Here is a 72,089-nt window from a genome sequence, read left to right as displayed (position 1 = left end):
GTAGATGGGCAAAAATGAAAAAAGCAGACATTGAATATAAAGGTCACATTATTAACCTCTCGACGGTCGCCTAGCGCATTTTGAAAAAAAATTGTGCCCATTTTAAACGGTCTACTACTCAAACTCAGAAGCTAGGATATGCATATAATTAATACTTGTGGATAGAAAACACCCTAAAGTTTCTAAAACTGTTTGAATGGTGTCTGTGAGTATAACAGAACTCATATGGCAGTCAAAACTCCGAGACAGATTGAAACAGGAAGTGGAATTCTGAATTGCGAACTCAACTTCATCACGTTGCCTATTAATCACACCGTGAGCTATGGTTCATTGAGCACTGCCTATTGCTTCCACTAGATGTCCCCAGTCTTTACAAAGTGATTTGAGTCTCCTACTGTGAAAACTGACAGAATGACACGCTGTGGAACGTGGTCACACGGAGAGGCCCATCACCATTATGACGCCGGCGCCCCTGGTTACCCTCCCCTTTCGAAACGTTTTGAAACACAATGCAATCGTCCCCCTCGAATCTTATTGGAGCTCTGGTTGAAAAAGGCCCTAAAGATTTATGTTATACAACGTTTGACATGTTTGAACGAACCTAAATAAGAAAACAATGCATTTTGTTGAAAGAGTAGCCCCGCGCACGTCGGAACTTTTGGTGCAGCCTTCAGAACGCGCTAACAACAACAAGCTAATGGAACATAAAGGATGAACTTTTTCGAACGAAAATACATTTGTTGTGGACCTGGGATTCCTGGAAGGGCCTAAGGATGAAAATAATCAAAGGTAAGGGATTATTGACAATAGTATACAAGACTAGATTTGATATGCGATTGTTCCAAGATGGCTAGCCTATTGCTATTGCTAGCCTATTGTTTTGAGTATCGCATCCCATTTTATCTCAAAGTGTGATTACCCAGTAAAGTTATTTTTAAATCTGGCATTACAGGTGCTTTCAAGAGATATTCATCTATAAATCTTAGAATGACAATATTACATTTTAAAAATGTTTTCGAATAGTAATTTAGTAAATTGTAGCGCTGTTTCATCGGATGCATTTGAGGGAAAATAGTTAGTCAACGTTACGCACCGATGTAAAATGCTGTTTTTATATATAAATATGAACTTTATCGAACAAAAGAATGCATGTATTGTGTAACATGATGTCCTAGGTGTGTCATCTGATGAAGATTGTCAAAGGTTAGTGCTGCATTTAGCTGTTTTTTGGTCATTTGTGATGCATGTGGTTGGTCGGAAAATGGCAATGTGGCTACTTTTACGATATACTCCTCTAACATAATCTAATGTTTTGCTTTTGCTGTAAAGCCTTTTTGAAATCGGACAACGTGGTTCGATTCAGGAGAGGTGTATCTATAAAACGATATAATTTGAAAAAAAAATATATATATTATTACATTTTGTTATGCTAATGGCGATATGATTTTTCGCTGGAGGCCGCACAGGAGTTAATTATGCTTTGGATGGTGTCTCAATAAACCCAGTCACTACAAATATACAGTCGTCCTTCCTAACTCAGTTGCCAGAGAGGAAGGAAACCACTCAGGGATTTCACCATGAGGCTAAAGGTGACTTTAAAACAGTTACAGAGTTTAATGGCTATCATAGGAGAAAACTGAGGATGGATCAACAACAATGTAGTTACTCCACAATACTAACCTAAATGACAGAGTGAAAAGAAGGAAGCCTACAAAGAATACAAATTCTCCAAAACATGCATCCTGTTTGCAATTAGGCACTAATGTAAAACTGCAAAAATGTGGCAAAGAAATTAACTTTATGTCCTGAATACAAAGCATTATGTTATGGGAAAATCCAATACAACACTCACTGAGTACCTAGGGACTAGGGAGTTTTTTAAGATATAAAGAAATGGAATAGAGCTAAGAGGAAAACCTGGTTCAGTCTGCTTTCCAACAGACACTGGAAGAAAAATTCACCTTACATCAGGACAATAACCTAAAACACAAGGCCAAATATACTCTGGAGTTGCTTACCAATACGACATTGAATGTTCCTGGGTGGCCTAGTTAGTTTTAACTTAAATTGTCTTGAAAATCTATGGAAACACTTGAAAATGGCTGTCTAACAATGATCAACAACCAATTTGACAGAGCTTAAAGAATTGTAAAAATAATCACGTAAATAAACACCCTAAAGTTTCTAAAACTGTTTGAATGGTGTCTGTGAGTATAACAGAACTCCTATGGCAGGCCAAAACCTGAGAAGATTTCAAGCAGGAAGTGGCCTGTCTGAGAAGTAGTGTTTCATCTTGGCTCTTTTTATTGAAGACTCAGGATCTGTGCAATAACGTGACACTTCCTACGTCTTCCATAGGGTCTCAGAGCCCGGGAAAACGTTGAACGATATCGAGGCAGGCTCTGGCTGAAACACTTTATCGCTTTTGGCAAGTGGCCACTCAGAGTACTATGGGCTTAGGCGCGTGCCCGCTTCGACCGAATGCTTTGTTTTCCTTTGTCTGTTTATCTAAACGCAGATTCCCGGTCGGAATATTATCGCTTTTTTATGAGAAAAAAGGCATAAATATGGATTTTAAACAGCGGTTGACATGCTTCGAAGTACGGTAATGGAATATTTAGAATTCTTTTGTCACGAATTGCGCCATGCTCGTCACCCTTATTTAGCCTTTAGGATAGTGTCTAGAACGCACGAACAAAACGCCGCTGTTTGGATATAACGATGGATTATTTTGGACCAAACCAACATTTGTTATTGAAGTAGAAGTCCTGGGAGTGCATTCTGATGAAGACAACAAAGGTAAGAACATTTTTCTTATAGTAAATCTGACTTTGATGAGTGCTAAACCTGCTGGGTGTCTAAATAGCTAGCCCTGTGATGCCGGGCTATCTACTGAGAATATTGCAAAATGTGCTTTCACCGAAAAGCTATTTTAAAATCGGACATATCGAGTGCATAGAGGAGTTCTGTATCTATAATTCTTAAAATAATTGTTATGCTTTTTGTGAACGTTTATCGTGAGTAATTTAGTAAATTCACCGGCAGTGTTCGGTGGGAATGCTAGTCACATGCTAGTCACATGCTAATGTAAAAAGCTGGTTTTTGATATAAATATGAACTTGATTGAACAAAACATGCATGTATTGTATAACATAATGTCCTAGGGTTGTCATCTGATGAAGATCATCAAAGGTTAGTGCTACATTTAGCTGTGGTTTGGGTTTATGTGACATTATATGCTAGCTTGAAAAATGGGTGTCTGATTATTTCTGGCTCGGTACTCTGCTGACATAATCTAATGTTTTGCTTTCGTTGTAAAGCCTTTTTGAAATCGAACAGTGTGGTTAGATTAACGAGAGTCTTATCTTTAAAATGGTGTAAAATAGTCATATTTTTAAAAAATTGAAGTAATAGCATATCTAAGGATTTGAATAACGCGCCACAGGATTCAACTGGCTGTTGAGTAGGTGGGACGCAAGCGTCCCACCTAGCCCATAGAGGTTAACTGTGAACTAAATGAGTCTGCCTACAGCATTAAACGGAATGAGTCTGCCTACGATCTGGAATGGAATGAGTCTGCCTACGACCTGGAACTGAGTGAGTCTGACTACGTTCCGGAGCCAAGCAAGTCTGTCTACAGTCTGGAGGGCAGTAGGCCCGAACCAGAGCCACCTCCAGGATAGGTGGGTTGGGGAGGGGGGGTGTAGCACAAGTGCCGTCGTTGATGGCAGCCACCCTCCCTTCCCTTTTTGTTTAGGGGGTATTTGGTTTGGGGTTTTGTTGTGGTATTGGGGATTTTTGTGTTTTCTTTTTTAGGTGCCGTCGGGGTTTGCACCTTTAGGGGGGGGGGGGGGGGTACTGTCATGTCCTGACCAGCAGAGGGAGTAGTTGTTTAGTATTTTTGGTCAGGACGTGGCAGAAGTACTGTGTTGTATGTGTTTTTCTGGTATTTCTGTTTCTATGTTGGTCTGTGTGGCTCCCGATCAGGGACAGCTGGTTATCGTTGTTCCTGATTGGGAGTCATATATTAGGAGTGTGTTTGACACCTGGTTTTTGTGAGTTGTTTTATTTCGCACTGCTGTATGTAAGCCTGTGAAACTGTCTAGTCGTTCATGTTTATTGTTTTGTCCGTGTCCATCATATTTAAATAAAATGATGTGGAGCACGCAACCCGCTGTGTATTGGTCAGATAATGATTTCGAAATATCTTCAGATGAAGGTGAAGATTGTGACAGGTCATCCCCAAAGCCAATACTAAAGGAAATGGAATAATGTGTCCCTAAACGAAGGGGGGTCAAAATCAAAGTAAAAGTCAGTATTTGGTGTGGCCACCAGCTGCAATAAGTACTGCAGTGCGTCTCCTCCTCATGGACTGCACCAGATTTGCCAGTTCTTGCTGTGAGATGTTACCCCACTCTTCCACCAAAGCACCTGCAAGTTCCCAGACATTTCTGGGGGGAATGCCCCTGGCCCTTGCACTCAACTTCCAATCCAACAGGTCCCAGACGTGCTCAATGGGATTGAGATCCGGGCTCTTCGCTGGCCATGGCAGAACACTGACATTCCTGTCTTGCAGGAAATCACGCACAGAACGAGTAGTATGGCTGGTGGCATTGTCATGCTGAGGGTCATGTCAGGATGAGCCTGCAGGAAGGGTACCACATGAGGGAGGAGGATGTCTTCGCTGTAACGCACAGCGTTGAGATTGCCTGCAAATACAACAAGCTCAGTCTGATGATGCTGTGACACACCGCCCCAGACCATGACAGACCCTTCACCTCCAAATTGATCCTGCTCCAGAGTACAGGCCTCGGTTTAATGCTCATTCCTTCGACAATAAACGCGAATCAGACCATCACCCCAGGTGAGACAAGACCGCAATTCGTCAGAGAAGAGCACTTTTTGCCAGTCCTGTCTGGTCCAGCAACGGTGGGTTTGTGCCCATAGGCGACATTGTTGCCTGTGATGTCTGGTGAGGACCTGCCTTACAAAAGGCCCACAAGCCCTCAGTCCAGCCTCTCTCAGCCTATTGTGGACAGTCTGAGCACTGATGGAGGGATTGTGCGTTCCTGGTGTAACTAGGGCAGTTGTTGCCATCCTGTACCTGTCCCGCAGGTGTGATGTTCGGATGTACCGATCCTGTGCAGTTGTTGTTACACGTGGTCTGCCACTGCGAGGATGATCAGCTGTCCGTCCTGTTTCCCTTTAGCTCTGTCTTAGGCGTCTCACAGTATGGACACACCTGCAGTCCTCATTCCTCCTTGCAGCATGCCTTAGGCACGTTCACGCAGATGAGCAGGGACCCTGGGCATCTTTCTTTTGGTGTTTTTCAGAGTCAGTAGAAAGGCCTCTTTAGTGTCCTAAGTTTTCACAACTGTGACCCTAATTGCCTACCGTCTGTAAGCTGTTAGTGTCTTAATGACCGTTCCACAGGTGCATGTTCATTAATCGTTTATGGTTCATTGAACAAGCATGGGAAACAGTGTTTAAACCCTTTACAATGAAGATCTGTGAAGTTATTTGAATTTTTACAAATTATCTTTGAAAGACAGGGTCCTGAAAAAGGGACGATTCTTTTTTTGCAGAGTATATATGACTTATAAAGTATAGCTACAATTTATTTGCTCTTTTCAGCCTACACTGAAATATCTTTGATAGTAACAGTGAATCTATTCAGTTATTATGATATCTCTCAAAAATTATTCTCACGATAGCACATTGGTAGTAGTCAGAAACAAATATCAACGCTAAGAAGGGTTTGGCTAAAACCCTAGATGGGAAATCTAATGGGTAGGTGTTGATAGATTAGGAGTAGGAGGGGGTGATGCCCAGCCTATTGTTTTTTTTCCTATAGTGGATATAACATTGAAGATCTAACGTTGTTTCAAATGTAAAAATTCAACATATACTATACAAGGTTTATCTATGCTGAAAATTGGTTTCCGTGATGACATAATCCTGTGGTTTCCGTTGATGACTTTTTTCAAATCCATTTTATTTTCTACGTAGATTTCACATCACAGTGCATTGACAAATTACGTTTAAACAAATTTGATTCAACCAGTTTGTGCCCAGTGATGTGCATGCCGAGGAACTTCAAGCTTTTGACCCTCCTCTCCACTGCTGCCTCGTAGATGTGGGTGGGTGTGTGCTCTCTTTGCTGTCTCATGTAGTCCACGATCAGCTCCCTTTTGTTGACGTTGAGGGAGAGGTTATTTTCCTGGCACCACTCCGGCAGGGCTCTCACCACCTCCCTGTAGGGTGTCTTGTTATTGTTGGTAATCAGGCCAATCACTGTAGTGTTGTCAGCATACTTGATGATTTAGCTAGAGACGTTGTGGCCATGCAGTCATGAGTGAACAGGGAGTACAGGGAGTATATACCTGTTATTTTATAGCCTGTACTTATACACCTGTGTTTGTGACCTGTTCTCTACAGCCTGTGCTCTCTGTAATGAACTGCTGTTCCACAGCCACCGTCAAAGGTGAGAATGGCAGAGGTATGCAGTTTGACTCCCACAAGCCATTCTTCCAGAGAGCCGCTCGATACTTAATCAATTATCCCCACCCGGTCGTCCATCTCTCAATCCCTGGCAACAAAGGAGACCAATGAGCCATCAGACCCCATTGATTACCCCATGTTCCTCACACACACACACACACCACACACACACATAATGTTCCTATCGTTGTCGGCATGGACATTAATGTAGAGAGCTGTATCATTATGGAGAAATTCACAAGAGATTCTCTCTGTCCTGCATTATTTCTGAACAGGCACTCTTCCCTTCCCCCCTACTTAGAGATGGACTCAGGCAAAGCCCACAGGCTTCTAAGTGATGGAGCTCAAGGATGGAACATAAATTGTTTTCTTTCAGTTAAAGAGCTACAGTAAATGGGTTAGTTGATTCAGTGCATTGCAAAGTGAAGTAGCTCAGTTTACTCTTGTGTTTAACACTGCTATGGCCCTCAGAAAATGAAAGCAGTGTCTAATACACAATGATGTATTCACACAGATGTTGATCATGTAATTAGCAGTTGTTAACCTTTTGGGGATAGGGGGCAGTATTTGCAAGGTCGGATAAAAAACATACCCGATTTAACCTCTCTAGGGTATGTGGGACGAAATCGTCCCACCTACTCAACAGCCAGTGGAATCCCGTGGCGCGATATTCAAATACCTTAGAAATGCTATTACTTCAATTTCTAAAACATGTGACTATTTTACACCATTTTAAAGACAAGACTCTCGTTAACCTGTTATGGCTAGGGGGCAGTATTTTCACGGCCGGATAAAAAACGTACCCGATTTAATCTGATTATTACTCCTGCCCAGAAACTAGAATATGCATATAATTATTAGCTTTGGATAGAAAACACTCCAAAGTTTCTAAAACTGTTTGAATGGTGTCTGTGAGTATAACAGAACTCATTTGGCAGGCCAAAACCTGAGAAGATTCCATGCAGGAAATGCCCTGTCTGACAATTTCTTGGCCTTCTTGATTATCTCTATCCAATACAGGGGATCTCTGCTGTTACGTGACACTTCCTACGGCTCCCATGGGCTCTCAGAAGGCGGCAAAAAGCTTAATCGTGGCTTTGCAGGCTCTGGCTGAAAAACATTAGCGCGTTTGGATAGTGGCCAGTCACAGTACTATGAAACTGAGGCGCGTGCACGAGTCGACTCCATTGTTTATTTTCTCTCTCTTTGAACGAAAACCACCACTCCCGGTCGGAATATTATCGTTTTTTTACGAGAAAAATGGCATAAAAATTGATTTTAAACAGCGGTTGACATGCTTCGAAATACGGTAATGGAATATTTAGAATTTTTTTGTCACTAAATGCGTCGTGCGCGTGACCCTTCTTTACCATTCGGATAGTGTCTTGAACGCACGAACAAAATGCCGCTATTTGGATATAACTATGGATTATTTTGAAGCAAACCAACATTTGTTATTGAAGCAGCAGTCCTGGGAGTGCATTCTGACGAAGAACACCAAAGGTAATCAAACTTTTCTAATAGTAAATCGGAGTTTGGTGAAGGCTAAACTTGCTGGGTGTCTAAATAGCTAGCCCTGTGATGCCGGGCTATGTACTCAGAATATTGCAAAATGTGCTTTCACCGAAAAGCTATTTTAAAATCGGACACCTCGATTGCACAAAGGAGTTCTGTATGTATAATTCTTAAAATAATTTATGTTTTTTGTGAACGTTTATTGTGAGTAATTTAGTAAATTCACCGGAAGTGTTCGGTGGGTATGCTAGTTCTGAACGTCACATGCTAATGTAAAAAGCTGGTTTTTGATATAAATATGAACTTGATTGAACAAAACATGCATGTATTGTATAACATAATGTCCTAGGGTTGTCATCTGATGAAGATCATCAAAGGTTAGTGCTGCATTTAGCTGTGGTTTTGTTTTTTGTGACATTATATGCTAGCTTGAAAAATGGGTGTCTGATTATTTCTGGATGGGTACTCTGCTGACATAATCTAATGTTTTGCTTTCGCTGTAAAGCCTTTTTGAAATCGGACAGTGTGGTTAGATAAAGGAGAGTCTTGTCTTTAAAATGCTGTAAAATAGTCATATGTTTGAAAAATTAAAGTTTTTGTATTTTTGAGGAATTTGTAATTCGCGCCACGCCTATCATTGGATATTGGAGCAGGTGTTCCGCTAGCGGAACGTCTAGATGTAAGAGGTTAATCTAACCACACTGTACGATTTCAAAAAGGCTTTACAACGAAAGCAAAACATTAGATTATGTCAGCAGAGTACCCTGCCAGAAATAATCAGACACCCATTTTTCAAGCTAGCATATAATGTCACATAACCAGCTTTTTACATTAGCATGTGACTAGCATGTGACTAGCATTCCCACCGAACACTTCCGGTGAATTTACTAAATTACTCACGATAAACATTCACAAAAAACATAACAATTATTTTAAGAATTATAGATACAGAACTCCTTTATGCAATCGCTATGTCCGATTTTTCGTTGTAAAGCCTTTTTGAAATCGGACAGTGTGGTTAGATTAACGAGAGTCTTGTCTTTAAAATGGTGTAAAATAGTCATATGTTTGAGAAATTGAAGTAATAGCATTTCTAAGGTATTTGAATATCACGCCACGGGATTCCACTGGCTGTTGAGTAGGCGTCCCACCTAGCCCATAGAGGTTAACAAATGCTAACAAAACTGGACCCAGCGCTCTTTGTGCAAAGCCAGAAAACATCTGTTAAACCGAGCAGATATTTTTCTGCAGTTATTACTCAAGTGTTATAGGTAGCAGCATCAGTTTTCAACACAGCAGCTTTTGAAGACCCACTGTTCATCCCCAAAAATGTCAATTAAATCAAATCCTCCTTCGATGCCCTAACCTGTCAACAGAGCAGAGAGAAAAGACCTCATGAAAGACGCTTAAGGGAATACGTGGGTGAATATTCTCTTGTTCTAATCTCTTAGTGCTTTGCTAGCCAGCCTTCAACCCCCCCCCCCCCCCCCCCCCCCATACACACATGCTTCCCTCCCCCATCTCCATCCCAAACATCTTCACCAGAGTAGGTACCTAGACACTGATCTATGATCAGTTTTGTATATCCTCCCAAAATGGATATAGTTAGGTTTGGAGGAGGGCAAGTTGGTCCTGGATCATGTGCCAGACAACATCTACCCAGAGCCTATCTTCCAAAGTATGTCCACCACCCACTACCTGCCTCTACTGGTCCTTCCATCCAGCCATGGGGGATGAGCCCTGAGCAGGGCCCGGGTGGGGGAGGCCAGACTTGGGGGGATTATCCTGCCCAGGGCCCTGATCCACACAGACCCAACACCCAGCCCAAACAACACCACAGTTTATCACAGCACAGCCTGAGGGTCTGCTATTGCCTTGATGGGGGAATGGATTTAGAGAATACACACGAGTTTGTGCACACATATACACACTTGCACGCAGGCATGCACGCACACACACACACACACACACACACACACAGTTTTTCTGTGAACTCCCAGGTCCTCTGATAATACTACTCTCTTAAGGGTTCCAAAAGGGTTGTGCAGTAGTCCCCATAGGAGAAACCTTTTTTGTTCTAGATAGCACCTTTTATTCTAAGAGTGTAGTCCTGTGCGAATCGAAATCCCTGTGTTTTGAAGGGAATTACCAAACACGACAGGTATTGCACGCAATTTGAGCAAGAAACAGGAACGTATTGATACATAAACCAAGGTGCTGTGATCGTGTTGTTACATGAATGACACATTTATCAACTTTTCCAGTTCCTCTTTTGTTGTAAAACAAGATTTGCTGGATATTGTGCCAATGAATTGACAGATCGCCAAATGCATCAGTTATTTTCAATTGCTAACATGGATTGGTCAAAACTGAAGTCACATTGTCAAAATTCTTCACAGTCAGCAAAACAGAAGTGTATGTGGACCAAACTGTGAATCATTTCCATTGTTTTCACACAAAATGCATTCAATGACCACATTCTCTGAAATCCATGAAATCTTTTCTCAATCATACTCCACCACTTGCAAAACCATATATTTGCAGCACATGTTTTCAAATGCTAACACACTGTTTCCAAAACTGTTAAAAACACATTCAAAACAGAATGTTGGCAAATGTCGTGCATTTCTGCAGTAACCAGAATTAAACATATAGAAAATCTCAGCAGAATATTTAAATAATTCCAAACACAGCTGATTGCAATTTCAGTTGAAAGCCTACCCAAGTGTCCTGTTTTTAGTCTCGTTACTGAACAGACAAAAGAGGACGGCTTTGGAATGATTTAGTTTGGAAACATGGATCAAGGAAGAAAGGTTGGGGGAAAGAAGAGTGGCAGGGAGAGGGAGAATGCGTGGAGGACAACGGAGAGGAAGACCAAGAGCAGTGGTCACACAAGGGCCACAATTATGTTGTAAACCATGGTCTCTCTTTGAGAGAGGCCGGTTTAAGTGTGCAACCAAATCTGCAGTGTTCAACAGTTGCATCAATAGTACGACTTTGCCAGCAAAACAACAGGTGAGATGATAATTGAACTACATATTACAGTACAATACAGTGTGTTCACATTTTTACAATACATTTTGAAATATATTGATTGTTTTGTGTTTTTCAGTAGGATCCAAAGGTTGCCTCCAATAGGAGGGAGGGGCAGAATATTATCAGATGCGCAGGAAATTGCCATTGTTGACATGGTAGTTGGCAACAATGCAATAAAACTGCAGGAAATTCAGGACAGAGTGCTGGCAGACAATATCACTTTTGGGAATGTGAATACGGTAAGCACAACAACAATTGCCAGAGCCTTACAGAAACATAAAATAAGGATGAAATAGTTGTACACTGTACCCTTTGAGAGAAACGGTGAACGTGTGAAAGAACTCCGGTATCAATATGTCCAGGTCAGATGTCTGTTCAATAACCAAACAGAGTACATACACAGCTATGCATAATGTAAAGTACTGTATAACTGTGGACCATATAACCATCTCCATTACTCTCTAAAAATGTGATTGGACAGAGAACAACCGTGTATGTCCCAGGCCAGAGAGGAGCTAACATCACAATGTGTGCAGCACTGTCCAATGATGGTTTTCTGTTACACAAACCACTCATTGGCCCCTACACTACAGAGAGGCTCATTTATTTTCTGGATGACCTGCATAATCGACTTGTGCCAGCTGAGGAGAGACGGGCAATAAACTCCCCTACCTTCATTGTTGTGTGGGATAATGTGGCATTCCACCACTCTGCTGCAGTTACAGACTGATTTGCTGCACATCCCAGGATGTCAGTACTATTCCTGCCTCCATACTCCCCCTTCCTAAACCCCATAGAGGAGTTTTTCCTCTGCGTGGAGGTGGAAGGTTTATGACCACCATCCACATGACCAGATGTCCTTAATGGATGCCATGAATGCGGGGTGTGGAGACACTTCTCCTGAAGACTGCCAGGGTTGGATAAGACATTCCAGAAGATTCTTTCCAAGATGCATCGCCAGAGAAGACATAAGATGTGATGTTGATGAGAACTTGTGGCCAAATGCAGGAGAGAGGGAGAACTAGAACCTTCACAGTACTGTACAGTATGAATGACTATACATGTTGTTGAGTTTTTTTGTAATTATTATTGCAGCCCTGGAATTTTTGGAATTTGTTTTTCGTTTTAACTTCATATTTTTCACAAGTAAATTACTATATGCAAAGATATAGAAAAAAAATAAAGGCTATTGAAGCAAATTGCTGCATTTCTGATTAATTCTTGTTACATATACTTTAGTACAGTCACTAAAGTCAAAGTGTTATTCTTATTCTAAAATGAAATACTGATTTATGTGAAAAATCATTCAAACTTCAAAGAGAAAAGTTCATCATTTATGTAATGCTCCCTGTTAGTGTTTTTTAGATCAGTGTGTTATGAGTGACAATGCATGTTTTCTGAGTGAGAATTGTTGCCAGTGTTATGGTCGAACGAGCTTATTTTGAGAAATGTAAGAAGTGTTTTGGTGGTTTGAGTGAGTTTTGGAGAGGAGATTAACTGTTTAGCCAAGATGCATGTTGATAATGCCGACTGTGTGAAGAGTTTTGAAAAAGTGGCTTCAGTATTGACCGAAGTTTGTTAGCAATTGAAAAAAAACTGTAAATGTCTGCATACAGTTCATGCTTCTTTCGTTGAAGTGCATTATTATTTAGACTTTCTCCGAACTAAAGGCCAATTGGGCTATCCCTAGACAAGTCAAACTATTTTCATGCCTTGAATCCTCCAGGCTTCTGTCATAACAGTCAATTCTGTAATAATTACAGGGGGCAGTTTGGTCAAACTAATCGCGTCTGAATGTTCTTCTGGAATAACGGACATACTGGGGTAATAATTACATAACCAACGTACTCTAGTAATACTAGTCCCGTCCAAATAGTGCTATAGTGTCATAGTAGTCATGCAAATATTGACAAGTGGAAGGCATTTATTTCCGATGGTGAATGTGCACACAGCTGGTGGGGTATGGTGCCTATGCTTGTGTGTAATTATAGAGTTTAATGACAGCCCCACACATTTCAGGGGCTTAGCAGATGTGCTAATGCCACCATGCTTATCTTCTCCCAGCACTTTACGTTGAATAAATTGTGATTTGGAGTATGATTTCAATAAGTGGGAAAAAAACACACTTTTTGGCAGATACATAACATCAGCTTATAAGAAACAAGAGGAGGATAGCCTGTCAGTGAACAGAAGCCCCCCCCCCCCAAAAATCGAATTAAAATGTATTTGAAAACAACACCGACATCAATGGTACAAAGTAGGGCTGCTTTAAATTACAGAGAAGTCCTGGAGCTTGAAACTATATCAGGCTGCTTGTGATAAACGATGTTTATTGTACAAAAATGTGAGGCCCTCGCCATCAAGCTTAAGTAACAAAAAAAGTGCATCAAATGCGTCACATGGCACCCTATTCCCTATATAGTGCCATAGTACTATATAGGGAATAGCGTGCGATTTGGGACCCATACATTGTAGTGGAGGGCAGTGAGCTACAACACAACCATAGAGCTCTTTGGCTCAGCTTGAAGTGTGGGCCAAGAGTGACACTGTATTAGGATCTCTGAGATGGTCTAGGATTCATGAGAGAGAGAACCAGTCTCACAGTGCCAGTAGGCCTGGGGCATAGGGGGAGTGGTGTGTGTGTGTGTAGTGGTGGAAGAGGACTCGAGACATGTATGTCAGCCCAGACCGAGTTGTTCAGGTCTACAGCAGGGGTCCTGGCTGCTCTCCAGGCCTGGGGTAATGGCTGCTTTCCAGGCCTGCTATCACAGTGGAGGTGCGAGTGTGTGTGTGTGTGTGTGAGCGCGCATGAATGCGTGTATGTGTGTACATCAATGCATGCGCCCGTGTGTGTGTGATATAGCAAAGAGCATGGGAGCCCCTCAGCAATACCCCCCACAAGCGGAATCCCCCACCCCCTTCAGTGTGCTGTGGATTTAGGGGGTTTAGAATGGTGTCCAATTATCCTCCCTGCCACAGTGGTGGTGGTGATTGAATGGACCTGTGTGCTCCTGGGGAGTTTAATTGTATTGATATCAACAGAGAGTTAGAACAGAGCAGCTGGACCCACTCCAAATATGCCCAGGGATCTCGGTATGGGGGCTGGGGAGGGAAGTTGTAAAGTGAGTGAGGAGTACGCGAGTGGAGTTAGCATCTTTTTTTTTTTTAAGAGTTTTGACTATCTAGAACCAAAAGGTGTTATTCGGCTGTCCCCATAGGATAACCATTTGGAGAACAACTTTTAGTTCCAGGTAGAACCCTGTTCTAGTCTATTCTATTCCTATTTCACTGTATTTCACTGACTAGTGAATGCCGGGAACATGGTTGGACAAGTGAAATCAAGGATTCCACAAAGATTCACAAATCAACCATCAAATCGAGGAAGGATGGGAGTACAGTGAGTAAGGACATTGTGAACAACTGTACTTTCTGTTCTCCCACATTAGCCCTATTTACACGGGACTTGTATTACTATAGAACGTCGGTTATGTCATTATTACCCCAGCATGTCTGTTTTTCCAGTGGACGATTCGGACGAGATCTACCAAAACGGACCCCTCTAAATAATGTTTTTCGTTCTTTCAAAATGTAATGTTATGACAGAAGCCTGGAGGCTGTCCTAGGCATGAAGATAATTCAAGTTGTCTTAGAAAAAAAGGTGCTATGTAGAACCTAAAAGATTTCTTCGGCTGTCCCCATAGGATAACACTTTAAAGAACCCTTTTTGGTTCCAGGTAGAACACTGTTGGGTTCCATGTAGAACCTTTTCCCCAAAAGCTTTTACATAGAACCCAAAAGAGTTCTACCTGGAACCAAAAAAATACTCTACTTGTAACCAAAAAGGGTTCTCCTACTCGGACAGCCAAAGAACCCTTTTGGAACCCTTTTTTTCTGAGAGTGTTGGCAAGCTTAATAGTGGTTTTCAGTCCAGAGAAAGTCAAAATAATATCAATAAGAACCATAAACTGTAGGCAATACAAACTGTGCAGTAACCACATCAATATCCATACCTACTCTGTACATGCTCAACAGTCTAATACATGGTAAATGACACATTCTGAACGAGGGTGCAAACTGTAAATGGATGAACATGTAATGAACTCTTGATTACATTATTTGTTTTCCTATCCTAGTTGAATAATGGTCATTTATGTAAGTGAAAAAACTCCACCTTAAGCCAGATATTTCTCGTCAAAATTCAGAAGGAGCAACCTATATCAATCTGTATCCAAACCCACTTGCTGTGTTTTTCTTTGAAATTCAATTTGCTACCAGCAAGACACAGTTGGTCTCTGTATCAATTTGCTGCGAACACAATTTTCTCTGCACAGTTTAGGGCTGATATTGGCTGTGAAGGGCATAAAATACTGTAGCATGAACAACAAAATGGCTTGCCTCAAACTGTATCACTCGCCTGATACCTTTCCTTCTCTCTCAATTCAATTCACATAATGTGGAGCGTCTGTGTAGAATGAAGCAATGGCCCTAGTGTATTAGAGTCCTCTCACAGGAAACAAGACTTTCAACAAATGCACTGTCTCACAACAGATAAGGCTTGGCGGGACAGTCTCTCAGCCAGCCAATATTGTGTGAAGGGCTTCTTTCCTTTAATTCACACTCTCTCTCACTATCTCTCTCGCACTCCATCTCTGTCTCTATCTTTCTCTCACACACACACTCCATCTCTCTCTTATGCTACATCTTTCTCTGAGTGTTCCTCCATCCTCCCATCCTATGCCCTACCTCGCTTTGTCTCATTACCTTTCCTCAGTTCTCTCCTTTTCTTTACCCCCCCCCCCCCCACACACATCTCACCTCAATCTCTCCCTCTCTGGAGGCACTCTGGTGTGTTTGATTACCCCTCTCGGGTGGTCTCCCACCAGGGTCCTGATGAGAAGTGGCTGGGTCACGGTCCGCCGTGGTCCAGTGGAGACCATGACCATCAACGGACCACGTTCCCAGACCCACCCCCCAGCTATGCCATGTGTGGCTTACACTGGCTGCCCTATTCCCTACATAGGGCTCTGGTCCAAAATAGTGCACTATTGGCCCTGGTCAAAAGTAGTGCACTACATAGGGAATAAGATGCCATTTGAGATACACATGCTGCATATTTATCTGTTTCCTTTGTGTAGACTTGGAGCTGTTAGGACCAGCTGTGGTTCCACTGTGAGAAACACGGTCCTGGTTTAAGTCAGTCATCTCTGTTAATGACAAACAAAACATTCTAGAGTCTTTGATTTTTGAGATGTGGGGTTGATGAGTGTGTGTGTATACAGCCAGACTAAGAGAAGGGCTGGATGTTGATACTCTCTTCAGACATGGTCACTGCACTTCGAGTAAACTGTGCTGGGCGGCAGGAGGGAGACAAATGGGCAAATGGGGAGTAAAAGAAAGGGATAATAATATTTGATTAAAGGAATACTACACAGTCACATGATGACGTTGACCTGAGAGGGCGATTGGCAACCAGTCTCCCGCACCTGTCACTATCAAACTTGTTTTTTACCACTTCAAACAGCAAAATTCACTTATATTGGCACTAAGTTACTCCTAAATATGTCTGACAAAGAACAGCCCATTGATTTCACTGAAGAGGCGAGAACTCGGAGTGAGAAATGACGACTACAAATGGCAGGCATGGCTAGCGAGACTAGCATACAAGATGGCGATGCTGTTTCAACGGCAGAGAACACATCTACTCTTGTGCATAAAATAACCAGAAACGATAACTCTGTGTTCAAAGAAAAGCTGACTAAATTGTCTGACACCCTGGAATCTATTACTACGAGAACTGAGAACAACACAAGGCACATTGGTGAGGCTCGCATCACCTTCGTGAAGGACACAATCTCTGACCGTCAAACTAGATTGTCAGATGCAGCGAAGAAACGCCATGATCTTACCGGGAAGACGACCCAACATGCATGGACGTAGCCGTAGAAACAATATCAAGATCTTCTGCTTAACCTGTTGGGGCTAGGGGGCAGTATTTTCACGGCTGGATAAAAAAACGTACCCGATTTCATCTGGTTACTAATCCTACCCAGTAACTAGAATATGCATATACTTATTATATATAGATAGAAAACACCCTAAAGTTTCTAAAACTGTTTGAATGGTGTCTGTGAGTATAACAGAACTCATTTGGCAGGCAAAACCCTGAGACATTTTCTGACAGGAAGTGGATACCTGATGTGTTGAATTACCTTTAAGCCTGCCATTGAAACACACAGGGGTTGATTAATGTTTTGGCACTTCCTATTGCTTCCACTAGATGTCACCAGCCTTTACAAAGTGTTTTGAGTCTTTTACTGTGAGATCTGACCGAACAAGAGCCATGGAACGGTGATGGCCGATTAGACTCTGGCGCGCGAGTTCATGTTGGGTACCCTCGTTCCAATACGTTATAAAAGAGAATGCATTCGTCCACCTTGAATATTATTCATGTTCTGGTTAAAAAAGGCACTAATGATTTATGCTATACAACGTTTGACATGTTTGAACGAACGTAAATATATTTTTTCCCCTCGTTCATGACGAGAAGTCCGGCTGGCTTAGATCATGTGCTAACAACACGGAGCTTTTTGGATATAAATGATGAGCTTTTTTGAACAAAACTACATTCGTTATGGACCTGGGATTCCTGGAAGTGACATCTGATGAAGAGAATCAAAGGTAATGGATTATTTACATAGTATTTTCGATTTTAGATCTCTCCAACATGGCCGTTTGTCTGTATAGCAAAGCATATTTTTCTGGGCGCAGTGCTCAGATTATTGCAAAGTGTGATTTCCCAGTAAGGTTATTTTTAAATCTGGCAAGTTGATTGCGTTCAAGAGATGTAAATCTATAATTCTTTAAATGACAATATAATATTTTACCAATGTTTTCTAATTTTAATTATTTAATTTGTGGTGCTGACTTGACTGCCGGTTATTGGAGGGAAACGATTTCCTCAACATCAATGCCATAGTAAAACGCTGTTTTTGGATATAAATATGAACTTGATAGAACTAAAAATGCATGCATTGTCTAACATAATGTCCTAGGAGTGTCATCTGATGGAGATTGTAAAAGGTTAGTGCATCATTTTAGCTGGTTTTATGGTTTTGGTGACGCCCGTCTTTGAATTGACAAAACATTACACACAGCTATTGTCAATGTACTCTCCTAACATAATCTAACTTTATGCTTTCGCCGTAAAACCTTTTTGAAATCGGACAACGTGGTTAAATTAAGGAGATGTTTATCTTTCAAAGGGTGTAAGATAGTTGTATGTTTGAAAAATTTGAATTTTGACATTTATTTGGTTTCAAATTTGCCGCTCTTGAAATGCACCTGCTGTTGATAGGGTGCACCACGGGTGGCACGCTAGCGTCCCACATAGCCCCAAGAAGTTAAAAGAAGGAGTGGAGGGAGGGCAATCTACCCAGTTTTTAGAATCCTGGCTGCCGTCCATTTTGGGACAGGAGATCAAGAAGGGCACCATTAAACTTGACAGAGCGCATCAGGCTTACGGCCAACAGAGAGTGGACATTTCTCATGAAGTGCTTCACCCACGGAACAAGGACCTGTCGTCTCATTCAGCGGAGGACGCCTGCCAGCTATATGAGTTGAGTGGCCTACTGTCAACTGTATAGTGATGTGAGCGAGAACCTCAAAATTGGGACAATGCCAATTACAAGTTGTAGTTGACATAGAATTGCTTACCGTATCTATTACTTTGACTAGCTGATTATAACCACTTTTTCATTATGTGACAGGCCTGTACAGGATAGCTGATTACTACGTCCCTTTCGTTAGTTTTATATGATAAATGTTTAACGGTAGTCTGATTTACACAGACTCTCTTATTTTAGAAAGCTTATAATTTGCAGCCTGTTATATTTGGATAACCAGCATGTAATAACCATGCAGATAGTTTTTTTTGTGGGCATGTCTGTTACACTGCAGCTTGGAATAGCAGAGGCTATTACATACATGGTGGGAGGTTGATAGAGTTTTTTTGGGGGGGGGGTGGTATTTTTGCATTCTTCTAAGGACTTCTCTCTTTGTTATGCTTTCAGCAACACATGCCTTTTCTCAACCCAAAGGGTGATTGTGTTCTCTTTTAGGAGTTACATTTTTCTGCTCTAAGGAGACAGAGATGTTTACTTTGTTTTCAAGATTGTTTTTCCTTTTCTTCTTCTTTTCCTCATGCGGTTTCGTTACTGACGGCTGATGAAAGCCCAGACACAGCCCAGATGTATTACACACTCTCAAGCCTGTTCCTGCTTTCCCCCCCTGGCGCTCCAGGGTGCCAGGCTCCCCAGCATTACGCACTCCTGCCACCATCATTATGCACACCTGCCTTCCCCCATCACACGCATCAGCGATTATTGGACTCACCTGGACTCAATCACCTCTGTCATTACCTCCCCTATATCTGTCTGTTCCCCTGCTCTGTTCCAGGCTTCAGCATTGATTGTCATATGTCCTTGTATAACTGTCTGCTGACGCTGTTCCTGTCTTGTCAAATCAAATTTATTTATATAGCCCTTCTTACATCAGCTGATATCACAAAGTGCTGTACAGAAACCCAGCCTAAAACCCCAAACAGCAAGCAATGCAGGTGTAGAAGCACGGTGGCTAGGAAAAACTCCCTAGAAAGGCCAAAACCTAGGAAGAAACCTAGAGAGGAACCAGGCTATGAGGGGTGGCCAGTCCTCTTCTGGCTGTGCCGGGTGGAGATTATAACAGCACATGGCCTAGATGTTCAAATGTTCATAAATGACCAGTATTGTCAAATAATAATAATCATAGTAGTTGTCGAGGGTGCAACAAGTCAGTAACACAAGAGTAAGTGTCAGTTGGCTTTTTCATAGCCGATCTTTGAGAGTATCTCTACCGCTCCTGCTGTCTCTAGAGAGTTGAAAACAGCAGGTCTGGGACAGGTAGCACGTCCGGTGAATAGGTCAGGGTTCCAGCAGGTCTGGGACAACAGGTCTGGGACAGGTAGCACGTCCGGTGAACAGATCAGGGTTCCATAGCTGCAGGCAGAACAGTTGGAACTGGAGCAGCAGCACGGCCAGGTGAACTGGGGACAGCAAGAAGTCATCAAGCCAGGTAGTCCTGAGGCATGGTCCTAGGGCTCAGGTCCTCCGAGAGAGAGAAAAATAGAAAGAAAGAGAAAAATAGAAAGAAAGAGAAAGAGAGAATTAGAGAGAGCATATTTAAATTCACACAGGACACCGGAAAAGACAAGAGAAATACTCCAGATGTGACAGACTGACCCTAGCCCCCCGACACATGAACTACTGCAGCATAAATACTGGAGGCTGAGACAGGAGGGGTCAGGAGACACTGTGGCCCCATCCGATGAAACCCCCTGACAGGGCCAAACAGGTAGGATATAACCCCACCCACTTTGCCAAAGCACAGCCTCCACACCACTGGAGGGATATCTCCAACCACCAACATACCATCCTGGGACAAGGCCGAGTATAGCCCACAAAGATCTCCGCCACGGCACAGCCCAAGGGGAGGCGCCAACCCAGACAGGAAGACCACGTCAGTGACTCAACCCACTCAAGTGACGGCATGGAAGAACACCAGTAAGCCAGTGACTCAGCCCCCGTAATAGGGGTAGAGGCAGAGAATCCCAGTGGAAAGAGGGGAAACCGGCCAGGCAGAGACAGCAAGGGCGGTTCGTTGTTCCATGTCTGTTCCGATTAAATGTTTGACTCCAAGTACCTGCTTCTCTACTCCAGCATCAGTCCTTACAGAATGTTGAAGCCACCGTCGGGTCTCAGGACCGCCACCGATGAAACCGGGGGTGCCTTAGCCAGCTCGTCGGGCTGTCACGCCCTAGCTGGCTCAAGAGGTTTTTTGCTCCGGTTGGCTCAGAAGGCGCCCATCACACATCAGACCTCAGCCGGATCGTCAGGATTTTACACCTCCGCCGGATCATTGGGCTCCCACGCCTCAGCGGGATTGACAGGCCTTCTTGCCTCAGCCGGCTCGCCAGGCTCTCACGCCTCTGCCGAATTGGCTCTCACGCCCCAGCCAGCTTGTCCGGGTGGCGCCCCTAGAGGTGGGGGTACGGTCATTTCTGCTCCCGCTCACCCCCCCTTCTGCTCTAAGGAGACAGAGATGTTTACTTTGTTTTCAAGATTGTTTTTCCTTTTCTTCTTCTTTTCCTCATGTGGTTTCGTTACTGACGGCTGATGAAAGCCCAGATACAGCCCAGATGTATTACACATTGTCACGCCTGTTCCTGCTTTCCTCCCACTGGTGCTCCAGGGCATCAGGCTCCCCAGCATTACGCACTCCTGCCACCATCATTATGCTCACCTGCCTTCCCCCATCATGCGCATCAGTGATTATTGGACTCACCTGGACTCAATCACCACTGTCATTACCTCCCCTATATCTGTCTGTTCCCCCGCTCTGTTCCCGGGCTTCAGCATTGATTGTCATATGTCCTTGTATACCCATGTGCTGACACTGTTCCTGTCTGTTCCGATTAAATGTTTGACTCTCTGTACCTGCTTCTCTACTCCAGCGTCGGTCCTTACACACACACCTTAAAGTTTACATGGTCATACACAATGTTAATATACAAACTTTCCTTAAGCACTGAGATAATTTCATTAAATGTATGTGGCAAAGAAAATAGAGGACAGGTATAGCTCTAGTACAAGAGACCCCCCTGACTGACCCCAAACATGAGAAGCTTAGGAGACAGTGGGAAGGCCATGTGTTTTACTTCTCTTCCTCCTCAAACAGGAGAGGGGTTGCGATTCTTATCAGTAAAAGCATGCCAATCACCTTGGACAAATGTGTTAAAGATGCAGATGGTCGTTATGTGTTGATAACTGGGTTTTGATATGGAGAGCACTTTCCGATTGGTTGTGTTTATGCTCCCAATGTTCATCAAAATGTTTATCGGACATGTCTTCCATACAAATTTAGCAGGTGATTTCAATTATGTGTTGGATACTGAGGCTGACCATAACCCAGCAGTCAGGGCAACGCCTAACAGTCCCTCAACACTAAAGAATTGTATACAAAGGTTATTATAGTAAACAAAAAATAAAAACAAGTTAGTAAACTGAAATAAAATAATTAAGAAAAACATTTGAAAAAATGAAAACTATACAGAAACAATTATCTTTGACTACAAAACTAAAATAAAAAAACATCATGAATTGTTTAGTTATATTTTATTTTGTATTCCTCTCTGTATTGTAGTGTCAGAAAATGGCAGCCTCTGTGGAACAGAGATAAAAGGGAAAAAGCCAATCAACCTCAAAGTTAATCTCAACAGTACTCACAAAGAACTTCAGGATAAAGACAAGGTAAGACTAGTATTATTTAATTTTTGGAATTGGGTCAGGATTTGACACCTGGTATCACATTAACCTGTTGGGGCTAGGGGGCAGTATTTGCACGGCTGGATAAAAAACATACCCAATTTAAACTGGTTACTACTCTTGCCCAGAAACGAGAATATGCATATAATTAGTAGATTTGGATAGAAAACACTCTAAAGTTTCTAAAACTGTTTGAATGGTGTCTGTGAGTATAACAGAACTCATATGGCAGGCCAAAACCTGAGAAGATTCCATACAGGAAGCGCCCTGTCTGACAATTTGTTCTCCTTCTGTGGCATTTCTATCGAAAAAACAGCATCTCTGCTGTAACGTGACATTTTCTAAGGCTTCCATTGGCTCTCAGAAGGCGCCAGAAAGTGTAATGGGGTGTCTGCAGTCTCTGGGCTAAGTACAGCAGCTCTGTTTGTTACTGGTCAGGCTGAGGACAGTGACACTGGAGATGCGCGTTCAAGAGAATTCTCCATGTTTTTCTTTCAGCCTTTGAATGAATACAACGTCGCCCGGTTGGAATATTATCGCTATTTTACAATAAAAATAGCATAAAAATTGATTTTAAACAGCGTTTGACATGCTTCGAAGTACGGTAATGGAATATTTTGAAATGTTTTGTCACGAAATGCGCTCGCGCATCACCCTTCGGATAGTGACCTGAACGCACGAACAAAAGGGAGCTATTTCAATATAACTATGGATTATTTGGAACCAAAACAACATTTGTTGTTGAAGTAGAAGTCCTGGGGAGTGCATTCTGATGAAGAACAGAAAAGGTAATCCAATTTTTCTAATAGTAATTCCGAGTTTGGAGAGGGCCAAACTTGGTGGGTGTCAAATTAGCTATCCTGTGATGGCCGAGCTATCTACTCAGAATATTGCAAAATGTGCGAAAAGCTATTTTAAAATCTGACACCGCGATTGCATAAAGGAGTTCTGTATCTATAATTCTTCAAATGATTGTTATGTATTTTGTGAACGTTTATCGTGAGTAATTTAGTAAATTCACCGGAAGTTTGCGGTGGGTATGCTAGTTCTGAACATCACATGCTAATGTAAAAAGCAGTTTTTTGATATAAATATGAACTTGATTGAACAAAACATGCATGTATTGTATAACATAATGTCCTAGGAGTGTCATCTGATGAAGATCATGAAAAGTTAGTGCTGCATTTAGCTGTGGTTTTGGTTTTTGTGACATATATGCTTGCTTTGAAAATGGCTGTGTGATTATTTTTGGCAGGGTACTCTCCTGACATAATCTAATGTTTTGCTTTCGCTGTAAAGCCTTTTTGAAATCGGACAGTGTGGTTAGATTAACGAGAGTCTTGTCTTTAAAATGGTGTAAAATAGTAATATGTTTGAGAAATTGAAGTTATAGCATTTTTGAGGTATTTGTATTTCGCGCCACACGATTCCACTGGCTGTTGACTAGGGTGGGACCTTGCCCAGGGAGGTTAAAAGACAGTCCCCCAAGAGCGGTTGAGAAATTCGACTTCAACCTGAATGGGTCGGATGAAGATTTACTGAAGATTTACTGAAGATTGACGAGCAGCTAAAGGAGAATGATTTTCAAATATAGGTGGTGATCAACTAAATGTTTAATTGGTATTAGTTGAATTACATACTGCCATGTAGAACTGGATGGAAAAGTCCTGTACATGTGTAATGCATTAGTGTCCTTTTGTAAAATTACAGATATCTCACAGCTGGGGGAAAGACATCCCAGACCAAGTGACGAGACCGACACACCGGTAAACTACTAACATATTTGTTTCACTTTTAAATTAGGTAATGGTGTGTTGCTTTGAAAGTACACGAGAGTCTTGTCTTTAAAATGGTGTAAAATAGTCATATGTTTGAGAAATTGAAGTAATAGCATTTCTAAGGTATTTGAATAACGCGCCACGGGATTCCACTGGCTGTTGAGTAGGTGGGACGATTTCGTCCCACCTACCCTAGAGAGGTATAATTCCACTTTGACATTGTGATATTGTGTGTAGGCCAGTGACAAAATTCTCTCTAAAATCCATTTTAAATTCAGGCTGTAACACAAAATGTGGAAAAACTTTGAATACAATGTACATATCAGGGTGTTTCCTGTTCTTAACTTAGGCTTGTGTCTTTGTTTAATGTAAAGACGCCTATGTCACAAAATGGCAACTACTTCTAAACATCTTATCAACACGCTTCATGGATAATCCCTGTTGAATTCATGGTGTGGAATGGTCAAATCAGATCACAATGTGTTCTCAACCTCACTCTAATATTTAAATGTAGTTGATTATTAGTCGATTATAGTTTTCAAACTCGATAGTAACGAAATGTAAAAATAACTGTTGGCTGTCTTGAGTGGGTGAATAAAGGTTGAAATGCCATTGATCAACATCTCAACCAAATATTACCCACATTTTCATGTTGAAATGATGGTGTGCCCAGTGGTTCTCTCCCACACCCACAATCCCACATCTCTCCCTCCATCTTTATCCCAGTCGCCCTACCCGCCAATAAAACCAGGAGCAGTATAATTGTCTCAGAGCCATAAAGTAGCCTACTCTGCCCAGTATTTTTAGGAAACCACTCGCCATTGTGTGCCACTGAGATCACATTGCTGTTCTATACACATCACCTATTTTATGGTGTTTTTATTGCAGCGTGGTGGAATGAGATGAGGAGCCTTTAAAATGTCAGCCCAACCCTAGTTAACCCATAAGAGTCTAAGCAAGGGGAGGGGGGGGTTCTACTAAGCTATATGGATTTTTTTAAAGGTCAAACAAAAGATCATTTTTCTAATTGAATTTGAATTTTAAGACCCATTGAAGTATAAAAAAAATATCAAAACAAATTGTTTGATGAAAAACTTTATTTGGCCTTACTGCTATTAGCCCATACAAATGCATTGAATAACATATTCACTCCAAAAATATCTAAAGGAAGTTTGTTCGGAAGTGTCATCTTTTCATAGAGAGTCTCATCTTACCATCATTTTTAGGCCAAACCGTTCGGACTCAAGTGACGATTTTGTGAGAAGACCGATTTTCGCGAGGTCTCATGGTCTGACAAACACCACTCTAGCTCTGTCACCTTTCACTGCAGATGCGGTGGATTGAGACGCATCCAATGCAAAAAAAACATATCATTAGCCTAAACAGATTTTTATGGGGATAATGTTTTATTATGGTAATTATAATTCAGTGGGGGTGCGGACATCGACCTTATGTTAACAAACCCTGTCAGCATCCTAAATAGCACCCTATTCCTTATAGGAATGGTTCATGCAAATAAGATTTCATACACTCTCCAATGGCTCCACTCAACATTCAACTGTCTTCATCAGAAGAAATGGCCGGAAAATTGCCATAAAATAAAATTCAAAATCTGCCCAGAAAGCCCACTGAGTTAGTTGGGGGTATTTCTAGCATTACGGGGTTCTTTTCTGCTCATGCATTCTCATTTTGTCGCCAAACCCACCACTGATGTGCCTGGTTGCCTTTGCCAGGAGGCTGCAACTTGGCCGCAATTGGATCTACCAGCAAGACAGTAACCCAAAGCACACATCAAAATCCACAAATAAATTGTTAATTGGCCACAAAATCTACAGTACATTTTGAAATAGCCATCTCAGTCTCTGGACAAACCTGTGGTTTGAATTGAAGAGGGCAGTCCATAAGTGCAGGTCAAGGATATCAAGGACCGGGAAGGATTCTGTATGGAGGAATGGTCTAAGATCCCTCCCAATGTGTTCTCCAACAAAAAAACATTTAAAGGCTCAGTGCTGTGTATCCTCGAAAGGTGAGGTATTGAAAACAGGGGTGTCAATTTTGACCCCTACCGTTGAAAGAAAATATATTACTAATCTCTTTCTCTGAGTAATTGTATTGGTACAGTATATACACTACCGTTCAGAAGTTTGGGGTCACTTAGAAATGTCCTTGTTTTTTAAAGAAAAGCACATTTTTGGTCCATTAAAATAACTTCAAATTGATCAGAAATACACTGTAGACATTGTTAATGTTGTAAATGACTATTGTAGCTGGAAATGGCTGATTATTTATGGAATATCTACATAGGCGTACAGAGGCCCATTATCAGAAACCATCACTCCTGTGTTCCAATGGCAATGTGTTAGCTAATTGATCGTTAGAAAACCCTTTTGCAATCATGTTAGCACAGCTGAAAACTGTTGTTCTGATTAAAGAAGCAATACAACTAGTCTTTACACTAGTTGAGTATCTGGTAGCATCAGCATTTGTGGGTTCGATTACAGGCTTAAAATGACCAGAAACAAAGAACTTTCTTCTGAAACTCGTCAGTCTATTCTTGTTCTGAGAAATTAAGACTATTCCATGTGAGAAATTGGCAAGAAACTGAAGATCTCATCTCATACAACGCTGTGTACTACTCCCTTCACAGAACAGCGTGAACAGCGCAAACTGGCTCTAACCAGCAGTGGGAGGCCCCGGTGCACAACTGAGCAAGAGGACAAGTACATTAGAGTGTCCAGTTTGAGAAACAGATGCCTCACAAGTCCTCAACTGGCAGCTTCATTAAATAGTACCTGCAAAACACCAGTCTCAACGTCAACAGTGAAGAGGCGACTCCGGGATGCTGGCCTTCTAGGCAGAGTTGCAAAGAAAAATCCATATCTCAAACTAGCAAGTAAAAATAAAAGATTAAGATGGGCAAAGACACTGGACAGAGAAACATTTCCAAGTGACCCCAAACTTTTGAACGGTAGTGTATTTCTGCGATCTTTTATTTCAGCTCATGAAACATGGGACCAACATGTTAGTAGTTGATGTTACGCTTCAATAACACAGACCCCAAAGCAAATCAGGGGGAGGAAAATAGTTTTATTCAAAGAGAACAAGTCATGCAGGGAGGTAGATGTTCATTCTCCCCTGTCCTCGGTGATTCTCTCCAGTGATTCCCTCCTGTGATTCTCTCCCCAGAAGAAAGGGACTGGATGTACTTAATAACCCAGCCTTAGCCTGTGGTTGACCAATTAGAATTCCTTGCAATACAACTGTGCCAATGGCCAAATAACAAGTATCCTATTTCAGGTTCAATGTATAAACAATTTGGACCAATGAGAACTTGCCATGTAGCTATGAGTCCCGGACTGAAATTCCTCCCATGTCTCTGACCCATTGATCATTAATCCCCTATTACAGAAAAAACACTATTTCCATTGATCGATAGTACTCTATTGACTTTTAGTCCTCTTGACCTTTAGTACTCTATTGACCAATCATCCTCCGCGTTGTGTATTTCTATTCTAGATATTCTTAAACACTTTACATGTTGCATTTATATTTTTGTTCAGTATAATTTCCTTTTCTCAGTGTGGGGATTGTGGGGAGGAAATTGAATGGGTCAAGACACCCGTTCCCCTGACAGATTAGCAAGATGGACACCTTTGTCATCAAGCTGTCACTAAGATTAACCTGCACCCCCAATCAATTAGACGGGGGCAGAGGGCCCCTTTTCTCTGTGGCACTCTCTCACTCTATCCATTTATCTGTCAGGGGGGTTCGATTTAGGGTTGGGCGATATCACAATAGTATCATCTATCGACAAAGATTGACAGCCATCGTCTATGTATTTTTATTTAACCAGGAAAAAACACATTGAGATACAGTCTATTTTGCAAGGGAGACCTGGCCAAGAAGGCAGCTGTAGGCAATACATTACAAAATGTTAAACATACAACCCAAACAGAACAGTAACACGCCACCAGGAGCTGATCCGGCCTACAGGAAACAATTACAATCCTCCTGAACAGAGTTCTAAAGTCACTAACAGGTACTAGTACATCTAGATGAAACACATTTTGCAGACTATGCCATGCCTCTGGTGCACAATAGGAAAAGGCAGTTTTGCCTTGCTCGGTAACGGCCCTGGGGTCTGTAAGTAGCAACCACCTAGTAGACCGTGTCTGCTAACTCCTAGTGGTGAAGGAGAGCAGGCTACATATGTAGAGAGGGAGTTTACCCAGAAGGGTTTTGTAGATGAACACATAATATTGCCATCTACGCATTTAAAGCCAGGTCCAGCCCACCATTTGTTACAAGGTGCAATGATGTGTGAGTGACTTAGCATTTATAGCAAAACGCAAAGATGCATGAAACTGAGTCTAGTCTCTTTCTTTGACCAAGTTTTTATTTTCTTTGTAAAAAAAATTGTTGGGGAGGTTACAGGTACAATATTCATGTTCATTTACAAACTTTGATTATACCACATGTACACGTAGGCTGCCACACTAAAGGGGAAAAAAGAAATACATACAGAGAAAGGATCATATAAAATTGGTATGTAAAGAAAAAGAAACAAAATGAGCTGGGTCCACACCCCCAACTCCCCATCCCATTCCCCCCAGCCCAACATGTCTCAATCCAAGATTGTGCAACATTTGCCCCTTATTCTTTTGAAAATGCTTAAAACTCTGCCAAATGAGTTGTTGATCATTGCGAAAATACAATTTTCACGCCTTACAATAGATTTTCAAGTAGATTTAAGTCAAAACTGTATCTCGGCCACTCAGGAACATTCACTATCTTCTTGGTAAGCAACTCCAGTGTATATTTGGCCTTGTGTTTCAGGCTATTGTCCTGCTGAAAAGTGAATGAATCTCCTAGTGTCTGGTGGAAAGCAGACTGAACTAGGTTTTCCTATAGCCCCAACCAGATATCGGTTTGTTGCTTCCGGGCAACAATGTGCTACGAGGGTACTGAAACACCAAGGTTTTCTATAGTACATATGATAAGTGGAATAAGGAAAACAAGCAATATATGCATTACAAAAAGTTATATTTTGACAAACATCAACCACAAATGGTTCCAACCAATCACAATTGGAAGCATTAAAGTCAAAACATCAAACAATCAAATAAACAAACTTCTACTAATTACAACTAACATATAAACATATAAACCAACATCCAAATGACTGTCTGTGTGTGTGTGTGTGTGTGTGTGTGTGTGTGTGTGTGTGTGTGTGTGTGTGTGTGTGTGTGTGTGTGTGTGTGTGTGTGGAGGGGTTAGCCTGTGTGTGTGGGTATATGTGTGATTGTGTGTGTGTTTCAGTGTGTCTGAATGTGTGTTTGTATGGGTTATTGTTTGAATCAGTGTTTCTCTTTTTGACAAAGCACACTCTGATTTCCTATTATGTGTGGAACCTCAGGAAGCAGTTGCTGGTGGATGTGAAACAGAGGTGGACCTCACATTTCTGGCACTTGGCTTCTGGTGTACCTGTGCACCCTGGTACCTTGCATCTCCCCTTCATTACAGCCATAATCATCCAGTGGGCTGTGGCATCCAGGCGCACATCAGGGACTGGAATTGGAGCAGCGGGTCCTTTTCTCCTCTTCTCCTCATACTCCTTTCTTACGCTCCAGACTCTTTCCACTTTTGCATAGACCTTCAGCGATGTATGACTTGAAGGTATACAGCTTCATTTGTTCCTTCTTTCTCATGCCAGTGCCTTCACAATCTCTTCGGTACAGCAGCCAGGTGGTCACGATGATCATATCCAGGAAGTGGAACACCAGCCGGTTGTACCACTTCTTTGATCTGATTTTGTTCCGGTACAGTGCAATCAGTGAGTCAAGCAGATCCACCCCACCCATATTCTTGTTGTATTCTTTCACCACAGCTGGGCAGGGGACTTTGGTGATCATCTTTCGTTTGTGATCCCACCTGTCAACCTCGGTGACTGGGTGGGCTCCAGTGTAATCACTCAGAAGGGTCACTGAGTGGTTATCATACCACTTCACAACGTGCAAGGTGGTTTCTCCAACAATGGCCATCTTCTGTTCAAAAGATCCACGTCCTGCTCTCTTCAGCTCAGCATCGCACATCAAGTTGATGCCTGGTAGTTTGTTGCCACAAACAGTACCAGTGCAGTGAATTCCCTGCTGAGCCAGTGTGAGCACAAGAGGGACATTCGTAAACCAGTTGTCGAAGAAGAGCTTGTAGTTCTCTTGCTTGGGTATAGGCTGGGCCAGGCGGAGGACAACATTGTTACTTGCTCCCACATCTGCTAGCTCAGGGGGTTGTACAACTCTCCCTGTGTAGATTTCTAAGTTGTGCGGGACACCATCAGAGCCAGCCAAGACAAGTATCTTGTAGCCCCATTTCTTTGGTTTTGATGGCAGGTATTGCTTCGATCTATTTATTCCCTTGAATGGGACCGTCTGCTCATCAACAGCCAGCTTCTCACCCATTGGGATTGACATCAGTTTTGAGGTTTGATGAGTGACCAGTGGTCGGATCTTGTGGAGTGGATCATCCCTTTCCTCCTCTCTCTTCATTGTTACTGAAGTGCAGGGATTTTTTGACAGTCTCCCATCTATTCAGTATCATGGTGTCAGCTACTTGGGACACTCGGGGACATGATATCATCAGATCTTGAAAGCAGGCCCTGCCATTCTGGGTAAGCATTGAAGTAATCATTGTGGGGTGTTCTTCATCGGGGTAGGCGTGGAACATCAACCTCTGCTACATCTTCATCTTCATCCTCAGACTCAGTCTCATTGTCAACAGACAGACATTCTCCTTTAATAAGGAAAGCAGGAAGCACAAATTTGAATGTGTCATATACCCTTCTTCATCCACTGACACGCATGCAAACACGCACGCACGTACACACACACACACAATTTAGCTGGCATGCATAACATTTTACTGACACGTATGCAAACACACACACATATACACACACATATACACACACACACACACACACACACACACACACACACACACACACACACACACACACACACACACACACACACACATTTTGCTGTCTGACCCCTAACTGACCCCTGACCTCCTAACTGTCTCTCAAACCTGATTCAGAGATTCACTCTTCCTGACTCTCCTCGAACTCACTGTCCTCATTGTCACTCTCCTCAAGCTCACTGTCAGAGGGAATGACCCGAACTGCTCGATCATGTTCCTTCCGCCCATAAAATTTTATTGTGTCCATTTCCTGTAAGTATCAGTAGATAGTAAGGAAAAACATTGACTATGGTCATAATTATGCATCCGAGCACATCACACTTTAGCATGATATTGCCCGAACAAATGTGGTCTAACTGCACAATGTTGCCCTGAGGCAACAAACCAAAAACACCGTTATTGTATAAAAAAATTACAAAAATAAGTATTTCAACATTCAACCATAATTCTTTACATACTCATGCACATTTATATGTTTTTTTTTATATCAAGTTATTTCAATTTAAACATGTTAAAAAGTGATTTTATCTTAACAATTGGTGGCACAGTGTCCCATGTGGCTTTGCTTCCAGAAACGACTTCTCCACCCCCAGACAAAAGTCCAGACCCACTTCAGCCCCTCATTTCATTGGACACAGACATGTCCAGTGATATTATATATATATTTTTTATTTAAAAAAATGTAAGTGGAGGTGTGAGGTCCAAAAAGTTAGTTTGTTGCCTGAGGGCAACACAATGGCATAGAGGACTAGGATTTTGCCTGTGCTTAGCTCCATTCAATTCCATAGACACTGTTTGTACGTAATAAATATACTTCTAGTAAACCATTTTTATGATTTATGGACAAACTACAGCAACATGCATTTTATTCAAATAAGTTAAGTGAAAAAAAATATATACAGTGCCTTCGGAAAATGTATTCAGACCCCTTCCCTTTTTCCACATTTTGCTACGTTACAGCATTATTCTAAAATGTATTAAATATTTTTTTTCTTCATCAATCTTCTTAGACATTTTCAACGAGCTACACACAATACCCAATAATGACAAAGCGAAAACAAGTTTAGATTTTTTTGCAAAATGTATTAAATACAAAACACATACCTTATTTACATAAGTATTTAGACCCTTTGCTATGAGACTCAAAATTGAGCTCAGGTGCATCCTGTTTCCATTGATCATCCTTGAGATGTTTCTACAACTTGATTGGAGTCCACCTGTGGTAAATTCAAGTGATTGGACATAATTTAGAAAGGCACACACCTGTCTATATAAGGTCCCACAGTTAACAATGTATGTCAGAGCAAAAACCAAGCCATGAGGTTGAAGGAATTGTCCGTAGAGCTCTGAGACAGGATTGTGGAGGCACAGATCTGACGAAGGGTACCAAAACATTTCTGCAGCATTGAAGATCCCCATGAACACAGTGGCCTCCATCATTCTTAAATGGAAGAAGTTTGGAACCACCAAGACTCTTCCTAGAGCTGGCCGCCCCAGCCAAACTGAGCAATCGAGGGAGAAGGGCCTTGGTCAGGGAGGTGACCAAGAACCCGATGGTCACTCTGACAGAGCTCCAGAGTTCCTCTGTGGAGATGGGAGAACCTTCCAGAAGGACAACCGTCTCTGCAGCACTCCACCAATCAGGCCTTTATGGTAGAGTGGCCAGACGGAAGCCACTCCTAGGTAAAAGGCATGACAGCCCGCTTGGAGTTTGCGAAAAGGCACCTAAAGACTCTCAGACCATGAGAAACAATATTTGCTGGTCTAATGAAACCAAGATTGAACTCTTTGGCCTGGAGGAAACCTGGCACCATCCCTCTGGTGAAGCATGATGGTGGCAGCATCATCCTGTGGGGATGGTTTTCAGCAGCAGGGACTGGTAGACTAGTCAGATTTGAGGCAAAGATAAACGGAGAAAAGTACATAGAGATCCTTGATGAAAACCTGCTCCAGAGTGCTCAGGACTTCAGACTAGGGCAAAGGCTCACCTTCCAACAGTACAATGACGCTAAGCAGACAGCCAAGACAACGCAGGAGTGGCTTCGGGACAAGTCTCTGAATGTCCTTGAGGGGCCTTGAGGGGCCCAGCCACAGCCCAGACTTGAAACCCGATCAAACATCTCTGGAGAGACCTTAAATTGCTGTGCAGCATCGCTCCCCATCCAACCTGACAGAGCTTGAGAAGATCTGCAGAGAAGAAGACTCAATGTTGTAACCGCTGCCAAAGGTGCTTCAACAAAGTACTGAGTATAGGGTCTGAATGTAAATGTGATTTCAGTTTTTTATTTTTAATACATTTGCAAACATTTCTAAACTATTTTTTGTGTGTGTAAATTGAGGGGAGGAAAACATTTTAATCAATTTTAAAAGAACGCTGTAACATTACAAAATGTGGAAAAAGTCAAGGGGTCTGAATACTTTCTGAAGGCACTGTATATAAAATGACCTGGGAATTTAATCTGGATGCATTTCGATAATGATAATTTAGGACGAAAATGTACAAAATGTTGGATTTTTTTATACATTCATTTAAAATTAAAAACTACATATCTTAGTCCTCAGAATGATAGTTTATTTTTGCAGATGCATCATGGTTTTGTAACTCAATTTGCTACAGACATTTGAAAACTGGTTTCATGAGAATCATATGCTCACACAGACAAATGACAGCTCTTTTTTATTTCTTACATTTATATTTTTACATTTTAGTCATTTAGCAGACGCTCTTATCCAGAGCGACTTACAGTAGTGAATGCATACATTTCATTATTTTTTTTTTCTTCTCCGTACTGGTCCCCCGTGGGAATCGAACCCACAACCCTGGCGTTGCAAACACCATGCTCTACCAACTAAGTAATGCAAAGCTCGGCTCTGACATTTTTGAGAAACATAAGTAAAATCACTTAAGTTTATATAACTCTCATCCACTTGGAATGAGTCTCCTTCTCAATAGTCAAGTAATGTTTCTGATATGAGGCAAATTTCTTTGAAAAGTACCCCACAGAGTGCTCAACATTGTTATAGTCTTTCTGTAGGAGCACAGCCCCTGCTCCTACATTGCTGGCATCGGTGTACAAAGCAAATGTACGACGTAAATCCGGAGAAGCTAGCACTGGTGCAGAGACCAAACGGGTCTTTGTCTTTTCAAATGCCTCCTGACATTCGGGGCTCCAACAGAAAATTACTTTCGGACTGTTTTTTACTATAACAAAAATTGGATTACCTTTGCTGTTCTTCGTCAGAATGCACTCCCAGGACTTCTACTTCAACAACAAATGTTGTTTTGGTTCGAAATAATCCATAGTTATATTCAAATAGCTCCGTTTTGTTCGTGTGTTCAGGTCAGTATCCGAAGGGTGACGCGCGATGGCATTTCGGGACAAAAAAATGCGAAATATTCCATTACCGTACTTCGAAGCATGTCAAACGCTGTTTAAAATGTATTTTTATGCTATTTTTCTCATAAAATAGCGATAATATTCCAACCGGGCGACGTTGTATTCATTCAAAGCGAGAAAGAAAAACATGGAGAATTCACATGAATGCACATCTCCAGTGTCACTGTTCTCAGCCTGACCACTCACAAAATCTCCTGCTGTTTTTCGCCCAGAGACTGGAGAGACGTCATTCCACTTTCTGGCGCCTTCTGAGAGCCAATGGAAGCCTTAGAAAATGTCACGTTACAGCAGAGATGCTGTATTTTTGATAGAGATGCCACAGAAGGAGAACAAATTGTCAGACAAGGCACTTCCTGTATGGAATCTTCTCAGGTTTTGGCCTGCCATATGAGTTATGTTATACTCACAGACACCATTCAAACAGTTTTAGAAACTTTAGAGTGTTTTCTATCCAAATCTACTAATTATATGCATATTCTCGTTTCTGGGCAAGAGTAGTAACCAGTTTAAATCGGGTACGTTTTTTATCCGGCCATGCAAGTACTGCCCCCTAGCCCCAACAGGTTAAGAATGATGGAGGCCACTGTGTTCTTGGGGACCTTTAGTGCTGCAGAAATGTTTTGGTACCCTTCCCCAGATCTGTGCCTTGACACAATCCTGTCTCGGAGCTCTACGGACGATTCCTCCGACCTCATGGCTTGCTTTTTGCTCTGACATGCACTGTCAACTGTGGGACCTTATATAGAATAATGTCCAATCAATTGAATTCACCACAGGTGGACTCCAATCATGTTGTAGAAACATCAAGGATGATCAATGGAAACAAGATGCACCCGAGTTCAATTTTGAGTCTCATAGCAAAGGGTCTAAATACTTTTGTAAATAAGGTATTTGTTTTTTGTATTTAATACATTTGCAAGCAATTTGTCAAAAGTTTTCACTTTGTCATTATGGGGTATTGTGTGTAGATTGATAAGGAAAAATATTAATTTAATACATTTTAGAACAAGGCTGTAATGTAACAAAATTTGTAAAAAGGGAAGGGGTCTGAATACTTGCCGAATGCACTGTATATCCATCCCTTTTTTGTTAAAAGACAGTACAAGCCGACTGTTAGGACCAAGATCAAACTCTGTTGAGAGTTCAGGATGTCCTGACTAGATTCGGAGTGCTTCTAGATCTCGCTCAGTCGAATGGCTTGCTCATGTTCCTGTTCTTGTTGTCTGACTGCAAGTTCACATTATTGTTGTTTGGCTGCACGCTCATCTGGTCATTCTCTGTGCTCAAGCTCTAATTTATGTTGCTCCAACTTGGCCTTTAGTTCTAACTCTCGCAGTTGCACGTATATGGGACTCACCCCACTACCTGGAGTGCCCTTTTCATCAACCTCTCTCTGAGAGGATTTCCGATCAACTCTTTGACACTGCTTTTGGATCGCCAGATGCCACTTTGATGTCATAATGCTTTGCAATGATGAGCAGATTCGCCTTCGTACATTTATCTAGTATCCCCCATGTACTGTAGGGTTTTCCACAAATGCTTCCAACTTAAAGTCCATGGCTTTTTACATTTTTTATAAACCTGTGTGTTTACGCAACTTTCAAAATGAGTTGACCAATCTTATAACCTCTCAAGGTGGATGTCAGTGACAGAAACTCTACCACAAAAGTGTATTTTGAACATTCAAATTTCTGGGCAAGGCAGAGCTTCAGAGTAGGTGATTAGAGCGACTACCATACTCATGGGAAATAAGATCCCGGACGAGTCCCCATTTTGTTACGTTCCTCAGCAAGATCACAAAAGATTGTTGCTCAAACTGAAGGGGGAACTAACAGTCACTGACAACAACCTAAACGAAACAGGTGGGGTTTTAGGAGGGGTTCTGAAAGACACTCATGAGACCCACACTGAAAGTTGACTAGCAACCACTGGGACCTAAAAGACACTCACCATGAGCGACCACTAAATTTTTCCAAGAAGAGGCAAACAAAAGAAAAACCCTCACCAAACTTAAAGACAGGAAGCATACCAAAACAAAAACAGGGAAGATCAGATGAAGGATTGTTTGTCTAGAATTCAAATAGGGGGAGCTACATCTGCAGCACAGGACCAGCCACTCTTAAATATCACCTGGTGAAACGCCTTCCAACTAACGAGATGGACAAGCCAGCACAGGTGTAAAACATACTGCCTAACGAGGTGACACCAATCCGTGCACCCCGAGCTCTAACGTCCAAACTCGATGTATAAATGGAAAAGCCAAAGCCTGTAACAATTATCAATAGTGGTTATGATTTGCCTGGTGGAACCTGCCTGAACGCTGTGAAGTGAAATAGATTGGTGAACAGAGCAGTCAGGCGGGTTCCACGAGGCTAGGTTATGCCCTGGACATAATATGCATCTAACAAGTATAAAATAAGCAACAAATAATGTCAGGGTTATCTAATGTATCAAAGTAAGGAAGTTGGTTATGAGCCTGTGAAAGCTGTTGCTGGTGTCAGGTAAAGGTTGCTGGCTGGATACTTGCCAACATGTGACTGACTGCTCCATTCATACGAATGCTCACAGCGAGGGCATGTCTGCATGATGCTGATGAGGGGCTCCCTTTCTCTATGCTGCATGTTCGGCTGGACATCTCTCAAACAACTGTAGCAGGCAATCTTATGAGGGTAAATTGCATTTGGTTCTAAATAAAGGACAAAGATTTGTCAAAGGACAAGGACAATAAAAGACAAAGATTTGACAAAGGACAAGGACTATACTAGTTTTATCTGCTTGGCTGGGGAATTAGCCTAATTATCAAGCCGGGTATTTTTTAATACAACTTTTCACATAACACACATTACCTGTCTTTGTTGATGAAGCTATCTGTGTCATCAGGGATGACCATATTACCGCCACACCGGCGGTCACGAGTCATGAAGGCAGTCAAATTCCATGTGACCGTTAATCACGGTAATTAGGCTTCTCATAGCTCTGATGTTGCTGATGGTCATTAGTAGCCTACCAAACTTGCTGACTGCCTTGTACTCAGCACTCTATTGTTCCTATAATCACTCTGACATCAATGCAAATGTAATCGAAAATCTAATCAAATACTTCATGAGAGCCCATGAGCTCATGTTGTGCAACATTTCTATAGGCTATGCAATTGCACGAGAAAACAGAGTGATGGCCTTTATTACAAAGAGGAGGATCCATCAGCTTTCTATAGGCTAAGCCTACTATATTTATTTTTCAACTTTCCTAATATTAAGCAAATATTAAGCACATAGCTTATCTTTACAACAGGAGTATAGCCTACCCGGCTGGCATGAAAATGAACCACCGGAAAAGCGTCCTCCATTCGCTATTTAAGTGCAGAGATTACATGTATTTTTCCCCCTGCCCCTGTTTCGAGACAGGTGCATGATAATGGTCCATTCTACATCAAAACGAACTTCACACATATATTATTTAGTATATGTAAAGACAAGATTAAATCAAGAATAGTCTGATGGGTGACAATATTAGCCTATTACTTGTGAGTTATGTATTATCAATTGTGAATGATGCCCAGCTTAAGGCAGTAAACAATGCCTTTTTTGTGAGTTTTTCGAATCATAGTCGCACACCTCATGTAGCCTAGCCCTATATGTTTTGATAAGGTTTGTATCACAACTAAAGTGGTCAAATAACTTCTTAAAATTAAGCACATTAATCCGCTTTACAATGGGCATGGAGTCTAACTTGCATACATACTGTAGGCAGCGCGTTAGTTTCAAGTTTGAGGAAGATAATTTTCATCATAAAAATGCACCTTTATAATAAAAGCATTACATGCATAATTGCATTTGTGGTCACTTTTGATAATGGTGTTTTCCCGCAAATGGAACATTTGCACTTATAGGCTACTGCCGTGTGCGCATTGCTGTTGTTGCATCCCCTATGTCTGTCTTCACTTGTAGCCTGTGAGAAAGTGTGAGTGAGATGAGAGGTGCTTCGAGCAGGCAGCACTCAGGGAGAAGGGCTGCAAAAGGCATGGATGCTCTTTAAAACCTGTTATGGCTAGGGGTTCTGCTAGCGGAACGTTTCATTCAGGCCTAGACAGAGCAAATTTTTGGTGGTGTGACCCTGCCCAACCCCCTTTATGTTAATTTATTTGTATATGCAAATACACCCAGTGTACTTATGCAAATGAGGCACATTTCATATTCTTTATTTAAACACAAATACCTGATACCATTACAAAATGTATATATAAGTGCATTCTAAGATAAAAAAGTATATTTTTACATTACATTTAATACCTGAATTCCCACCAAATCCCTGAACTCCATTAATTATTTGCCAGTAAAATGTTTTATGTGCAATAATTCAGTCAATATCTGATAAAAAAAAAAAAAAAAAAACGTTTGGAGTATCTTCATCCATTTTCCAAGTGTTGCATTTATTAGAATTGTTTTTAAAACCTTTTAACAATTTTGATGACCTAATGGAAAAGATGATGCAAGAACGCTTGCTCATCAGTGTCTAAAATGTATTTAAAAAATGTCAGTGTTAACTTTGGGTCGATGGTGGCGACATCGTGACGTGACAGATGATGGTTTAGCCTATTTGAACTCGACTGGCGCCACGCAGTAATGAACGGAGTGGGCAGCGCACAGCAGGGCAGCACATGAGTGACATTCCAAGGGAGAAAAAGTTTAGCTTTTTCCATCCTGATGAGCACTATCAGTTTTCCCTCCTGCTAAACTTTTTCTCCCTTGGAATGTCACTCATGTGCTGCCCTGCTGTGCGCTGCCCAACTCCGTTCATTACTGTCCTCCACTAAAGAAATCTGAAGTCCTGGGAATAAAGACTGCTGATAGCTTAGGGTGATAAATAACTGGCGTGAGCTTGACCAATCAGATAACTTCTAGAAGTTACCCACTGGGCACACTACGTCATTTCAACGTGGATAATTTGGTTATATTTGGTTGAGACGTTGATCAATTAGTTTACAACATAAATTCACCAACTTCAAAAGACAGCCTAAAGTAACTTGAATTTACAATGTGTTATCCCTACGCTTTCAACCATCTAAAAGCACAACCAAATTCCAATGGAAAAACAATGTCTGATTTTTGGTTTAGTTGTAACCCAAATATCTATGACTGCTGTTGTATCTCTCTTACCTCCCAAGGGGAAACACAGCTATGTTTTACAAATGTCCTTTTGTGCTGAGTGAGGAGAATAGATACGGCTATGTAAGAAATTCCAATTAAGAGTTATGATTGTTATTGACAGTTGCTTCCCCCGAGCTATGGACAACAGAACAAATGGTCTGTCACTTCGAATGGGCAGGGAAGGACCATAGCCCTACCCCTCCTCCTCTTACGGCCCATAAATGCCCCAAGGGGGTCAAATGTAGACACTTTTACGATTAGCATGTGTTACACAGGATTAGTCAACCAGACATCCTGTCACCAAATGTGATGATTCTAAGAAAGGTGGAGAAGACAGAAATATTTAGCCTAAAGTCTTCTTTGTTCTAAGGAGAGAAATGGCGCCAAATGCGCTAGTGGACATTTGACCACTTTCTAATGAAAGATGAGGCTCTCACAAATACGATGACATTCTCTGTTTTACTCGACGACCCTCACAAGCGTCTTGGGACTCGTCTGAATTCAGTAAAGACGATCTGCCAACTTCTGTCTGTATCGTCCGAATAGTTTGGGATACAAACTAATATGACCCCTCCGTGGAAAGGAAAGACTATCAAAAACACTTCATGTCGGTTGTTTTGTTCTAGGACTCGTCTGAAGGTCCCCCAGTACCGCCTCATCGATCTACACACAATACTCCATAATGACGAAGCAAAAATAGGTTTCTAGACATTTTTGCAAATGTACATATATATTTTTTTAAATGACATCACATTTGACATAAGTATTCAGACCCTTTACTCAGTACTTTGTTGAGGCACCTTTGGCAGCCTCGAGTCTTCTTGGGTATGACGCTACAAACTTGGCAATCCTGACTAGTCTCCCAGTCCCTGACGCTGAAAAACATCCCCACAGCATAACGCAGCCACCACCATGCATCACCGTAGGGATGGTGCCAGGTTTCCTACAGACGTGACGCTTGAAATTCAGGACAAAGAGTTAAATCTTGGGTTCGTCAGACCAGAGAATCTTGTTTCTCATAGTCTGAGAGTCCTTTAGGTGCCTTTTGGCAAACTCCAAGCGGGCTGTCGTGTGCCTTTTACTGAGGAGTGGCTTCCGTCTGGCCACTCTACCATAAAGGCCTGATTGATGGAGTGCTGCAGAGATGGTTGTCCTTCTGGAAGGTTCTCCCATCTCCACAGAAGAACTCTGGAGCTCTGTCAGAGTGACCATCGGGTTCTTGGTCACCTCCCTGACCAAGGCCCTTCTCCCTGATTGCTCAGTTTGACCAGGCAGCCAGCTCTAGGAAGAGTCTTGGTGGTTCCAAACTTTTTCCATTTATGAATCATGGAGGCCACTGTTCTTGGGGACCTTCCCCAGATCTGTGCCTCGACACAATCCTGTCTCAGAGCTCTACGGACAATTCCTTAGACATCATGGCTTGGTTTTTGCTCTGACATGTGCTATCAACTGTGGGACCTTATATAGACAGGGGTGTGCCTTTCCAAATAATGTCCAGTCAATTGAATTTACCACAGGTGGACTCCAATCATGTTGTAGAAACATCTCAATGATGATCAATGGAAACAGGATGCACCTGAGCTAAATTTTGAGTCTCATAGCAAAGGGTCTGAATACTTGTAAATAAGGTATTTCATTTTTAAATGTTTTTTACATTTGCAAAAACTTCTAAAACCGGTTTTCACTTTGTCGTTATGGGGTATTGTGTGTAGATTGATGAGTATTTTTATTTTAATTTAATCCATTTTAGAGTAAGGCTGTAACGCAACAAAATGTGGAAAAAGTCAAGGGGTATGAATTAGTGATGCACCGATATTACTTTTTGGCCGATGCCAATATCCAGTATTTTCCATGCCAAAAAATTGATACACATACCGATAAAATAACTGGTATTTAAAAATGTTGCGGCCTTTTCAGCATTCTAGTACATTTAAACCGATAACACACACACACATGGACGCAGCGGTCTAAGAGACTGCATCTCAGTGCAAGAGGTGTCTCTACAGTCCCTGGTTCGAATCCAGGCTGTATCACATCCGGCCGTGATTCGGAGTCCCATAGGTTGTCCAGGTTTGTAATCACACACATACACACACTCACACACACACACACACACCACATTGACCAAAAAGTTATTTTGTTGGGATTTACGTATGTCACCATTACCAGTAAAACATAATCAAAACCTATTTCTTTCACTTACTTGCTGTGCTGTTTCATTGTTCAGTTGTTTCATTCTCAACCAGAATTTCATCATACATGTCAAGCAGTGAAGTTTCAGCTCTGTCTGTTCGTGGTCTCTCTTCCTCAGTGCGCGCTGTCACTGTGTCCGTTTCCATCTTGTCCAGCTGTGTATGTAACATTTCACGTAAACCCTGTTTCTTGTCTGCATCGAAGTAACGGTCCTTATACATAGCATAGAGCATGGTGACAACACAGTAAAGAGAGAATGCCACCGAATCGCTTGTTCACAGCCTGTGTCGGCAGTTTTGTTGAGCAGGCATTTCAATGCCATGACAGAGGGTATGACGTCTGCTGCAGGCGCAGTTGATGAGCTTATTTCTCGAGTAAGTTGTTCGAATGGAGCTAGCTAGTTTGTTCATGTTTCCAAGTTTGAAACATGTTCTCAAACGCCATTGAAATGGCAGCAGTGGTATGACAACCAGCACATTCATGAACATGCGATCAGACTTTCCTCAGGACGAAATCCTCAAACGTCCCACTGTGCTGTCAGACTCAGCATGCTCAGCAGCACGCTGGTCCAAATGTCAGTCATGAAGCTAATAGCAGTGACGGTATTACTGTGTAACTCCGGTAGGGCAACATCTGAAAAATAGCGCTCTTGGTAGTGTGTATCGGTGCTCGACCAGTCAGCGAAAGCCTACATCACCCACGACAGAGAACAATTGATTGTCAAGGGCAATGAATTCCATTATTTTGGTGTTAATGGATTTCTCCTTTGAGTTGTCTCGCTAAAATGTTCCAACTCTTTCAAATGACTGCTAGACTTTGTTGACTGCTCGATTCACACAGCAGACACTGTGGGCTAGGTTAGGAATGCTGTGTTGCACGTGTAGCGCAAGATTTTACATGGCGTCATTACGTCCTGTTGAAGTGATATGCACGTCAGCTTCGACATAGGTTTTGCACATTGGCGTTAACCTAGACATATATATATATATATATATATATATATATATATATATATATATATATATATATATATATATATATATATATATATATATATATATATAACGATGTTGGCATTTTTAGCTAATATCGGCCGATTCCGATGTTCACCGATATATCGTGCATCCCTAGTCGGACTACTTTCCGGATGCAATATATTTCACTATAACATAAAATTTATGTATCTTATTCAAGTCGTGTTTAGAATCTATGGATTGCTTATTTCCTTTTAGGAACTGTGAACTGTTGTCTATACAGTAGGGACTTACTGTGTACACTCGCGAGCAAATCTAAGGTATTAATCCAATATTTGCATGCCATATGCTAAACTCTGAGGCATGACTGGGCAGTCTTCGTGACATTTCCTGGCCAAGCCCTCCCGCACTATAAGTAGTGGGACTTGTACTCAGACAAGCCAGATCACAGGCCACGCCTTAGAGGTTTAATGATCGTTCTCCTTGACTTGCACCATCCTACTCAGACAGAGATAGCCATCTCCTGAGAGGAACTTTGCTGAACACACTCTGCTCACTTCAAATCGCTGAGTTTTTATCTCTCATCAACATATATGAAAATGTAACATTGCTATGTTTTGTAATAAAAAAGATAGACAAATATAATTGTTTCCATTGACATAGCCGGTCTACCCCTGATTAGGGAGCCTATAGTTTCACAGCTGTGAAACTTTATTGATGTAGCCTCTCTTTCACTTCTCCTTTTTTTCACGAAGAAGAATTTCCAATTCCCCAAAGTCCTGTTGAAGTGATACCATATCTGCCTTTGAGTAAAAAAGCCTACACAATTTATCTGTGGAGTTCCCACGTCAATAATTGTACTGCATTCCATTTGTATCTTGTGTCTATTAAGACAACTCTACCTACCTCATTGTCAATCCATTTTAGCTTTGTAATACATCTTTGAAGTGGATCTGTTGCTGCATTGAAGTGCTTAACGAGCTATTGAATGAGAGTATAGTAAAATGACTACTGATTAAGACTATTGATGATATAGGATTAATGGTACAATGGTTAATGATAACTACTAGTTAATTAATGGGGTCTCTCTATATCAAACCCTTAAAACTTCTTCAGGATTGGTGGGTGTCCTGCGGGACGGTTGAGCTAACGTAGGCTAATGTGATTAGCAGGAGGTTGTAAGTAACTAGAACATTTCCCAGGACATAGACATATCTGAAATTGGCAGAAAGCTTAATCTCTTGTTAATCTAACTGCACTGTCCAATTTACAGTAGCTGTTACAGTGAAATAATACCATTCTATTGTTTGAGGAGAGTGCACAGTTTTGAACATGAAAAGTTATTAATAAACAAATTAGGCACATTTGGGCAGTCTTGATACAACATTTTGAACAGAAATGCAATGGTTCATTGGATCAGTCTAAAACATTGCACATACACTGCTGCCATCTAGTGGCCAAAATCTCATTTGCACCTGGGCTGGAGTAATACATTATGGCCTTTCTCTTGCATTTCAAAGTTGATCGTACAAAAACAAAAAAAACGTTTTTTTTTTCTTTGTATTATCTTTTACCAGATCTAATGTGTTATATTCTCCTACATTCCTTTCACCTTTCCACAAACTTCAAAGTGTTTCCTTTCAAATGGTACCAAGAATATGCATATCCTTGCTTTAGGGCCTGAGCTAAAGGCAGTTAGATTTGGGTATGTCATTTTAGACGGAAATTGAAAAAAAGGGGCCAATCCTTAATTAATGGTGCCCGTTTTAGATTAATTTGGATAGGATAACCATATTAATTAAATAAATTAGATCAATTAATTATTCCAGTAATTAATCATTAATGTGTCTTGAATATGCATAACCAAAAGTCACCACACTGCACTTTCAACCATTTAAAAGCACAGCAGTTCAAATGGGAATACAGTGTGTTATCACTGTTCTTCATCTAATTGCAGAACCAAATGAGCTGGATTAGAGTTGAGATTACATTCAAAGTATATGGTGCAAGTGATCTCAAATGCCATTTCAGATTCTGCGCAGATTATTACAGCAATTGTGAAGATCTCCACAGACCTGCGACGACCAATGCAAGCTGTCTTGAACATGCACCGTTTATATGACTACATAAGAAAAAATGTATAAGGAGAGGCTTCCCATTGTTTAAAGGAGCAATATGCAGAAATTGCTTAGCCATTTCATGGTTGCTAAAATTATAATATTTTGCCTAATTTGCGTTTGTGACAAAACAAGCAATCAGTTTTGTTCACCAGCTTCAAACAGCTGAAAATACAAGTGTGCATATTCAAGATAGCATGCATAGGTCGTCGCCGGTCTGTGGAGATCTTCACAATTGCTGTAATCTTGAACGGCATTGATCACTTGCACCATATACTTTTAATGTAATTTCAACTACAATCCATGTAGAGAGTCATTGTACCATCTAAACCACTGTGAAATATATTTTCAATAACCAAATATATTGTATTTTCAGCTGTTTGAAGCTGATGTACAAAACCAAAAGTAAAAGACTCAAAAACAAAACGGGAAGCATACATAGAACTCACTTAGAACAGATCTACCGCGTCTAAGACATTCTGTCAAAGAGAATGACAGATCTATAACTCACAATTCTATGTGAATTTGGTTGGGTCTCACAAAAAGTTAGATATTGCAGCTTTAATTTGTATTTTTTGGTTGAGTTGAGGACATGAATCCAACATATCATTTGTTAACTTGTCGACAAGTTAAAAGGCTATTTATTGTCTGATATTGAAGTGATATTGAACTGTGTTTGGTTATGTATCATCTGCTTGGATAGTTCCATCTGTGCCACTTAGTCTGGCTTTTACATGCAAAACATTTTGGGACTGTATCAACAATGGACTAATGAAACAAATACCAATAAACAGTTTGCCTAAAAATAAAAAAATGACGTGTTGGGTTCAAATCTCCAACTCAAGCAAAAATCTAAGTTAATTAAAGAATAGGACTAAATACAATCAAACTTTAAATGTACTTCAAATAAAGTTTGATTTGATTTACTCCTATTCTTTAACTTTGATATTTGGTGGAGATGGCGACGTGATTTCAACATGTCAATGATTAATTTGTAGACAAACTGGAATTAAAACCAGACTAATTAGTGGCACATATGGAACTATCCAAGTAGAAGATACATCTACTTCAAATGTTGATATTTGGTTGCATTGACAACCAAACACAATTCAATAAAACTAAATATCATTACATTTGAAATCAACCAGAGCTGGAAAACGCAGGCCCTTAGTATTGTCTATTTTTAGTTGAATTCTGGAATGAATTTAAATAATTGCTGTTGATGACTTTCCAAATGCTATAGGCCAAAATAGCATCATTGATGATATATGAGTGATAAAGTATGGGTCACATTTAATTTGTTCTGATAAACATACCCTTTGGAATGACTTCGATAGCAACAGTGAATCTAATTAGTTTTAAGTGGAGATCACTCAATAATCATTCTCACGACAGCACATTAGCAATAGTCAATGACAAATATCATACACTACATGAACAAAAGTATGTGGACACCTGCCCAGTACCTCTGCCCACGTTTTAAACAACATTATCCTTCATCATGATTCGTCCAGTTGTAGCATGCGATCTCACACTATATCCCAACGGTGGTTATAGCAGGTTACAGCATAGTTTTTACACTGAACAAAAATATGAATACAACATGTAAATTGTTGGTCCCATGTTTCGTGAGCTGAAATAAAAGATCCCAGAAATGTTCCATATGTACAAATAGCTTATTTTGTCTCAAATTTTGTGGACACATTTGTTTACATCCTTGTTAGTGAGTATTTCTCCTTTGCCAAGATAATCCATCCACCTGACAGGTGTGGCATATCAAGAAGCTGATTAAACAGCATGATCATTACATAGGTGCACCGTGTGCTGGTCGACAATAAAAGGCCACTTTAAAATGTGCACACACCACAACATAACAGATTGGCATGCTGAATGCTGGAATGTCCACCAGAGCTGTTTCCAAAGTATTTAATGGTAATTTCTCTACCATAAGCCTCCTCCAACGTTGTTTTAGAGAATTTGGCCTCACAACTGCAGACCACGTGTATGGAGTTGTGTGGGCGAGCCGTTTGTGGATGTCAATGTTGTGAACAGAAAGCTCCATGCTGGAGGTGGGGTTATGGTATGGGCAGGCATAAGCTATGGACAATGAACACAATTGCATTTTATTTATGGCAATTTTAATGCACAAAGATACCATGACAAGATCCTGAGGGACATTATCGTGCCATTCATCCACTGCCATCACCTCATGCTTCAGCATGATAATGCACTGCCTCATGTCACAAGGATCTGGACACAATTCCTGGAAGCTGAAAATGTCCCAGTTCTTCCATGGCTTTCTTCCTCACCAGACATGTCACCCATTGACCATGTTTGGGATGCTCTGGATAGATGTGTATGACAGCATGTTTCCAGTTCCAGCCAATATCCTGCAACTTCGCACAGCCATTGAAGAGAAGTGGGACAACATTCCACAGGCCACAATCAACAGCGTGATCACCTCTATGCAAATTCACACCAGATACCTTGTTTTTTAAGGTATCTGTGACCAACAGATGCATATCTTTATTCCCAGTCATGTGAAATCCATAGATTAGGGCCTACTGAATTCATTTCAATTGACTAATTTCGTTATATGAACTGTAACTCAGTAAAATCTTTGAAATAGTTACATGTTGCGTGTTCATTATATTATTGGGGGGGTTAGCTAACAGGGGGAAATACTATCGTATACCACAATGTTTTATGAGTATATAATCTGACATCGCCCAACCCTAGTTCTATTGTGTGAGGCCTGCGAGGAGATGAGGGTGTGTGTGTGTGTGTGTGTGTGTTTTGTTCTATAGACCTGAAAGTGAAGCCACTCAGCAGAGACGAGAGCCACCAGTTCTACACACCCATCCTCCCTGCCATTGTAATTTCTCAATTCTACAGCTTAGTCTTCAGGTGACTAAGTGTGTTACTGAAATGCTTTCAAGCTTGTTCATCCTCACTTTCTCAACAATCACACACTTGCTGGTCTTTCCTAAGCCACACACAAACACACACACACACACACACACACACACACACACACACACACACACACACACACACACACACACACACACACACACACACACACACACACACACACACACACACACACACACACACACACACACACAGACACAGCCCCACAACCCCCCCCACAAACAAACACAAACACATTCAAACATATTTCTATCCCGTCTTGCTTCCTCCCTCCCTCTCTCAAAGAGACCCATTATCAGAGACAGAGCCTGTAGGGCTGACAGTGTGCTCTGGGGAGAGCAGGGTTCTGAGTAGAACGTGTAATCCCATCGCTCCCCGGTGTGGAGCTGTCTGTGTTCCAATGCCCTTCCATCGCTCAGATTATTCACCGCTTCTTGTGTCCCGGGTCAATTTCAGCAGCTCAGTCGGCGTCGGGCTTATATTCAGGATGTACCTGTATCTCCAATCTCCTTTGTTAGAAAATACTTTTTGGATGAAATGTCCTTGAAAATCTGTCCTGGAAATGATTGGTATAATGTAGTATTTGTTTGTGTTTATACATTGAAGAAAAATGTGAAAATCCTAAAATAAACTTTGATTGCTGCTCCCGCGATTGATTTATAATTGATCTTTAATTGGCACAAACAGTGAGCAGACACAGCTTATTATTTTATGCCCTATGGGCCCTGGTAAAAAATAGTGCACTAGTCAAAAGTAGTGCACTAAATAGGGAATAGGCTGCCATTTGGGGCGCATCCTCTCTTCATAGCATGAGACGATGTGGTATCACTCTGGGGAGGTGATGGAGCCTAGTGAGAGGCAATACGTTCTAATTACCAACGCTAGGTCTGGTTATTAATCATCTAAAATATCCTCGGAGCAACACGGCACTATCAATAGGCACCAAGCTGTAATGATGAAATGGAGAGAAAATCATTAGGAGGCTTCTATTCTCGTTCTTTAGCGACACACACAAGCACGTACGTGCGCACATACACATACACGTACGCGCACACACACACACACACACACACACACACACACACACACACACACACACACACACACACACACACACACACACACACACACACACACACACACACACACACACACACACACACACAACATACCCTTACAGTAAGCAAAAGTCTTTCAAATACAATTTCACATTTGAAGGGGTTCCTTGAGGATTGCTCTATTATTCCACTACTTGTGCAAGTTCATAAGAGAAACATCCTTTGACCAATGACAACATATAATTCTCCATTGTAAACAGTTTGCTGGTTCATTACGGTTACAATATACTGTATACTGGACAACCCTATTCTGTCTGACACCCTGTCCTCTCTCTGTCCTGTGTGTGATAGGCTGGCACTGTGTGTGTGTGCATCTGACAGCAGCATGGTGAGATAGGCTGCCATTGACAGGACACAGTGCTGGCTGCCACGCAACAGACGCAGTTCCATCAGAGGAGCCAGCGTGTGTGTGTGTGTTTCAGGGCACACATCAGGTGTTTGGGTTGGTCCAAACAAAATAGACATACTGTACTTCTGAGAACCATATTTAACATATACAGTGCGTTCGGAAAGTATTCAGACCCCTTGACATTTTCCACATTTTGTTACGTCACAGCCTTATTCTAAAATTATACTTTTTTTCTCAGAAATCTACACACAATACCCCATAACGACAAAGTGAAAACATGTTTTTAGAAATGTTGGCCAAGAAATATATCGAAATATATATACAGTACCAGTCAAAAGTTTGGACACACCTACTCATTCCAGGGTTTTTCTTTATTTGTAATATTTTCTACATTGTAGAATAATAGTGAGACATCAAAACTATGAAATAACACATATGGAATAAAGGTAAAGATAAAGGTTACCTTTATCTAACATTAGGTTTTGGTTGAAGATCTGATAATTCAGTATAAAAAATACACAACAATAGAGAAAATCAGAAAGGGGGCAAAACCTTTTTCACGGCACTGGTGTCCAGATGGAATTTGTGTTTGTGGTCCTGGTGACTGGACCTTTTTTGGAACACCATTATTTTGTTCTTACTGAGATTTACTGTCAGGGCCCAGGTCTGGCAGAATCTGTGCAGAATATCTAGGTGCTGCTGTTTGCCCTCCTTGGTTGGTGACAGAAGCACCAGATCATCAGCAAACATTAGACACTTGACTTCAGATTCTAGTAGGGTGAGGCCGGGTGCTGCAGACTGTTCGTTGACATACACAATATGTTGAAGAGGGTGGGGCTCAAGCTGCATACCTGTCTCATGGCACTGTGTGAAGAAATGAGTATGTTTTTTGTCAATTTTGTTTGTGTACATGGATTTTATAATGACGTATGTTTTACCCCCAACACCACTTTCCATCAATTTGTATAGCAGACCTTCATGCCAAATTGAGTCAAAAGCTTTTTTGAAATAAAAAAAGCATGAGAAGACTTTGCCTTTGTTTTGGTTTGTTTGCTTGTCAATAAGGTGTGCAGGGTGAATACATGGTCTGTCGTACAGTCATTTGGTAAAAAGTCAATTTGACATTTGCACATTGTTTTTACTGAGGAAATGTATGAGTCTGCTGTCAATGATAACGCAGAGAATGTTCCCAAGGTTGTTGTTGACGAATATCCCATGGTAGTTATTGAGGTAAAATCCGTCTCCTCTTTTGTGGATTGGGGTGATCAGTCCTTGGTTCCCAAATATTGGGGAAGATGCCAGAGCTGAGGATGATGTTAAAGAGTTTAAGTATATCCAATTGTAATTTGTGGTCTGTTTATTTGATCATTTAATTTAGGATAATGTAGTGGATTCTGGTAGTCTTTAATAAGACTTGTAATTGATCATGTTCTTTGATTTTGAGAGACAAAAGATTGGAGAAGTGGTTTATCCATACATCTCCGTTTTGGATAGATAACTCTTCGTGTTGTTGTTTGTTTAGTGTGTTCCAATTTTTACAGAAGTGGTTAGATTATATGGATTCTTCAATTACATTGAGCTGATTTCTGACATGCTGTTCCTTCTTTTTCCGTAGTGTATTTCTGTATTGTTATAGTGATTCACCATAGTGAAGGCTCAGGTTTTCTGTATCTCTTAATTTTTGGTTGGATAGGTTTCTCAATTTCTTTCTTAGGTTTTAGCATTTTTCGTCAAAACATTTGTCATTGTTGTTAATTTTCGTAGGTTGTCTGCTTGAAATGTTTAGATTTGATAGGGAAGCTGAAAGGTCAAATATACTGTTAAGGCTTTCTACTGCCAAGTTTACACCTTCACTAAATTGTATTGTCCAGGAAGTTGTCTAAAATATATTGAATTTGGTGTGGCCTAATTGGTTTTTGGTAGGTTTCTATACTACTTTCCTTCCATCTATAGCATTTCTTAATATTATGCAGTTCCTTTGGATATGATGCTTCTTTTCAAGTATACTTTGATTTTGCTGTGATCTGATAGGGGGCTGACTGTGAACACTCTGAGAGACTCTGGGTTGAGGTCAGTGATAAAGTAATCTACAGTACTACTGCCAATGGATGAGCTGTAGGTGTACCTATCATAGGAGTCCCCTTGAAGTCTAACATTGACTATGTACAGACCTAGAGTGCGACAGAGCTGCAGGAGTTGTGACCCGTTTTTTTTTTTTTTTTGTCATAGTTGTGTCTAAGGTGGCATATTTGGGAGGGAATGCTGTCACCTTCAGATAGGTGTTTGTCCCCCTGTATGAGTGTGTCAGGTTCTTGTCCAGTTCTGACATGTAGATCACCACAGACTAGTACATGTCCCTGGGACTGGAAATGGTTGATCTCCCCCTCTAGGATGTAGAAGCTGTCATCGTTATAGTATGGGGATAATATTGGGGGCGATATACAGTACCAGTCAAAAGTTTGGACTCACCTACTCATTCCAGGGTTTTTCTTTATTTTCACTATTACTACATTGCAGAATTATTGTGAAGATATCAAAACTATGAAATAACACATATGGAATCATGTAGTAACCAAGAAAGTGTTAAACAAGTCAAAATATATTTTATATTTGAGATTCTTCGAAGTAGTCACCCTTTGCGTTGATGACAGATTTGCACACTTGACATTCTCTCAGCCAGCTTCACCTGGAATGCTCTTCCAACAGTCTTGAAGGAGTTCCCACATATGCCGGGCTTTTGTTGGCTGCTTTTCCTTCACTCTGCGGTCCAACTCATCCCAAACCATCTCAATTGGGTTGAGGTCGGATGATTGTGGAGGCCAGGTCATCTGATGCAGCCCTCCATTGGTCAAATAGCCCTTATACAGCTTGGAGGTGTGATAGTACCATTAAGGGCAAAACAGATGGGATGGCGTATAGCTGCAGAATTCTGTGGTAGCCATGCTGGCTAAGTGCACATTAAATTCTAAATAAATCACTGACAGTGTCACCAGCAAAGCACCCCCACACATCACACCTCCTCCATGCTTCACGGTGGGAACCACACATGCAGAGCTCATCCGTTCCCCTATTCTGCATCTCACAAAGACACGGTGGTTGGAACCAAAAATCTAAAATTTGGACTCATCAGACCAAAGGACAGATTTCCACCGGTCTAATGTCCATTGGTCATGTTTCTTGGCCCAAGCAAGTCTATTTTTCTTATTGGTGTCCTTTAGTACTGGTTTCTTTGCAGCAATTCCACCATGAAGGCCTGATTCACGCAGTCTCCTCTGAACTGTTGATGTTGAGATGGGTCTATTACTTGAATTCTGTGAAGTAGTTATTGGGCTGCAATTTCTGAGGTTGCTAACTCTAATGAACTTCTCCTCTGCAGCAGAGGTAACTCTGGGTCTTCCTTTCCTGTGGCGGCCCTCGTGAGAGCCAGTTTCATCATAGCACTTGATGGTTTTTGCGACTGCACTTGAAGGAACTTTTCAATGTTCTTGAAATTTTCCGCATTGACTAATCTTCATGTCTTAAAGTTATGATGGACTGTCGTTTCTCTTTCCATATTTGAGCTGTTCTTGCCATAATATGGACTTGATCTTTTACCAAATAGGGATATCTTCTATATACCACCCTTACCCTGTCATGCCACTACTGATTGGCTCAAACGCATTAAGAAGGAAAGAAATTCCACAAATTAACTTTTAACAAGGCTCACCTGTTAATTCCAGGTGACTACCTTATGAAGCTGGTTGAGAGAACACCAAGAGTTTGCAAAGCTGTCATCAAGGAAAAGGGTGGCTACTTTGAGGAATCTCAAACAGAAAATATATTTTTATTTGTTTAACACTTTTTTGGTTACTACATGATTCCATATGTGTTATTTCATAGTTTTGATGTCTTCACTATTATTCTACAATGTGGAAAATAGTAAAAATAAAGAAAAACCCTGGAATGAGTAGGTGTGTCCAAACTTTTGACTGGAACTGTACCTTAAAAAAAAGGTAGGGATGTGGATCAGTCAGTATCTGGTGGGACCACCATTTACCTCATGCAGCACGACACATCTGTTGATGATTAGTTACTTGAGAAGGAGACCAAGTCAAGACGCTGTACCAGGTGGATTCAGTTTATATTAAGGCAGTTTATTATGAGACAAAGATATTTGGCTGAGCGTGCACGGACTCCTTCGTTTAGCGCATAGGGAACTAGCAGAAGAGAGCCCCGAAACATAGTGTACATCCAATTTATACAATGAAATAACAGTGTGTTGACGTTGAGTCTAGTAGGTCCGCTCTCCTGACTGGTCGATGAGTGGAGGGACGGTCCACTCTCCAGGTGGTGTCGACTTCCCATTGGCCCTTGGCAGTGTCCTTTGTCCTCGGAGTCCAACACACCTAAGTGTGTGTGTGTGTGTGTGTGTGTATTTCTGGTAATTCGTGTCTGGGTGCTTGCGATATTCATGGAATGTTGTTCTTTACACCAGTGGTCAGTTCGTGTGGCTAGGGCTTAAGTCAGCCATCTGTCTCTGGGTGTGGTCGTGATTGGTATCAGTTGGTCGCTCAATATGTCTCTGGAATTTTGTTGTGTGCTGTTGTGAAACATGTTGTGCAAATGCCCTCCTTATATATCATTAGGTAAAACGTTAGATTATCTTTATTACACATCTCCTTTGCGTAGAGTTGATCAGGCTGTTGATTGTGGCCTGTGGATTGTTGTCCCACTCCTCTTCAATGGCTGTGTGAAGATGCAGGATATTGGCTGGAACTGGAACACGCTGTTGTTTACATCGATCCAGAGCATCCCAAACTTGCTCAATGGGTGATATCTCTGGTGAGTATGAAGGCCATGGAAGAACTGGGACATTTCCAGCTTCCAGGAATTGTGTACAGATCCTTGCGACATGTTGCTGTTTATCGATAAAATCGATAAAATGCAACTGTGTTCATTGTCCATAGCTTATGCCTGCCCATACCATAACCCCACCGCTACCATGGGGCACTCTGTTCACAATGTTAACATCAGCAAACCGCTCACTCATACAATGCCACAACGTCTGCCATCAGCCCGGTACAGTTGAAACCAGAATTCCTCCATGAAGAGCACACTTCTCCAGCTTGCCAGTGGCCATTGAAGTTGAGCATTTGCCAACTGAAGTCAGTTACAACGCCAAACTGCAGTCAAAAAAATTATGACTATTGGAATTAAGCCATAAAAATAACTGATATTGGCACAAGATGGAGGGAATGTTGGAACTTAACTAAGGAAATTAAAGTTAACAAAAATGTACGCTCAATCCAGTATAAACTAATGTATAGAATTTATTACACAAGAGACAAAATTATAATTCTACAGCACAACGACAGAGTCATGTCTTAAGTGTAAAACTAACAATGACTTAATAAAGCATGCCTTCTGGGAATGTTATAAAGTCCAAAAGTTATGGGCGGAGCTAGAAAATTGTCTGTCAGAAGTATTCGAATGTAAATGTCCATTTAATCCATCTGTCTGGATATTTCAAGACACGGCATTTGAGGGTGCAGTGAGATACACGTTGCGAAGGATGGTGTAAAGTCCTTAAGTACTTTTAAGTACTACTTAAGTAGTTTTTGGGGGTATATGTACTTTACTAGTTATATTCCTAAGGAAAATATGTACTTTTTACTCGCATAAAGGTTCCTTGACCCCCAAAAGTACTCATTACATTTTGAATGCTCAGGCAGGACAGCAATTTGGTCCAATTCACACACCTATCAATAAAAGGCATTGTCATCCCTACTGCCTCTAATAAGGTGGACTCAGTAAACACATACTGTGTTTGTAAATTATGTCGGATTGTTGGAGTGTGCAACTGTCTGTCGGTACATTTTAAAATAAGAAAATCGTGCTGTCTGGTTTGAATAATAAAATAATTTTGATATATAGCATTTACTTTTATTTAAGTATGACAATTGAGTACTTTTCCCACCACTGTACTTAAGTAAACCAGATAAAACCAGATACTTTTAGTAGTATTTTACTCGGTGACTTTCACTTTTACTCAAGTTACTTTCTATTAAGGTATTTTTACTTTTACTCAAGTATGACAATTTAGTACTTTTTCCACCACCGGTTGGACACAATTTTTCTCATCAATCATCCTGAAAAAACGTATACATAATTAGAAATCGACCATTCCTCCATCGTTAACACAATGTAAAGGTAAAATGCTTTATTAGATAAATGTTCAAAGTGCGCGGGCGATGGAGAGAAACAAAATGGTGCAGTTTGACACAATGTGGCAGAGTGATGTGGGTGCTGTAGATGCGGGGTCTGGGCAGGTGTGATGTCGTTGATGTTTGTGTGCTGTCATTTGTACGTTTATGTTTTCTATTGTTTAAAAAAAAGAGAGAAGAAAGCCGAACGCACCATTGGGTGCACTCTGCCTGCTCTCCAGGACACCTACAACACCCGGTGTCACAGGAAGGCCACCATAAGGCAGCTAGCTACCTGTCCCCCTCCTGCCCCCTGGACTTCCTAACACCCCTAGTGCATGTGACTAATAAACTCAACTAATCTAAAGACAGAGCCATTTACTCCCGATCAGTAACTGAGCTAATAGCTATGATAGAGCAGGCAAGGATACACAGCCTCCTCTCCAAGCTCACTCATCAGTAAATTGATTAGGATCCAATGCATGCATACAGTAGATACGACAGATCGAAGGAGAAAATTGTGTGTTATGACAGGGCTCAGCTTCAGTACTATTGATTTCAGTCTTTATCCTCCAAAGCTGGGTCATTTCCATTTCTCAGACTCCATTATGGCTCTTCCCTGAGCCAGATGGAGATCAATTTCATGTTTATTCACCACCAGTGGCTGGGTTCCGGGGAAACTGGCTCGGAGATGATTGTGATGGGGATTTTCAGCTCTGGTGGCTTGTTTTACAATGGCAGTGACAGAGAGAAACCGTTTTTTATTAGCGGCAGAGGGGAGTCTAAGTGACAGTTTCATTTAATGGCTTAATGCTCTGTGGGAGCGTTGTGTGATGGATGCGTTAGAATAAGGACATCAGCAAGATGGGATTGCTATTGTGTGTGAGAGCTTTTCATTATTGGTTGAATTATGTCCACGAAAGAGTAAGTCACTTTGTGTATGTGCAGTACAAGTGTGTGGGTCGCTTTGATTTTGTGTGTGCATTTTCGGTACATTTACTGATGCCTGTTTACATGTGTGTGTGTGTGTGTGTGTGTGTGTGTGTGTGTGTGTGTGTGTGTGTGTGTGTGTGTGTGTGTGTGAATGTTGCTTACCAAGAAGATAGTTCTGACTTAAATCTGCTTGAAAATCTATGGCAATACTTGAAAATGGTTGTCCAGCAATGATCAACAACCAATTTGACAGTGCTTGAAGAGTTTAGAAAATAATAACGGCAACAATCCAGATGTGAAAAGCTCTTAGAGACTTACTCAGAAAGACTCACAGCTGTAATAGCTTTCAAAAGTGATTCTAAAATGTATTGACTTTTGGGTGTGAATACTAAAAACATGCTTTCACTTTGTCATTATGGGGTATTGCGTGAAGATGGGTGAGAATTTTTTTTATTTTACCCATTTTGAATTCAGTGTGTAACAACATGTTGAATAAATCAAGGGGTATGAATACTTTCTGAAGGTATATAAGGTCCCACAGAAATTATACCATGAAGTCCAAGCAACTGTCCGTAGATCTCAGAGATATAGTTGTGTCATATCTGTCCTGTGAGGATCCAAATAGGTCAGATCAGCTTTGCAATAAATAACTTCAACCAGACCCCCCCCCCCCCCCCATCCACAGAGGGGGGAGGAGGGAACTGGCAGGAGTTAACACCTCACACCCTGTTGTAAATCAAGGACAGAACACTCAGACATCCCTCTCCAAATTCACCCAAGGAATGTGCTTTGTTTTAAGAAGACTTTTCCCGCCGAATCTCTAACACGTTCAAAAGTAACTACTGGAACAATATTTCTAACATAGAACGTGGGGAATGGTCAGAGGTGACCTAAAAGAACACTAATGTCGTTTTGGGTATTATTTTGTGATGTCATTAAAAATGTTATAAAGGAAATACTGTAACTTGAAAAGTATACACACTACATGCACGAAGTTTCCATCCTTTGTGTTGTGCATGCTATATGAAAAATGATGAAAGTATTTTGTTAAGGGAGGGATGTGATTTTAGAACCTATGAGAGGAAATTGTTTCTATAACTGTGCACAGTAAGTAGTCACCACCCCCTTGAGTGAGGTCAGAGAGCGTGTCAGCCTGACGGAACCACCCCTTTTGAACAAACTGTATAAAATGATGGGTTGAGAATTAAAATATCAGACCAGAGAGACGTAGAGCTGCAGCTCACGTTTAAGTGGTTTGAACTGAATTTCAACACGAGGCAGAGACGATCAAGTCACCTCCTGGACAATCACTGGTACGGCTGATTAGCTGTACTAAGTAAAGTATCTAGAAAAGCTAATTTAAGTGGGACCATTCTACTACTCTCTTCAAACCATCGTATTCCGCTACACTCATCACCCCACTGGGAACCATTGGCACGGCTGGCTAGCCTATCTTCGAAGAAGCATCTTTAAGAGCAAATAGAAGTAGAATAAACTCTGTAGTTCTGTTCAGGATTACACGACAAGTCACCGGATACCGGACGACCGGAGAGGAGAACAGCAGTAGAAGACAGATGGGGACCCATTTCGGACAATCAGAGCCTTACAAGCATGCCATGAAAAGTCCCAACACTCTTTCCAAGAAGGCCCTGTCCACCGAGAGAAACCAAGGATTTTCACATAAATACATTCATGATTTCTTACTCCAAGTGGGCAGCGGTTTGTGTGCAAAGTATAAGTGAGAGTAGTTTCTAAATGAATCAATGTTAAGTGTCTCTGTCCCTCTCTCTCTCTTTCCCTTTCCATGTCTTTTGTAAGAAGCAGCAATATCATTGTCAGTCTGCTAGGGACCTGTTTCTAATGTATTTAGGGTGTATGTTTATCCTGTGTTAGCATTGTTAGCTAGTAAATAAATAATGAAACCAATTTGTGTAATACTGGTTTTTGCAGATGCAAGGAGGTTACGACTGTTCAGAATGATGATATGATACAAGATTTTGATTAATAAGTTGACTGTTTATGGATGTGATAGGTAAAGACCTTTTGAGTTTAATTCGGGAGATGGTAACTCTTTAAAGAACTGCTCTCGTGGTGCCCCAAATCCTAATGAGTTAATTGTTGCCTGATTCATTTAATCAGGTAACAATTAAACATAGTTAGTTGATTAGATAAACAACAGTAATCAGATTAATGAAAGTAAAGTCACAAAAATTGTGATGAGACATATCTAGGAAGGGTATGGTCTCCGTCATTGGGAAATTGAAAAAACATGGAACTACCCAGAGTCTGCCTAGAGCTGGCTGTCCAATCAAACTGAGAAACTGGGCAAGAAGGACCTTGGTCAGGGAGGTGACCAAGAACCAAATGAGCACTCTGACAGAACAACAGAGTTCCTTGGTGAGATGGTAGAACCTGACAGAAGGACAACAGTCTCTACAGCACTTCACCAATCTGTGCTTTATGGAGAGTGGCCAGACGGAAGTCACTTCTGAGAAAAAGGCAAATGACAGCACGCCAGGAGTTTGCAAAAAGTCACGGGACAGAAAGAGCATAAGGCAAAGGATTCTGTGGTCCGATGATACAGAAATTGAACTCTTTGGCCTGAACGCAAAGCGCTATGTATTGAGAAAACCAGGCACAGCCTATCACCCGTCTAACACCATCCTTGCCGTGAAGCATGGTGGTGGCAGCATCATGATATGGGGATGCTATTCAGCGGCAGGTACTGGGAGACTGGTAAGGATAGAGGGAACAATGAATGGAGCCAAATACAGGCAAATCCTTGATGAGAACCTGCTTCAGAGTGCAAACGACCTTAGACTGGGGTGAAGATTTACATTCCAACAGGACCCCAAGCATACAGTCAAAGCAAAGCTGGAATGGCTTCAGAACAAGAATATGAAAGTCCTTAAGTGGCCCATCCAAAACTGAGACTTGAATCCCATTGGAAAGATTTGAAGATTGCTGTTCACCAGCGCTCCCCATTTAACTTAACAGAGTTTGAAAAGATATGCAAGGAAGAATGGGAGAAAATCCACAAATCCAGATGTACAATGCTGATATAGACATACTCAAGAAGACTCAAAGCTGTAATCGTCACCAAAGGTGCTTGTACAAAGTATTGACTCAGGGGTGTGAATACTTATGTAAATTACATATTTCTGTATTTCAATTTCAATAAATTCGCTAACATTTGTTATTATGGGGTATTGTGTAAGGACTGACGCTGGGAGACGAGAAGCAAGTACAGGGAGTGAACATTTAATGGATAACAAACAAGGACAGCTTCTGGACAGGGAAAAACATAGCGAAAACAATGCTGACACGGGAACAAACTGAGAAACAGACAGATATAGTGGGGCAATCAACAAAGTAATGGAGTCCAGGTGAGTACAATATTGCGCAGATGCGTGTAATGATGGTGACAAGTGTGAGTAATTATGGGCCGACTGGTGGCCGAGAGCGCCAGAGAGGGGGAGTGGGAGCAGGTGTGACAGTGTTTGTTTCTTGTCTTTTATCCACTACAAGGACAGCGTCTGGACAGGGGAAAACGTACATCATTACTGACACGGAGAACAAACTGAGGAGCAGACAGATATAGAGGGGCAATCAACAAAGTAATGGCATCCAGGTGAGACCAATATTGTGCAAATGATGGTGACAAGTGTGCGTAATGATGAGCAGGCATGACAGTATTGTGTTTAGATGGGTGAGAAAAACATATATTTCATCCATTTTGAATTAGGCTGTAACACAATCAAATGTGGAATAAGTCAAGGGTATATGATTTCTTTCTGAAGGCCCTGTAAAGTAAGGCACTATGTTAATGATTATGGCTATTGCAATGCCTAGCAACAGCTGATTTTTCATCATGGTTGCGAATGGAGCTCTTATGCTCACATATCCTTGTCTTAAGTTCAGGTTTGGTCTTACCTATATAATAAAAACTACAGAAACACTTAAGGAGATATACAACATGTTTCTTGTTACATGTTATTCTACCTCAAACCTTTATCCTCTCACCCAAATTGATAAGAGAGTTCCCTCTGATCAGGGCATAACAGTGAATGTAATTGTAACAAGGGAAATTGTCATCAGGAATGATAGACATCAAATGTGAAGCTTTTTTCTTAGGCAAATCAGATCTGATTAAGCAATCCTGTAAATTTGAGGGTCTCTAATATCAAAACTTTGGGGGGATTCAAACACTTTACGAAAGCTGGGGTTGCTGTAAAATATGTCAATGTCTATTAAACACTTCCTTGATCGACCTTGAAATGGGACTGTAGGTGGACACCAAAGTTGCAGAGGTAGGAGAGGAATTCCTTTATAGTGGTTGCAATAATGCATTTCGCTCAATCTTAAGGCAATTGTTCAATCATTCTTCTTTATACCCTCTTGTTTTGAATTGTTCCCATAAATCTTTGGCATGAACATCAAATCATAAATCAGAGTAACAAATGTGCCTAATGCGAAGGAGTTGGCTTTATGGTAAACCATTTTGTTATGAAGGTGTATGAAATGAAGAAAGGTATTTCATTCCGTTTATTTTCTATACACCTCAGTGTGCAGGACATTGCCATCTTTCTTAACTCTTAGCGCCCGGATCGCGCTAGCGGGATCAAAATCGACAACATCGACAAATCGACAACAACATGAAGCTGGAGCGCGTCATATTCAAATTACAAAATTGTAATATTAAACATTCATGAACATACAAGAAGTTATCAGATTTCAAAAAGGCTTTATGGTGAAAGCATACCATGCAATTATCTGAGGACAGCGCCCCACACCAAAATACTTTTCCAAACCAGCACAGGCGTCACAAAAGTAACAAATAGCGATAAAATAAATCACTGACTGTTGTGTATTGATATTCTAGTTTTGTCCCTTTGGGGCACCTGTAATCCCCCCTTGCTTACCTACGTTAAAAACGCTTGGAATGTTCTTCCTGTGAAACGCAGTAAACAATGCTCACTTTAATTTCTACTCCCGTCTCATGTCCTGTCCTTATATTAGTTGTATAAGTAATACAGTGTGCTATACAACAAAACTGGCGACGAGGAAGAAATGTTCTCACGTTTGTACTCATCATCTTCGGCAGAAAGTCTGAGTTAAATTCGTTATTTTGTTTTTTTTCGCTGTAGAAAGACTCAAACAAAACGTGGAGCTAGCCAGTCGAGTGATGCTAGCTAGCCTTTGATGTCACGGCAACAAGAGCCTCGAGGGATAGGAAGAGTTTCACTGCGGGAGAAAGTGAAGTCATCGTGAGTTAAAAGAAAGGGGGGAAAAAAGGGGTCTGGGTGTAAGGGACTGTCTGAAAAGTGTGAGTTAGAAAAATAAACCGAAAATGTCTGCATTGATTGGAAATATAGGAACATTTGATGAATCTGTGGAACAATGGAGTTCTTACACAGAACGTTTTGAGTACTTTGTGTTGGCAAATGGCATTAAAACCCGTTAGGGATAGGGGGCAGTATTTTCACGGCCGGATAAAAAATTTACCCGATTTAATCTGGTTATTACTCCTGCCCAGAAACTAGAATATGCATATAATTAGTAGATTTGGATAGAAAACACTGAGAAAAACTGAGAAGATTCTATATGGGAAGTGCCCTGTCTGACCATTTCTTGTCCTTCTGTAGCCTCTTTATCAAAAATACAGGATCTCTGCTGTAACGTGACATTTTCTAATGCTCCCATAGGCTCTCAGAAGGTGCCAGAACAGGGAGTGATGACTCTGCAGCCCCTGGGCGAAAAACAGTTGGGCTTTTGGAAAGTGGTCTTTCTGAGAACAATGACACGGGTGCGCGCGTGCATGTGAAGACTCCATTTTCTATTTTCAGTGTTTGAACGAAAACAAGGTCTCCCGGTCGGAATATTATCGCTATTTTACCAGAAAAATCGCATAAAAATTGATTTTAAACAGCGTTTGACCTGCTTTGAAGTACGGTAATGGAATATTTAGAATTTTTTTGTCACGATATGTGCCGGCGCGTCACCCTTGTCTTGAACGCAAGAACAAAACGCAGCTATTTGGATATAACTATGGATTATTTTGAACAAAAACAACATTGGGTGTTGAAGTAGAAGTTCTGGGAGTGCATTCTGACGAAGAACAGCAAAGGTAATCCAATTTTTCTTATTGTAAATCTGAGTTTGGTGAGTGCCAAACTTGGTGGGTGTCAAAATAGCTAGCCATGATGGCCGGGCTATCTACTCAGAATATTGCAAAATGTGCTTTCACCGAAAAGCTATTTTAAAATCGGACACCGCGATTGCATAAAGGAGTTCTGTATCTATAATTCTTAAAATAATTGTTATGTTTTTTGTGAACGTTTATCGTGAGTAATTTAGTAAATTCACCGGAAGTTTGCGGTGGGTATGCTAGTTCTGAACATCACATGCTAATGTAAAAAGCAGTTTTTTTATATAAATATGAACTTGATTGAACAAAACATGCATGTATTGTATAACATAATGTCCTAGGAGTGTCATCTGATGAAGATCATCAAAGGTTAGTGCTGCATTTAGCTGTGGTTTTGTTTTTTGTGACATTATATGCTAGCTTGAAAAATGGGTGTGATTATTTCTGGCTGGGTACTCTCCTGACATAATCTAATGTTTTGCTTTCATTGTAAAGCCTTTTTGAAATCGGACAATGTGGTTAGATAAAGGAGAGTCTTGTCTTTAAAATGGTGTAAAATAGTCATATGTTTGAAAAATTGACGTTTTTGGATTTCTGAGGTGTTTGTAATTCGCGCTACGCTCTATCATTGGATATTGGCGAGGCGTTCCATTAGCGGCACATCTAGATGTAAGACGTTAAAGCATAAGTCGTTGTACCAACATTTTTGACTGTTATGGGAGGAAAAACATTCAATCTACTGCGCAGCCTAGTAACGCCTGAAAAACCTGGTGATAAATCAAATGATAAAATTGTGGCTACCTTAAAAGGACATTATTCTCCCAAACCACTGATAATCGCAAAGAGATTCCGGTTTCATAAGAGAAATCAAGAGGAGGGGGAATCAATCTCACAGTTTGTGGCTGTATTGAAACAGTTATCTGAACACTGTGAATTTGGGCCATCAATGAGCGACACTATACGTGATAGGTTAGTGTGTGGCATGCGCTGCGAGGCAATTCAGAAACACCTTTTGACTGAGAGTAACTTAACATTGCAGAGAGCAATGGAAGTGAGTACATCAATGGAAATGGCAAATAAAGACGCACAACAGCTAAGTGCATCGACCAAAGTGTATAAGGTGTCTACGTGGTTAAAAAACAATGCAGGAGGTGGCAAGCCATGCTATCGCTGTGGGAAACCAGGTCACCATCCAGAGGAGTGTTGGTGCAAAGACTTAGACTGCAGAAGTTGTGGAAAAAAGGGTCACATCGAACGTGCATGTAAAAACAAAAAGACACAATCAAACAGAAGTACTGAACAAAGGAAAAGCGACTTCAGGAAGTACAAAAAGAAAGTGCATAAAATGGAGCACACAGAGGATGAACAAAGTGACACCCTGTCGGAAGGGGAAGAATATTTGCATGTTATGTCAATTTCAGACAATGGATACGGCTACTGGGTGACACCGCTACTGGATGGAAACGCAGTACGGATGCAAGTGGACACTGGAGCAGCCATATCTTTGCTGTCTGAGGCTGTATACAAGGAGAAACTACATCACATCACAATAGAGCCCACAAAGATGACGCTGAAAACATACACCGGTGAGATTGTTCCAGTGAGAGGAAGCGTGATTGTTACAGTGGAGCTCATCAAACCGAAGGTATAGCTACCACTCTACATTGTGAAAGGCAACCATCCAGCATTGCTAGGACGCACATGGCTGGAAAATATCAAACTAAACTGGCAGGAAATTCACATGGTTGTAAAAGAGGACACAAACCTACAAGGGATATTGAGGAAACACGCGGATGTGTTCAAAGGAGACCTTGGCAGTATGAAGGACATAACAGTTAAACTGACCGTGAAACCAGACAGCAAGCCAAAATGCTTCAAAGCTAGACCTGTCCCATACGCCATAAAACCAAAAGTTGAAATTGAGCTGAACAGACTAGTCGAGATTGGAGTATTGGATCCAGTGAATGTTAGTGAATGGGCTACGCCTGTTGTTCCAGTCATAAAAAAAGATGGATCACTCAGACTCTGTGGTGATTTCAAAGTCACCATTAACCCAGTCCTGACTGCTGAAAAATATCCCCTACCCCTCATTGACGACCTCTTTTCTGGTTTAGCTGGAGGACAAAAATTCAGTAAGATAGGCCTGACATAAGTCTATCTACAGATGCATGTGGACCAAGAGTCACAAGAACTGTTGACCATAGTGACTCACAAAGGACTGTACAGGTACCGGAGGCTTCCTTTTGGAATCACTTCAGCTCCGGCCTTGTTTCAGAGAGCTATGGACCAGATACTGAGCGGGCTCACTGGGGTCCAATGTTACCTCGATGATCTACTCATCACCGGCAAAGACGAGCAGGAGCACCTGAGAAACCTGAACGCTACATTACAGAGATTGGAGGAGTACAGTCTGAGGGTCCGGAAGGACAAATGCGAGTTGAGTACCTGGGCCACGTCATCGACAGTTCGGGGCTCCACAAGGCGCCATCGAAGGTGAAGGCTGTTGTGGAAGCTCCACCCCCACAGAACGTGAGTCAGCTGAGATCATTCTTAGGACTACTGACATACTACGCAAAGTTTGTGCCAAACCTAGCTAACATGTTAAAGCCACTGCATGAACTTTTGAACAAAACCAAACAGTGGAAGTGGACAGACAGATGTGAGGAGGTATTCAAGAAAGCGAAAACAGCCTTAGCTCAGTCAGAGGCCCTAACCCACTTTAACCCCAACTTGCCATTACAGTTGGCATGTGATGCATCGCCTTATGGCGTTGGTGCAATTGTCTCACACATCATGCCATCAGGTGAAGAAAGGCCAATTGCTTTCGCATCACGGACCTTAACCTGTTATGGCTAGGGGGCAGTATTTTCACGGCCGGATAAAAAACGTACCCGATTTAATCTGATTATTACTCCTGCCCAAAGGAGAGTCTTGTCTTTAAAATGCTGTAAAATAGTCATATGTTTGAAAAATTGAAGTTTTTGTATTTTTGAGGAATTTGTAATTCGCGCCACGCCTGTCATTGGATATTGGAGCAGGTGTTCCGCTAGCGGAACGTCTAGATGTAAGATTAACCTGTTATGGCTAGAGGGCAGTATTTTCACGGCTGGATAAAAAACGTACCCAATTTAATCTGGTTACCACTCCTACCCAGTAACTAGAATATGCATATACTTATTAAATATGGATAGAAAACACCCTAAAGTTTCTAAAACTGTTTGAATGGTGTCTGTGAGTATAACAGAACTCATTTGGCAGGCAAAAACCTGACAAGGTTTCATGCAGGAAGTGGCCTGTCTGACAAGGTGTCGTTCTTCTTGTCTCTGTTTATTGAAGAGTGAGGATCTTAGCTGTCCCGTTACACTTCCTACGGCTGCCATAGGGTCTCAGAAGGCGGTCAAAAGCTGAATCGTGGCTTTGCAGGCTCTGGCTGAAAAAAAGTAGCGCGTTTGGGTAGTGGCTGGTTACAGTACTGTGAGACTCAGGCTCGTGCCCGCGTCGACCGAAAGCTTTGTTTACTTTCCTCTGTTTAGCTAAATGGACATTCCCGGTCGGAATATTATCGCTTTTTTACGAGAAAAATGGCATAAAAATGGATTTTAAACAGCGGTTGACATGCTTCGAAGTACGGTAATGGAATATTTAGATTTTTTTATCACGAATTGCGCAATGCGCGCAACCCTTATTTACCCTTTCAGATAGTGTCTGGAACGCACGAACAAAACGCCGCAATTTGGATATAACGATGGATTATTTTGGACCAAACCAACATTTGTTATTGAAGTAGCAGTCCTGGGAGTGCATTCTGACGAAGACAACAAAAGGTAATCAAACTTTTATAATAGTAAATCTGATATTGGTGAGTGCTAAACTTGCCGGGTGTCTAAATAGCTAGCCCTGTGATGCCGGGCTATGTACTTAGATTATTGCAAAATATGCTTTCACCAAAAGCTATTTTAAAATCGGACATATCGAGTGCATAGAGGAGTTCTGTATCTATAATTCTTAAAATAATTGTTATGCTTTTTGTGAACGTTTATCGTGAGTAATTTAGTAAATTGTTAGCAAATTCCTCCGGAAGTTTGCGGGGGGTATGCTAGTTCTGAACGTCACATGCTAATGTAAAAAGCTGTTTTTTGATATAAATATGAACTTGATTGAACAAAACATGCATGTATTGTATAACATAATGTCCTAGGTGTGTCATCTGATGAAGATCATCAAAGGTTAGTGCTGCATTTAGCTGTCTTCTGGGTTTTTGTGACATTATATGCTAGTTTGAACAATGGGTGTCTGATTATTTCTGGCTTGGTACTCTGCTGACATAATCTAATGTTTTGCTTTCGCTGTAAAGCCTTTTTGAAATCGGACAGTGTGGTTAGATAAAGGAGAGTCTTGTCTTTAAAATGCTGTGAAATAGTCATATGTTTGAAAAATTGAAGTTTTTGTATTTTTGAGGAATTTGTAATTCGCGCCACGCCTATCATTGGATATTGGAGCAGGTGTTTTGCTAGCGGAACATCTAGATGTAAGAGGTTAAGTAAAGCCGAGAGCAATTATGCACAAATAGAGCGTGAAGCACTCGCCATTGTGTTTGGAGTTAAGAAATTTCATCAGTTTCTGTTTGGCCGACGATTCACACTGCTGACGGACCATAGACCCCTCACCTCCATCTTTGGTCCCCACACCGGCATTCCGTCGTTTGCAGCCAGCCGCATGCAGCGATGGGCGTTATTGTTATCTGCTCACCAGTACGATATCAAGTACAGAAGGTCTGAGCAGCACTGCAATGCAGACGGCCTCTCAAGGCTTCCCTTACCTGTCGCACACACTGAGCACTCCCAGGCTGAAATCTTCTACTTCAAGGAAGTGATGAACGCCCCAGTTACATCTGTCAAAGTGAAAAAGTTCACCCACACTGATCCAGTGATGTCTGAGGTCGTGGACATTGTCACTTGTGGAAAAAAAGGAGAGATGTCGGACAGCCTACAACCTTAGCTAGTGAGGAGAAACGAGCTCACAGTTCAGTTTGGATGCTTGCTATGGGGTTTTCGAGTCATCATACCACCGCCACTTAGAAGGCAGGTGCTTGAAGAACTCCATTCAGGGCACTGTGGCATGGTGCGAATGAAGCAGATTGCACGCAGCTACTTTTGGTGGCCAGGTCTGGACGCAGCTATCGAAGACAAGGTCAAGTCATGTTCTGCATGTCAAAAGATGAGGAACATGCCTCAGCTAGCACCACTACACCCATGGGACTTCCCAGAGGAGCCTTGGCTGTGAGTTCACATAGACTATGCAGGCCCACTGGAGGATCGTATTTTCTTAGTCGTAGTTGACACACACAGCAAATGGCCTGAGGTCACAGTGATGAAGAGCACCTCAGCGGAGAGAACCATCGAAGAGCTATGGTCAATCTTCAGTCGCTTCGGCTTGCCAACGCAACTCGTTAGTGATAATGGCCCCCAACTGGTGTCTGAAGAGTTCATTCATGGAAGCAAATGGAATTCAGCACATCAAGTCAGCGCTGTATCACCCTGCAACGAGCGGCCTCACTGAAAGGTTTGTCCAAACGATGAAGCAAGCTTTAAAATCATCACAAGGGAACGGCTCCCTCAATAGGCGTCTAAACACCTTCCTGTTAACCTACAGAAACACTCCCCACGCTACAACCAAAGTAGCACCCGCGTCAGCCATGATGAAAAGACAGCTTCGCACGCGACTCGACCTCCTGAGACCTCCACAGACGAAACAGGTTGTACAGACACAACAGAGAGCACAAGTGGAGAGACGGAGCAAAGCAAAATACAGAAGCTTCATAGCTGGAGAGAGAGTTCTTGCTCGGAACTACTGCAAAGATCCAAAGTGGATACCAGCCACAGTGGTTGCACAAACAGGGCCTGTGTCCTACACAGTTCACACACCGGAAAACATCATCTGGAGGAGACACGTGGATCAACTGTTGCCAGGAACCAACCTCAGAGAGGACTCATGTCAAGTGACAAACCAAGATCAGCTACTGGAGACCTACCATGACTACGAGCTATCACCTGAACATCCACTGCAGTAACCTACAAATGTGGAAAGTGCTCCAGACTCACCTGAACCAGCCAGAGTGCCTACTCAGGGTACTGTTGCACCCCAGTCTGGGCATAACCCATCATCACTCAGACTCAGAGATAATGTGACTGTAGACTCACCTGTACGTCGTCATTACCCTGCAAGAGAAAGACGACCCCCTGACAGGTTGACTATTTAGTTCAGACTAACCTCCGACATTGGGGCAGAATACACCCCAGGGTTAAGTCTGAGGACTGAGGCAGTCTACCCTCTATCCCTAGTTTAGAAAGGGTTATTCTGAAATATTATATTAAAAAGAAAACAATAGCAAAACAGTGAATATTTACTTTTTCCTTATGAGTCATCAAAGGTAAAGGGGGAGGACTATGTTGTGTATTGATATTCTAGTTTTGTCCCTTTAGGGCACCTGTAACCCCCCCTTGCTTACCTACGTAACCTCTTACATCTAGACGTTCCGCTAGCGGAACACCTGCTCCAATATCCAATGATAGGCGTGGCGCGAATTACAAATTCCTCAAAAATACAAAAACTTCAATTTTTCAAACATATGACTATTTCACAGCATTTTAAAGACAAGACTCTCCTTTATCTAACCACACTGTCCGATTTCAAAAAGGCTTTACAGCGAAAGCAAAACATTAGATTATGTCAGCAGAGTACCAAGCCAGAAATAATCAGACACCCATTTTTCAAGCTAGCATATAATGTCACAAAAAACAAAACCACAGCTAAATGCAGCACTAACCTTTGATGATCTTCATCAGATGACAACCCTAGGACATTATGTTATACAATGCATGCATGTTTTGTTCAATCAAGTTCATATTTATATCAAAAACCAGCTTTTTACATTAGCATGTGACGTTCAGAACTAGCATACCCCCCGCAAAATCCGGTGAATTTACTAAATTACTCACGATAAACGTTCACAAAAAACATAACAATTATTTTAAGAATTATAGATACAGAACTCCTCTATGCACTCGATATGTCCGATTTTAAAATAGCTTTTCGGTGAAAGCACATTTTGCAATATTCTCAGTAGATAGCCCAGCCATCACGGCTAGCCATTTAGACACCGACCAAGTTTAGCCCTGATCAAACTCCGATTTACTATTACAAAAGTTTCATTACCTTTGTTGTCTTCGTCAGAATGCACTCCCAGGACTGCTACTTCAATAACAAATGTTGGTTTGGTCCAAAATAATCCATCGTTATATCCGAATAGCGGTGTTTTGTTCGTGCGTTCCAGACACTATCCGAAATGGTAAAGAAGGGTCGTGCGCATGGCGCAATTCGTGACAAAAAAATTCTAAATATTCCATTACCGTACTTCGAAGCATGTCAACCGCTGTTTAAAATCAATTTTTATGCCATTTTTCTCGTAGAAAAGCGATAATATTCCGACCGGGAATCTCCTTTTCGGCAAACAGAGGAAAAAATCACAAAGACGGGGGCGGCCAGGTCACACGCCTAAGCCCATAGTCCCTTGATCGGCCACTTGAGAAAGGTGATAATGTGTTTCAGCCTGGGGCTGGGATGACGACATTCAGGTTTTTCCCGGGCTCTGAGCGCCTATGGACGACGTAAGAAGTGTCACGTTAGAGCAGAGATCCTTAGTAAAAGATAGAGATGGCAAAGAAGTTCCAGAAATGGTCAGACAGGCCACTTCCTGTAAAGGAATCTCTCAGGTTTTGACCTGCCATTTGAGTTCTGTTATACTCACAGACACCATTCAAACAGTTTTAGAAACTTTAGGGTGTTTTCTATCCATATATAATAAGTATATGCATATTCTAGTTACTGGGTAGGATTAGTAACCAGATTAAATCGGGTACGTTTTTTATCCAGCCGCGAAAATACTGCCCCCTAGCCATAAGAGGTTAAAAATGCTTGGAATGTTCTTCCTGTGAAACGCATTAAACAATGCCCACGTTAATTTCTTCTCCCGTCTCATGTCCTGTCCTTATATTAGTTGTATAAGTAATACAGTGTGCACTTACCTTTGAAGATCTTCCTATGTTTGCAATCCCAAGGGTCCCAGCTACACAACAAATTGTTGTTTTGTTCGATAAAGTCCTTCTTTATATCCCAAAAATGTCTGTTTAGTTGGCGCGCTTGATTCAATAATCCACTCGTTCAACATGCATACAAACTATTCCAAAAAGTTACCAGTAAAGTTCGCCCAAACAAGTTAAACAATGTTTCTAATTAATCCTCTGGTACTCTAATATCTAAATAAATGATCAAATTTAAGACGGAGAATAGTATGTTCAATAGGGAAGATGAATAACGAAGAGCGCGCACCTCATTCACGCGTGCAACAAGACTACATTTCTAATGAGAGACACCTTGGAAAAACTACAACCACTCAATCATTTTTCAAAAAACTAGCCTGAAACCCTTTCTAAAGACTGTTGACATCTAGTGGAACTTCATAGGAACTTTAATCTGGGAGCTATTTATTTATATATCCCATAGACAAGCATTGAAATGGACTGTGACCTAAAAAAAGAAAATTCAGGATGGATTTCCCTCGGGTTTTCGCCTGCCATAGCAGTTCTGTTATACTCACAGATATTATTTAAACAGTTTTAGAAACTTCAGAGTGTTTTCTATCCAATGCTATCAATTTGATGCATATCCTAGCTTCTGGGCCTGAGTGACATGCAGTTTACTTTATGTCATGTCATTCATCCGAACTTCCGAACACTGCCCCCTAGCCCTAACCAAAACATCCAAAAAGAAAACCTGTTCTTTATCTGATACCAACATACATTTAACGGACAATGTCCTGAAATTCATATATGCATACATTTCTTGCAATTCAAGATTATCAGCTAACCAAATGGACCAAATGAAGAGAATGTCATCAATATATCTCAAACACTTTAATGAACTTAGAAGAGGGATTTTGATTGTATACAAAGTACAACTAGAATGTCCCCATCTAGGCCTTGGGCCTATCCACTGTGTAAAGACTGTATAGCTTCACATACCTCATCTTTAGTGATTGTTCCGCATAGGAATATTCTATCTTCCTCAGAATAGAGAAGGAGGATTGGCGCGGTTGAAAAATGGCACCGAAGAACATGGCTAACGTTTTACATTCTCCCAACCAATTGTGCAATTTTGTAATTTTTTTACTTATTGTGTACATAATGTTGCTGCTACCATCTCTTATGACCGAAAAGAACTTCTGGACATCAGAAAAGCAAATACTCACCGCGGACTGGAAGAAACTTTTTCCTTTAACGAGTTTGACGAGAAGGATATCTGGAACAGGCTCAGATCCCCGCCTTTTGCGTAAAGAAAAGACGCCGGAAAAGGGGACACAGATCGGGGATCCT

The sequence above is a fragment of the Salmo salar genome, chromosome 10 (genome assembly GCF_965601325.2).
Source record: "Salmo salar chromosome 10, fSalSal1, whole genome shotgun sequence".
NCBI classification, from domain to species: domain Eukaryota; kingdom Metazoa; phylum Chordata; class Actinopteri; order Salmoniformes; family Salmonidae; genus Salmo; species Salmo salar.
Note: the sequence above shows the minus strand (reverse complement) of the source record.